The sequence below is a fragment of the Corapipo altera genome, unplaced genomic scaffold, assembly GCF_003945725.1.
Source record: "Corapipo altera isolate COAL_440 unplaced genomic scaffold, ASM394572v1 56, whole genome shotgun sequence".
NCBI lineage: Eukaryota > Metazoa > Chordata > Aves > Passeriformes > Pipridae > Corapipo > Corapipo altera.
This window is the reverse complement of record NW_020884896.1, coordinates 3,865,816-3,937,904: the sequence shown is the minus strand read 5'-3', so window position 1 is coordinate 3,937,904 and position 72,089 is coordinate 3,865,816. Positions and strand designations below refer to the sequence as shown.

General features: G+C 35.5%; 1 protein-coding gene across 1 annotated transcript; it reads right to left on the bottom strand.

Annotated features, from left to right (window-relative positions):
* Positions 1-23,422: 23,422 nt before the first annotated feature.
* On the bottom strand, positions 23,423-68,905 carry LOC113949537 (heparan sulfate glucosamine 3-O-sulfotransferase 1-like). Its single transcript, XM_027648277.1, has 2 exons — positions 68,335-68,905; positions 23,423-25,242 (listed from the first exon to the last, which is right to left on the bottom strand). Exon 2 carries the CDS (start codon positions 25,122-25,124, stop codon positions 24,195-24,197), a length of 930 nt encoding a protein of 309 aa, XP_027504078.1. The 5' UTR covers positions 25,125-25,242; positions 68,335-68,905; the 3' UTR covers positions 23,423-24,194.
* Positions 68,906-72,089: the final 3,184 nt, after the last annotated feature.

Below are 72,089 nucleotides of genomic sequence, written 5' to 3'. Positions count from 1 at the left end.
TGCATTCCTGCGTGTAAGCTGACTCTCCTGATGTGGAAACAACAACTGACATTTTGCAGGTTATTGTGCCATGAATGAGTGAAATTCTGGCAACAAAGAAATCAATACCAAAAATCCTGGAGGTCTTTTCTGTCGGGGTGCTGCCACTAGATGCCAGTTGCATTATGTTAGTGAGAAAAAACAAAATGATGTCAGGTGAATGCCTTTTAAAGTAGAGGTGGGGTCAAAGGCACAGCTTTGAGTTTTCTTAGCAGAGGAGCACAAACGAAATTAATGCTTGTGTATTAATGCAAAACCTCTGTGTCTCTGCATAGAAACTTTTGAGTTTAGGCACCCAAATTAAATGTTGAATACTAAAGCATATGATAACTCCTCTTAGCGTGGACACCGAAAATGAATTTTATGTCTGTTTAGCTTTTTCCTGACCTGATGATTACACATAGCAGCTATTCATTATCTATTCTGTTTCTTTATGCTGCCTTCTAGACTATGTAAAATGTTCTTTCCCTTTATAGAAAGACCTTCACTTTTTCTGAGGCTGAAATGTCTTTAAATCAATCCAGCTGAAGGTTAGCCTTTCAGCTCTGGTTCAGCATCCTACAGGCTCTTCCTTCCAGCTTTTAAGTTTGCTGTCAAGTCCTTTATCACCCTGTTACCTTGGAATCTGCCTGCTGGGGCTCATACTGTGCTTGCAGCAAATTTGCATGACAACTTTTTTCCCTAAGTACTTTATAATTTCTCTTGGTACTTTAAGGAAGGCTAAAAATATTGAGATGCCTTGGTCCAATTTAGTTTTCCCAGATGAAAGTTTTCTTATTTCCTCCAAATGCTTATGATTGGATGTTCCTGTAACTCAAATTTCTTTTTGCTGTTATCTTCTTTCATTGTTTGTGTAGCTCATTTCCCTGGTGCAGGTTGCAGAAAGAAACCACTACACACTTGATGCCAACCTCCTGCACTGTCCATCACCTCACTGAGGAAATTAGGATGGACAGGACATAAGTCATGGTGAAAATAAAGGAAGTTGAGACTTGCAGGTGGGAGAGGGTGTGAGTTTGGCCTGAGCTGAGACTGAGCAAACAAACACTTCCATAAGTGTTTGTTTAATTATTTATGCTTTCTTTTTCCACATACCTGAGTCAGTTGTTACAAGTTTGTGTTAACTGGCACTAAATTAAATTAAAATAAATTCCCTCGTTGTTAAGACTGGTTTGCCTCTGATAGTATTTAATTCCTTCAGACCTTGAGTCAAAGTCCACAAGGAAATGTGCTCATAAGTTCTTCTATACTTTGGCTTTTCTGCCTAGTTTGCCTAGGACATCTCAAAAGTACAGAGCTGGGGACAGCTGGGAACAGCTATTTCTGAACACTCATCTGTGAATAACTCCTATCTAGTTTACATCTTGGGGTTAACCCAAACCTCTGTCCTCTTGCTAGGTTACAGAACTAAGAGTTTCAAATATCTTTAGTTGTACTATAGAGTTGCCCCAGATCACCTTCCATTCTCTAAGTGTACTATGGAATTCTAGTCACCAGACAATAATCTTCTGTCTTGAATACTAATTCTCCACTGGTTTGCACCTCGTGTATTAATTCACACATATGCAGAGTGAAATTAGGTGTTAAATGAAACCAGTCCAGTTTGGTAACAAACTGCATACCCTCTGAGGAGATGTAAATTATTGTGATGAAATTGAAGGGAGTAGGGAATTGAACCCTTTGTGGTGAAATAAAATGATTTTGTCTGATTGCTTTCACATGATGTGGAAATTATAACACATCTTTTTGCCTGTCTTTATAACTAATAAAACATCTATGTGTATCATCAGATGAGATCAGCCAATAACATTTAGGACCTGAAATTGTTGTCTTGCTTAAGATATTAACAACCATGACAGTAATAGTTCTTCAAAGAAAATATTTTCATTTAAATAATGACAGTTCAGTATAAGCACCAAAGATTTTGTGAAAATAGGTTTTTTTCTGAGGTAATGACCATTGATTACTGAATGGGAGCAGTATCCTGTGGCTTCCAAAATGAATATTGATGGTATTCTGATGAGTAAATAGCACTAAATGCCCAATTTTATGTATTATAAATATATATATATAATATATTATTAATATAGCATTTAATATTGGTTTAGAAATCAACAGTTACTGAAAAAAAGTATTCCAAGAATCATAGAAATATTAGATGGAAAAGACCTTTGAGGGTCAACTAGTCCAACCTGCTGCTCAAAAGCAGACTATTGTCAACAATAGATAGTCAGCTGTGGCTTCTTAATGCACAAAGAGGGCATATAGGAAGAGGAAGCAAGAACAGGTGTCAAAGGAAGATGCTATAAAAGCATTGCTAAGGGACGAGATCTCTAAGGCCAAGCTTAGCTGGAGCTAACATTAGGTAAGGACATAATGAGTAGCCATAATTGATTCCACCAGCACAGCAATAAAAAAGGAAACTGTAGGTCTGTTGATGAAAGTATCTAATCCTGTATTTTGCTATTTCTGAAGCTTTTCATTTGCCTGCAGTTGACCAAGCATGGCTAGATTCACAACACAGGATTGCATTAATGAATCAAATAGAACTACATTATTTTATCTAGTTGTTTTACAATCTGCTTTTTATTTGCAATCTCAAGTTCTGTCTATGACAGTAGGACCGGAAATGGATTTTAGAAGCTTTCCTTTTCCCTAGTTCTCCTTTGGGATAATTACACCTCAAGTTATAATATCACTGTACATCAGAGAGACAAACATTGTTATCATGCCAGACATTACAGTTATAAATGTTGTATGTTTTCTGTAGGTTCTACGCTATAGCTCATGAAACTTCAGCTGGTTACAGCTAGCTCAGTGGAACTATGTGCATTTCCATCAGGACCCTCAAGAAAATAAACCTAAAAGAAGCCTCAACTTGCTAGGTGATAATGCAGTAACACATTTTTATTTAGACTTTCAGCTATTTTCTCATTAAAACAATTAAATAAAAACAAAGTAGTTCTGATATTTACAAAGTACGTAGCATTCAATATGAATCCTCTTGTCTACCGTTATAGTTTATTTCTCTTCCTTAAAAAGGAAGGTATCCAAACATCCTGTTTAGTACTCAGACCACATTCTCTTTCTCAGTGTTTTCTGTGCCAAAAAAAGCAAAGAAGCAAATTCTCTTGGAATTTGGAAAGAAAGCATCTCTCTCTGGCTTTATACAGAAGGCTGCATTACAATCCCCTTGTTCCTTTGCTCCTGTACCTGGAAAGATTTGAATTTTCAAGTGATGTCAATATTGGCAAACATGTTGAATTATTGTTAAACCAGAACCCTCATAGATATTCTTTCAAATAGCTGAAGGTTTTTATTGTGATATTGTTTTTATCATTATAGCTCAAGCCTGTGGGAAATGACTTTCAGCAGTTTTTGTGGGAACATGTGCTCGCTCTCTCTCTCTGTGTGCTTGCTCATGCTCTCTCTCTGACACTCACACACTATTAACCTTAATTTAGAGAAAAAAACCTGAAAACTTTGAAAAATTAATTAAGGAAACTGGAACATGTATCTGACAACATGATGATGATCAGGGGGCTGGAGCACCTCTTCTATGAAGACAGGCTGAGAGAATTGGGGCTGTTTATCCTGGAGAACAGCACCACGTTTAGCACCTCCCAGTGCCTAGTGTCTACAAGAAGGTTGGAGAGGGAATTTTTACGAGTGCATGTAGTGATAGGACAGGAGTGAATGGCTTTAAACTGGAAGAGGAGAGATTAGATTAGCTTTTGGGAAGAAATTCTTTAATATGAAGTTTGTGAGACACTGTAAGAGGTTTCCCAGAGAACTTGCGGATGTCCCATCTCTGGAAGTGTTCAAGACCAGGTTGGATGGGGCACTGAGCAACCTGGTCTAGTAAAGGTGTCCCTGCCTACGACAGGGGAGTTGGAACTAGGTGATCTTTAGGTTCCTTCCAACCCAAACCAGTCTGTGATTGTGATCATATCTGTCTTTTATTAAGAGATAAGACGTCCTGTTTATTTTTTAGATTTCATGGTGTTTATAGCTATTTATCAAATACCATTTGGAACAATGTGTGTAAAGTGCCTTAGATCTGAGTGCCTCATGTTTCCATTCTCTGGCAGTGATCTACAGTCAATGACTTACTGTTGTTAATTGATTAGTGCTTAATTCTGTATTCTTTATTTCAGTCTATAACTGAAATAGGAGCATAATTTCTTATCTGTGCATCATGACAATCAAATACAGTTTCAAAGCTTACAGTTCATTTCCAATTTGTCCTGAAAATGAAAGGCCACAAATATTCTCAACAAAGACAATCAAAGAAGTCATGAGTGAACATCCTTTTGATCATGCAGTGAGAAAATTAGTTGGTAGAGCTACTAGAGGTGGACATAAAAAGGTAACACCACTAGAAAAAGCCATGAGAACCACTCCAGCTGAGTACTTGCCCAGTTACTTGTAAGGCTAAGCTGCTAGCAATACTTTAAAGTCTTCAAATGGAAAATGGCCTGAACTTTACAGATGATTGAACTTGTTGGGTATTACTAAAAGGAAATATTTTAAACATTCAAAGCTAAAGTATTAAAAATGTTAGGACCACAAGTGTGTTCCTGTTAAAACTCATTGCTGTGACTTTCAGTGAAAACAGAATCAAGATTTTTTGTTGCTTCTCGTGATTACTAATTTGCTAGTACTGTAACACCAGTTATGTTAATCCTGATAAGGCAATCCTTGTGTTTATATTGTTCAAAAACTACTTTCAATCTGAACAAATGCTTGGAGCAAAAAAAGGTGCAGATATTTAGAGGTCAAATACTTTTGAAAAAGTGTATTATACCCAGTACCACAAAATCACAGATTGAATACAGCAGGTTTGCTGTCTATCATCTAAAAGAAGTTTATTAGTTCCAGAATCTCCCATGACTAAGAGCTGTCATTCCTCATCAAGTCCAGCTCTGAAACTCCAAAGCGCAGACAAGACAAGGTGGCTGTCTTGTTAGAAAAGTCCCTGAGGGCATTTGGGTGGATATCCTGCTCTGAAGGGCAGCCTAGTTTTTCTAGAGGAGTAGCTTCTCTAAGGCCTGCTTTTCCAGGGATTAGTACGGATCTGCTTACTGTGGCCTTCATGGTAGATAAAGACATCCTTCCAAGAGTCAATCAGAGATGTTAAATAAAGACATGACAACATAACTTAGAAGAGCTCTTGGCAGAACTCGGCAGCTTAGTGTCACTTGAGTATTCGAATGAAAACATCAGTTGACATGCAAGCAGAACAGAAACCGCTGCCAAGACAAGGTTTGGGCAAAACTCCTGAAGGTATATTTTGCAAGACACCTTCAGAGTGGGTAATCTTAAAGTGCATTTAGACTTGGTGAAAAGGAAAGAATAAAAGGAATGTGGAACACTTTTAGCCTACAATAAAATAAGATAGGACATTGGGAGAGCAGGAGAAATGAGTGGAAATGGATATCTTAAAAATTAGTATCTCTTCAGGGCAATAGTGGGCACTTTGAGATACTTCTGTTTTCTGGTGGTTAGGGGGTTCTTTTGGGGTGTGTGTGTTGTTTTTACTATCTCCTTGAGGAGACAGGGCTTACTTGTCATTGCTCTCTCTCTTTGCTGCTTTCCATCTGGTCGTTGAGCCCATAATAACTTTTGAAATTAGAGTTATTTTCAAGCAAATCTGAAACACACTTAAATTCCTATGAGATCTGTAATACTTAGATGCAGAAGATTTATTCAAAATAATGTCCCACTAAGTAAAAAGTAGGCAGAATACACCTGGTTCTTTGGAGTAAGGGTGAAATTCTTGAGGTCAGTAAAGCTTGATAGGGTAAGCATAGGATACAATTTCATAGGAGGGTTTAATTACTTTTGTTATTTATAAATTAATTCTTTTTTCTTTAAAGACTTTCTTAAATTCTCTGCAACATCTAGGAATAAAACGTGTAAACTTGTAAGATCACATCCCTTATGTTGGAAAGAGATTGTCTTAAAATATTTGTAAATATTTGTCTGCAGATTCAGTTTTGGATTACAATCCTTACTGCCATGTTTGAAGATGGGCATTTCTTTGATAAAATTTTGAGAAACACAAACTGTAGTGAATGATATTATTAATAAAGTCAAAAGGTCCTTGCAATGTTTATTCATTAATTAGCTCTAAACTGGTTATCATATTTTTATTGCCTTAATACAGGCTTATAGAAGCTGCAGGTGTTATTTGTCTAGAATATAGAATCATAGAATAGCTTGTGTAGGAAGGGATCTTGAAAGATCATCTGGTCCAGCCTTCCATGGGAAAGCGAGTCTGGGTGAGATTATTTGCAACCTGTCCCACTGCATTTTGAAAACCTCCAGTGATGAGGACCCTCTCATGTTGCTGGAGACATGGTTTGGTGAATGATCTCACTGGATTAAAATGTGAGATTTCTTTCAATTATTAATAATCTGTTTTACATACCAAGATCTTTCCAGGTATTAGAATAATTTTTTCCCTCTAGTTAAAGACTGATTATTTAAATCTAAGTATTACAAAGTTTAATAAACCTGTTAAATACAAAGAAATGTGTATCTATGATTCCCTGTATTCAAAGGTATTATATGAAAAAGTAATTTATTTAATGAGTTGGAAGGTTTCTAGGTTTATTGTTTCTTTCAAAAGCCTTGAGGACAGCATGGAAATTTGAAATTAAGACATGCAAAATTTAGATTTAAAATAGATGCAGTTGTTGGTGATACAATTATGTTTAGACAGTAGGAATAACTTATCAAGGAGATACCATAATGACTGTTTCCAGCAAGTGTGGAGTAATTGGCTTGAGTAGCCACTTGATATCATCCTGGTGCAACAGAATCTGTTGCCAGATTTTAAAACCATTTAAAAACCTTTGATTGTTTTGGAATGATTGTTTTGGTGAACTAATTCATTTATTTTTCCCACGGTCACGTAAAATCTGTTTAAGAAGCGTTATGACAAAATGCTTAAACCCTTCTTTTTTCCTTGCCTTTAGATGGCTGTAGATTTTTCAGGAAAATGTGACTTATCCCTTGTAGTCAGGTAGATATCACCAGTTAGGTTATTTTGGCCCAAATATTCTATCAATGCTATATGAAAAATGTAGGCAATCTTTCAAGACTTCGAGTGATGGTTTTAATTCCAAGATCATTCACCTGTGTTATGCCTCCTCTGTCTTTTTTCTGAACAACAAACTTTATAAAGACAGTTACATTTTTGTCCAGGAAAAGCTGCTCTTTAATGCTCTCCCCTTGGCATGCAACTTGCTATAAAGGAGTAGAAGGTCTCAGCTGATTGCTGTGCACTTCTTCATTGGGGAGGGGAGAGGGCAGAATAGATAAACTTCAGGTAAACTTTATAGGATTGAGAACAAAATTTCATATGAACTTTGTGGGAATTAATGTTCTCTGATACTTTTGCTGGAATAAAATATCCCTGATCTCTTAAATTGTCTTTCTCCTTCCACCTAGGCAGATTCCCTAGATCAACTAATTTTCTATTGTTTGTTTAATTTCCTATTACTTGTTCTTTCCTCTTAACTCATTCTGTTCTTTATGCCTGTGCTCAGTTCTGTGACTGTTAAACCCGCATTTTCTGTCATACAGTTCCCGGTATTTTCCCACAGTACTCCCCCGGAGTTGTGAAATATTTGCTTTGACAGACTGTCACTTTGTTTTCATGACGATGTTACGTTTACAAGAGATTACAAGTTTGTGTTGTCATTTAAAACTTTCACAAATTCTACATTTTATTGTGTAATCTAGAAGATTATTTACAATTTATAAACATACAAGAATATCTTGTTTTTCAAGTTGAAGGAATGAACAAGTGTGTGCACAGGCTCACTGGCAATCTGAGAAATCGTATGTAAGAGACTGTTTCTCTACATGTTTGAGATCCCTGTGCCTTCCTTTGGCAGCTGTCTAAGGAATATAAAGCTGGGACTGGAAGTGTCCAGATAGGTGTTAAGAAAGTGATTAAGGGTAGAGTAGTACTTTTATAGGAACAAAGAGTGATTGAAAAGTACAAGGATAATTCAGTCTGAATAAGGTGAATAATAGGGATTTGATTGAAGTGAAAAGATTAGTAAGAAATGACTACTGTCTTCCTTTTAGCTCTATCACGAAGTATGAATTAAGGAGATAAAGTGAAATTAAAGGACAAAGGCATTTTTTTCTCCCTGGAGGATAATCATTCACTGGCTTTTGCTGTCTCAGGAGGTCATTGAGACAAGTAAGGAGTTGATTGTAACTGCCTTTTAAGGGTTCGTTAACAGCAATTAGTAGAAATTTTTTCATTTGAGTACTTTAAAAGCACTACTTACTGAATAAAGCAGATACATGTTTAAAAGCAAGGATCTTGAGCACAATAGCAAACAAAAAATAGGCAGTATATGAATTAAAGAAAATACCTCTACTTGAACTCCCACAATTATTTATGGTCACAAAAACGTTTTTGGATGCCAGAGGGAAATATGATTGTTTTCATGCAGATTTATAGATAAACAATTTTCATTTGCTCAAACTTGAACAGTTTCAGTATAAATATTTGCAAACGTTAACTCTTATGTGGATTTCAGTGAATGGCAACAGATACCTTTAGGGCATAATTTGTATTCTCTTGCATAGCTGTCTAAAATAGGTCAGATGAACTGTGTTCTGGAAGTGAGTATTTCTTCCCCTGCTGCATACTACTTCTTACTGAAAAAATTTAGATGATACTTATATGCAGATAGCTACAATGTAAGCGTGTAAATTTAGGTTAGATGAATTTCATATTGGTCATTGCTCACAGTTGTTCACAACTGTCTGCCAGAGTTGCAGTATTGCAAAATGCTGAGAGATTATCTACAGCCTCTTGTGCTTCTACCTGGTGTCTCCATTCCATAAATTCTTCTGCATTCAGTCCTGCAAGGTTCTATTAATAAATCATATACCTTTTATTATCCTTGTTGATGGATTTTATCAGATATGTATGGAGTCAGTCCTCGGTTTATATTACCAAGTTTTAAAATGGGACTATTTTTTGCCTGCTAAAATCATGGTGCAGAAAAGTTGGCTTTTTTGTGGTTTTCAAAATTCAGACAGTAATTTGTTTAAATGGCATAAAGGCTCTCTGACTGTCCAGTTGCTGCTAATCCACATGGAGTTCTTATCTAATGATAGTCCACACAGTGTAACTGGATTTTATAAAATATACCTCTGCTCTCACAGACAATACCTGGTGTCTTAAGACTGAATCGCTATTACACAATAGCTCTTCTCTGCCACCATCAGGGAAAACTGAGAATAGGTGTAGATGTAATTTAATGTACTATGTGTTTCACCTGAATGAAAGTGGAGATGAGAACTCGGTTTCTAAGGAAGCAGGTGGCCAGCTACCAAAATCATTTTTAGTATCACTTGGATCATATTAGTTCAGATATGTGTGGTTACTTACCTATTTTAGGTTTTGTGTGTGCCTGATTGCCTCATAATCCCAAATGATTCATCTTCACTACGCTTCCATGAAATAGGGACACTGCATTTTCTAAGATGGGGCAACCTGTAGTTGTTCCACTGTGCCTTATGTGTGCTGGAAGGAGAGTGTTTACTTAGGGCACTGTTCTGTTCTTCTGACTGATGTCTTACAAAAAAGCCCTGGGATTCAGGGAGGCTTAAGGGACAAAACTGCACAGAAAACAGAAGTCTTGCTATATCAACACGACTAATACCGGTAGAGCTAAATAGTTCTTATCTGTATGTAGACAGTTATTAATCTGTCATTGCAAGATATTGCCAGCATTGATGAACCTTCAATTTAACCTTTTCCATACTTCAATAGTTTAGAATATCTTTCATCTATCAAGTACAAAAGTTTAAAAAGTTGGCATATGTAAACTGAGTTAATTTAAACATTTAGATGACTTTAAATAGTCAAAAAGTATATGTGCTGGATGAATAGAAATTTGAAATAAAATTTCTTAGTTACAAAAGAGAATGAAAGCAGAGGAATGACAAATTGATGTATGAGAAGCAATATATGAGATGTGGCTGATAAGTTATCTTCTGATATGCTAATGAATTGCAGATAGAGAAGCTTCCAATATGATGATTTATTGAGATTTTAATAAAGTAAATTAAAAATTGAAAGATTATCTAAGTGAAAGAATCTCCAGGAATCTTTTGAAAAAATAATTAGGAATTTTAGGTATTAAAAAGGCTTTTTATAGACATAGATCTTTATATGCACATATACACATATTTGCATTTTAAATAGATACATCTGAAAAATCTACTGAATTTACAGTCACTAGCAGTTTTCCTAAAATACTTATTTAGAAATACATTCTGAACACTTGCATACACTAAAAAAAAAAAAATCGATATTTAGTGCCAGACTCTTTTCAGCCTCCCAGAAAATCCCGCATTCCTGTTTGACACTGATGAGTAGAAAAAATACACAGACAGATGCAAAAAGTACTTGAACAAATTAGATATTTGTGATTAAAACTTAGTTTTAGTCAAAACAGTTAGGTAGGACTTCTTCAAGGAAGATTTTCTTCAAGGAAAATTCTGTCATGCTATTTTTTTTTGCTTGTTTTGCTTTCCCTCAAGAAATACAAGCAACTCTCTGCAGAAAAAAAAAAAAAAGAAACTATTGCTGTGGCAGGAAAAAGTAATTGTAATTGTCAGCTCAGCCTGGTAGTCATTCCAATTAATGGGTGGAACTTACATAGCTAAAATGTATCCTTAAAATCTGAAATCAGCCACCATGGCTTTATTTTTTTCTGAAAAATGTTCTTAATGTCTCAGCATCTGATTCCACATATTTGATTGTAAATGTTTATACTGTAATTTTCTATCATTAAAAGAACATTTTATAAGATGAATTTATTTGAGAGATAATTCTTATAATACATAATAATAATAATATATAATAATATTTCTAAAGCCATCGATATTCTATTTATATTAACGTGAGTATTCAAACAACACGGATTAATTTTGAGAGGAAAAAAATCATCTGATATATCTAAAAAAATACAGAGGATGAGATTGAACATACTCAAATAATATATTTACATAAAATAAATGAGAAAAAATACCCCATTTAATTTTATCTATCTAATGTTCTCATTAAATGATACGTTAGTTTTTCTTTGTTATTAAACTCATTATTTCTTTTCTCTTTTAAAATGAATATCTATCTAGCATTTGTTGATCACCCCACAGCATTTAGGTAAATCTGCATAATTCCGACATTTTCAACATGAAATATAGGCATCTTTTTATATTCCCCATGCATGACAGGAATGTTTTTAATGTTGACTTCTACTGTGGGTTTGAAATTTCTTTCAGTACAGAAGTTTTGTTGAATGTCTGCTTTTGGAGTAAATAAATGCATGACTTTTTCTCTCTCCTTTCTCAGACATTCCCAGTAGTCTGATATTGCATTTTCCACCTCCCAGCCTCCCATTATTGAAAGATATGGATCCCTTGCATTTAAGAAATTTGGAGGAGACTTTATTTTTTGTTCCATTTTTCTTTGTCACGTTATATCAGTAGATAAGACTGATAAAGAACGACTGATACAAAACTGCAGAGAACAGGCTGCCTGTCTCCAGGGATGTTTTGCCCACAGCAAAGGTATAGGAACAGAATGGCTGCAATGTCTGCACAGTTCAGGGAGCTGCTTAAGGAATAACACAGTCCTTGTGATTGTATTTATTGGTGCAGAATTATGTACATAAAGGATGCTAATGGTGGTTCATACCAGTAGAGGCGTTGTCTGCAAAAGGAATGTGGCTTTTTTGTTTAAAATCTATAACCATGCAAAGAAATTGTTCCAACAGTACTTGCCTTTTCTTTTTGCAAAATTTTTCCCTGGTTAAACATGCATCCAATTTAACTACTGCTGAAGGGAGTCACAGTAAATTAACAGCTGACCAGTAAGCCTGAAGCCTTGAAGAGAAAACTGCTCCTTCCCCTTTACAAAAAGCTTTCAAACAATTTAGTTTCTCTTCAGTTACTTGATCACAGTGACTGAGGAAAGAATAAACTGAAATAGATGTGAATTGAATGGAGGAAAGATTAGGATCTACCAGCAAACACTGCTGGCTTCCGAAGACTAGAAGGAAATTTTACATTTTAATGTTTTACAAAGTGTCAAAGCACAGGTATTTGGTTGAGGATAAACTAAAAGTTTGTAATGAAATGGTTGCTTCCCAGCTCTTAAAAATAATTGATCTTTCATTTGTTGATGGGCTTATAGATGCAAGGTCAATGTCATTCCCATCCATGACAGAACTTCTAGGTATTATTCATCAAGAAAACATGCTGGCTATCAAATCAGACATTTATTAAATTATGCAATTTATACTTCATTCCTGTAGGCAGAATGCCTGACATTATTGTAGCATTAATACAGCCCTAATCTGATTTAACTCCTTTACTGCATAAACATATAGCAGAGCTTCATGACTGAGAAATAGCAAAATCCACAAGAAATGTGCATAATTTAAAGAACTCTATAGGGCAGGGATACAAAAAGTGGAGTTTCTGTTTAAAACATGTTGCACAAATATTTTTAAAGAATAATGTCTCATTACAAGAAAAAAAAAGAATATATATCACTGATTATTATCAATAAAAGAATATATTCCCCAGATAAAAAAGAAAATAAATTTGTGTGTTCACAGAGTTTAATCTAAATGTTGTAAATTCTTACCATAACCCAAATTCAGATTAAATTATCAGAGGAATTTGGCTTTGAGTAATGCCATAAACAAAAAATTAAATGAGGATCTGATGAGAAGATGCTGGTTCCTGTGATTTATAACTGTTCCTTTCCACCTTTTTGCATCAGCTCTTCTCTGACGCTGCAGATCCAGGTAGTTCTCCAGCTGATAAGCTAGAAAGAGGAAGTGATGAATCTGTCTCCAACTTTACCAGCTCCCATGTTTTGAAGTTCAAGTGTCAAGGTAATTGCTCTTTTTTCCTCAAGTGTTTCAGCTATTGAAAGTCTGGGAATATATTAGTGTAAGAATCTTACCTTACTCTTTTTCACTTTTTTAAATTAAATAGTATGCCTATGTTTTCTTGTTGTAGGGAGAGAAAAGCATGGATATATGACACTAGAACACCCTGAAGGCTTTAAAATGGGGGGTTATATCAAACTGAAGAGTATAAAGAAACCTTTTTCTTTCAGTCTTGTGTGTCTTTGGGATTGGTTTATTTTTCTAAGCTGCCTGGGATGGTGCCAGCATAGTTCTGAAGCGAGTTATTTTCTTCCCTGTTTTTGCCGGGCAATGTGTCTCACAAGGGTCTAGTTTGGTGCCTGTAGTTATGTGGAAGCACAGTCTGACTTATTGAGAGTTTGAGAGCAAGATGGTCTGAGTTACCAGTAGCATAACCTATATCCAGTTGCAACTAAACAAGACTTGCAATTGCTTTCCATTTATATGACTGAAGTACGTGATAAAAAGGCGAGATTAGCTAAGACAGAATCCCTGAACATATAACTTATCATGGTTGGTTTGGGCAGAAGGTCTGAAGAAAGTATTGTTTCCCACCACGTTTTGAATCCTGATGAGGTACCATTCCTGAGGGCCAGCAGGTTGTGCAGTCTTGGTGTTGTTATTGACCAGAGGCTGCAACTCAAGGACCTGAAGCCACTGGTAACTTCATTGCGATGAAAATGAGATCAAGCTCTGTTTAAATGCCCTGGTGATAATCACAATGCATATCTCTGTGGAATGGCAGACACATTAATGAAATACATGCAGTACATTGGGCAACTTGCATAAATGATCTGTTGCCTGCAGCTGGTTCACTGTGTAATTGTGTGTTACTGTTGCAAGAAGAGATTAGCAGAAGGGAGTGTGACTCCTTGCTATGTTTTGCTATCTATCTCAGCTGCCTGGGAACCCAGGGTTTAAGATTTTTCACATTAATATTTAAAGTCCCAAGAGGATTGCATCCCAAGTGCATTTTCGAGCTTCTGATGCCTTGTATTCCATTTCAATCTTGATGGTTAGGAGGGGGAGATTTCAGGCCTGAGGGCTTTCTGAAACGGAATAAGCTGAGAGTATACAGTATCTTTTCCTCTGGAGTACTGGGTGTATGGAATTTTTTCCCTCCAGAGCTCAAATGTGTCATAAATTTAGTATATTTAAAAATATGATTTCCACCTAAGCTTTGCACAGCAATACTTTTAGTTGTAATTATTTACCAGTTAATAGTCACAATTTAAAGTAGCAGACTAAGGAAGAAAGACTGCAAAAATTTCCTGATCTTATTAAAGTCATCACTCTTTGCCTTGGACATTGGATATGAGAAGTTATTAATTTGACTCTTTCAACTTACTTCCCAGTATGTTTAATAATCTTTGAGAGGCTATTATGATTACTTATTTTAAATCATATTGCATAAGATTTTTAAGCTCTTCACTTGTAAAATGCACAAAAGTCAAACTACTAAATATGATAAGACTCCTTTGCTAAAGGTATCTTTATCACTTTATCTGTATTTCATCTGCCTGTCACAAGTAAAAGATGAATAAATCCAAATTCATCCTCACATTCAGTGAAACTCTGACTAGTTTACTTAACTTGGGAAGATTATAACTGCACCTGAGGTTCTACTGAAGACACAGGTAGTGTGAATAAAATATCAGAATACAAGCACATTCAAATCAGTGGTTCATATCTGCAACTTCAGCTCAAGTGTTATGTCTGTAACAGGTGGGATTTTTTCTGGTCAAAGGCACAGAATCAGCCTCACATTTGTTTTGTTTATTTTGAACTTCCTATCAATAAGGTATTGCAAATGTTAAAATGTTTCTTCAGACTTTTCTATTGTTTTCACTTATGGCATGGTATTATACTATGTATAAATTGGTTAGATACAGTCTTACAAAATGTTTCAACCAGTACTACGCTAAGATAATCATATAAAGTCTGGCAGTTCTTGCCTGGCCTATTACCACTTAAAAAATACTGCTGCACAGTCATTCCTTGATATTCGAAGATATCTCAATGATCATCAGTGAACAGCAAAAAAACAGTCACTGAGCACACCTTCAAATCTACAGCAATAAAAAATTCTTTTGGTTAATTAAGATAAAACATTTTCTGAAGTAAAACAAAACTGTTTTAAATAATTTCTTTATGTTATTGTTAGCATTGAAAATACTGTATTTATTTCATGAACTGGTGGCTTAATCAGCACTGAAGGCATGTTGGAAAGTGTTAGAATATGTTCTGTCATTTGGCTCACCTTTAGGCAATTATACATGTAAATATAATTACTATGGTATTCTTTTTTTAAACATATTAGTCTAAAGTTTGTGATTAATGATTCTGCAATGTGTTTTCTTGACACCTTTTTGAAGTGAATTAATCCAATATTAATTTATTTTAGATGTGCCAGAAGCATCATCCTATTACTAATAATTTGGAATAGACAGTAAGAAATGCAGGTCCCTTCCTAGCATTGCCAGAATGCATCTCTGTGTGTATCCAGCAATCTGGGTGATATGTTGACAGAATGAGGCCAGCGATGCAAATAAAGGAATTTTCCTCCCTGCGTTTCTTGCAGTTTTAGTGCTTGTCATTGACTAACTCACTGACTAGAATTTCTGCAGAAAAATCAAATTAAGAGAGAAACATATTAGCATTACTATCGAATGTTTAGTTTGTGTCTTAAGAGATAAGAGTATTTATGTTTCCAAAAGTACAGCTATTTAATCTGCTTTATCAGCCACCTAAGATTGAAGTAGGATTCTCTAGGTATATAAATTTCATGCTAAATGCTTAACACAAATTAGAGTAGTTTTACTGCAGTTGCTGTAGCGGACTGTCATCACTGTCACTTTACATTAGTGGAATACATGAATCCAAATACTTCTGTTAAATACCAAGTAAGTACTTCTTTTTTAAAATGGAAGGTGATTTTTTTTCCTGTCCCTCCCAAAATATCTTCAGTCATGTTTGTGGCAGGATTAGCTATTTTTTCTTAATTGCTTACAAGTTTGTAATCTGATTCCCTGACATACTAACACATCACAGAGACAAAATATAGTTATTTTTGTAAGCCATAGTCTATGTTTCCGCTCTTACTGTTCTCAGATCATGAAAGCTCAGTTTAAGATCAAAACTATTTATTCCATGAAAGAGAAAAGCCAGAATTCATAAACAAACAAATAAATAAACCAAACCTAAAAAACAAACACAGAGAGAAGAATTTTTAGAGAAAATCAAACATAGTGGGTGACTGGCACCAAAATTGCATTTATGTGAAATAAACATCCTTGGTTTTAGTATCAAAGTGAGGTAACATAATCGTGTTCCCTTTGATCATAATAAATAGATGATCAGGAGAGGGAGTCATACAAGCATATATAACTGTACTCAATAGTTATTTGATAAAAAAGAGTCATGGACAAAGGATTCTAACAAGAAAGAAAACAAGCTCCTGGCTTGTTTTCTGGCTCATTGAATCTAATAGGTACAGAAAGCTGGATTAGTACATTTTATTCATAGTCATTTGAGTAGCTTTATTTATCTAAAATTGTTACCATCTGTGACAACTAGTGCTTTGGACAAAAGTAAGGGAGGACCAAAAACTAGTAAAAGAAATTAAATGGGGCTTATAAAGTTAGTTTGCTGTTACCAAGGGAATACTTACTGCAGTCTGGCAAAAATCTGTCCCATGGGTAATCCAAGGGGTAAAAAGGCACAAAATCATTCATTTTCACACAAGTACCCTACCAAGTAGAAAGAAGATTTTTCTCAGATTGAAGTCTGGATGTCTATTTGATGGAAGGGGGAAACCACGCTTTCCAAGCTCTCATAAAATGTTGCAAGAAGACATTTGGGTGGCTGAAGCGGCCCTGATCTCTCTCTATCCTCTAGCACACAGCTCAGTATGATTCAGCAGGCACCAATATTAAGTGACCATAGTTTTATTTCATATGCCATTTTTCTCACTTATGTGGCAGTGTAAGACTTGGCTATGCCCATAGCTAATCTTTGTGTTTTTAATGCAAGGGATGAATATTGTGAACTCTACCCATTTAACATTGAAATCAGCTGGCATAAAAGGTATTTGCTATGAAAATATATTTTCTAGGGAAAGGTGGGAGGGTGCAATGTAAGGCATGAAAGAACTAAATAGAAAGTGAACAGCTTTCTAATATTGCTAAAAATCTAGTAACCTTTAAATGGTAATTTTTTTTAGGACACTGAAACCAACATATGTTTAACTTCTCAGATAAATTTGAATTTTAAAATTCCAAGTTTAATATTAAACAATGTGGAGGAAGATTACACACACACACACACTCCAATTAAAGGAAACTAAAACATGAGAAAGTATTTTTTGAAAGTATGAAAGACAGTTAACTTAAACACTGTTCTGGTGTGCTCACTGTGCATAGGCAGGCCCTAAGTATATGATCCACTAGCCGTTTTTCCCAGAGAATCTGTATATCTGTTTTATTAATTTTGTCTTATGTACACCTGACAAAGGACTTCAATCACATAAACACTGTTGTCTGGCAAACACATAATGGATGAAGCTTATTTTGAATCTGAGGATACAAACCCCATTGTCTGTAAGGTGAAAATATTAAGAGCAGTATATGGTGCTAGCTCACAGAAGATACCTAGAGCATGGTGTAAACAAACTTCAGTTTATTAATATGACAAATACTAAATTATAGATAGCTCATATTGTAACTGTTGCCTCTGGTTTAGCACACCTTCAACACAGTCACATTTGTGAGGAGTTGTAGGTTCTGCTTGGTTTTGTTTTAGACTCAGTGTAGTTTGCAAGCTCTGTATGATGTGTGTGTGTAACTATAGCATATGTTGTTTATGAGCCTTTAATCTTTCTTCACTTAAGGCAGCAATTCCCCCCTCTGCAGTTTACAGTGTTCCATCTGTGTCACTTGTCTTGAGTTGTAGATTTGTATCATGGCAGAGTATAGAAAAGGTATCTTCAATCTTCTCATGACAGCTGCACAGCATTTTTCTAGGCTGACAGTCCCTGTCAAATCAACAAACGTGCTGCTTCCAGTGCTGCTGATTTTCTAAAAACCATTTTAACATCCCCAACATTTTGTGTGGGCAATTGTTACTCCCCATCCAGCTTGCTTTTATATCACTGCAGAGTTTCAACCAAGGATAGGCATAATATACTCAACCTGTGCTACAGCATTGTAGTACTCCCTAATAAGGTGAAATACAGTGTTTTGAAAATGTATATTCGAGTGTGTCCCTAATAGCCTAACGATCGTAAAATTCGTTCAGGCATGTAGAATACCTAGATAAATCCCTGGAATAGCATGTTTAGTCCTGTGCATTGTCTTACCAGGACAATCATAATTTTCATTTGTAACTGTGCCATATTATATCAACAAATATTTAGCAGAAGAGGGCCTTCAGCTCAGGTTTTATTGCATTCTAGTCACCCTTCCCCTATTTTTTCATATTGCAAGTTTGGCTGATACATTCCTAGTAGAAAATTTATGTTCACATCAAAAGAGTTTAAAAATAAGAAAACCTTATCAAGTCCAAGAGGCAAAGGGAATGGATTCTTAATTACTTGTGCTTCCTTTTTATTACTGCCATCTGATTTAAATCTCTAAGTCAGAGCTCTAGAGGGACAATGTAAGCATTTTGAGTAACATTCTTCAGAATGTTATTTTCAGAATAAGAAAAATTGTAAGAGCTGTATTAAGTAATAAAGTCAGAGAAAATACAGAGATTGTTAAACTTTTATCTGTCCCTATATGAAAATGAGAACTGTAATAAACAGAAGTAAAATTCTTAGTTCTGACATGATAACTCTCTACTTTTATTGCAGGGTGACTCAAACCACTTTTTTATCTCAGAGGAAAGCATACAAAACTAGAGAAATGGCCTTTGAGAGAAAAATTGTATTACCAGCAAAGAGTTTACATGAAGATGTTTTTCTTTACACACTTACCAAGAGGTTTTTGTGGTGGAACTGAAAAAACATACAATGTAAAAGTGTAAAGCTGTTTTGCATCAGAAAATAGACTTCACAGTGCTTGTGTAGATGGGTTAATACAGGAGAGGCTGTAAATTTTGCATCACATAGATTTTAAGAGAAAACTATGATTTATGGCAGTCTGTTTTCATCTGTTGTATTTTCTCAAAGTTGCAGTTCAAGGACTAATTTATACATTGCATTCTGTTAGAATCTTGGCTTCCAAAATATTTTCAGGAATTGTAGTAAGCACATGTCACTGTTAATTAACCTTAAAGACAAGACAATACAATTCCTCTGTAATCACAGAATGATACTACAGAGTCTTTTTAGCCACTGTTGGCTTTAACTTTTAAATTAGTTTTAGAAAATAGCAGCATGATTTAGTAAGTCACATTGAAACTTGAAATAATTGAAGTGGAAACTATTTGGCCAGTAGCTAAATATTGTTCATTAACTGCTGGTAATGATTAATGTGCTAGGCAAATTATTACTGATTTTATTTCCAATGTGTCTGTGTATTTCTATGACAAAATTCAAGCTTGTGATGGAAATGAAGAAGCAAATCCACAAATATAGAAAATAATAATTTACAATTTTTTATTACTTATTTTAATAATTTAAATATTCCTTTCTCTGCAAGGAAAGGTTATTGTGCAATTCTTACTATGAATCAAGGTATTGGAGAGTAAGTACTTTTCTTTTTTTTTTTTCAATTAAACTGTGTAAGCAAACTGATAAGTAATATTTTTGTGTTTGACCACATAGATTAAACAAGAAATTATAGGGATTATGTAAATATAAAAAAATTTATCTAATTTATGAAAGCATCCAAACAGGTGAAGGCAATGAGCAGTCAAATTTGATAGAAACAACTTTTTTTTTTAAATTTCATTTTGATGTGTATGAAGACTGAAAACTCATCATGTGGATGTGCTTCCATACAGTAGTCAATCTGATTGGTCATCAATGGATAATCTTTATTGGATTATTGTCTTTGTATCAAGTGGATACTGAAGGATCTGATGTGTAGCAGCTTGCAATGATGTGCATGCCCTCTATAAAATTTTTCACAATACTGAAAAAAATGTCTCTGCTTTAACAGTTATTCTTTAAGAGGAACTGTAAATGCTCTATCAAGCCTAAGCTATGAAAGAAAAGATCAAAAGCCAGGCTAGATACAGAGGATACAATGAAAAAATCCAACCCTATTCCTGTTAAAATAATGGGTGTGAGTGCAATAGAGGAAGTTCTTTGTTTATTTCCCATTAGTTACATACTAGGAGCTTTTTGGGGCAAAATCCTAGCTTTTAAGTTTCCCAGTAATTTTTCTTCAGGTACTATTGGTAATATATATATAGTCTATATAAAAAAATAATAATATTAGACTCAGGTAGATAGTAAGTGTGTGTGCTGCTTATTGTGGTAAAGGCTAAACCGATCCAGTTACAGCTGCAGTTGCTTGATACTGTTAATTCTCAGTGATATTAGATCAAAGCAACTATAACTATGGCATTTTCACTAAAAAAAAAAGAACGGAACAAAATTTAAAGTGAAAGCTTAGTATTTGTGGAATGTAAAACAAAATCAAATCATCACAAGTTCTTCAGTAGTATTACACATGTGACTATATCATCTGTTTCAGATGCTCCCAAAAACCATTGAAACAACTGCATGACCTCTTAAAGCGATCCACACACATGAAATTTACTTTTGCAAACACCTCTTGAGTATCAGATAATAAGATGAAAGTCCTTTGATGATCCATGTGGAGAAGAATAGTTTATGGTTTACTATCAATTGTGGAAATTCATGAGATATTTGTAATTTCTTAAATTGAGAACTGACTTGTTAATAACAGCTTTAAACTGATTGTAAACCTACAGGTCTTTCCAAAATTTGACTAGTTCTGAATTCCATGTGCCAAAACCTGAGTACTTTTATTTCAGTATTATTTAAGTATGGCTCAGTGGATTGTCTATTAAGTTGATCTAATCCCTGTCCTGAGCATGAGGCAAGGAGGGTTTGCTTGAAGACAGTAAGAATGGAGAAGGCCAGGACTGCATGAGAGCATATTTTTCAGACCACAAAATGAGAAATTGGTTGAAACAGTCTGCAACATAAAATTACAGTCTATTATATTTATTGAATTCTGTTATGCAGAGATTATTGTAGACCATTTACTGAGGCTAAACTTATGATGAGAATCTTGATTTATGCAAAACCAAACCAAACCAACTAACCCTTCACCCAGATTACACTACACATAATATACTTCTCAAGATATTAGCAAACTTAAAATGATCATTGAATTCATTCCATCAACTTAGTAAACTCCAAAATGATCATTGAATTCATTCCATCAACTCTGTCCTTCCCAAAAGTGCTGAGCAGGAATGAAGGGTGATAACAAATCAAGTAGATGTATGCATCACTAATCCATACAGCTCAGCTCTCTTTTAAAAGTAAATTCCAGAAAGGGACCTGCATTTTCAAAGATGCATAAAGCTCCTGCCAACCGGTGTTCCTGCATTCAGCTCATTTAAAGATTAGCTGTAAACTCAGAGAAGAAAGAGAAAGACTTGATGCCTGCAGGCATAAATATAGAAAGACATTAGAATTTTTTCCCTTCCTTTTTCTTGGAAGCCTATGAAATTGAATGTGGCATATAGATACGTGAATTCTTCAATTACTAGCATCTACCTGAAACCTTTGCTAAAGTATACATTGCTTTCAAATTTGCTTCTTGCAAGAAAAAAAAAAAAGAGAGAGAGAAGGAAAAGAGTTTTGGAATGTATGAGAAACAAAGTAATATATTTATATCTGATACAAATTGCACTTATGTTGCTACCTTCAATAATGTAAGTCTGAAATTAGTGGACTGGAAGGGGTTTTGTTTATCACTGAGATTACATTGGTCAGAAAGATCAGGCTATGTTAAAAAATACTGCGAATCTGAATTTGGGACTTCCGTTATCAGGCAAAAGTGCTGTGCCCACAAAATACAGCGTTGTTCTGATATAGAATCACACTGTTAATTCAGAGTTCCGAATTTTTATGGTGTAACTTTTTACTTGACAAATGACAAAGGAGATATTGTTAACCTGTACAACTGTAATTATTACAGTTTACCTACTCAATGTCCTTGTAGAGATGGTAGAAGACCAGCATAAACAACCCCTTCTTTGGCTAATTTGAAACAAATATATTCATATTTTCACAGAGTCCCATTGACATTGTACTTCTTAGTGCCCACATCTGATCAATATTAATGATTAAGAAGCCACAATCTCAGAAAAAGTGGCAGAAATAAAAAACAATTTGGGCCTCTGTAGAAATCAAAGATGTAGTAAACAATTATACTCCGGACAGGTAATTTCAGATATTAATTATATGCTAATGAAAATAATTTTCTCTCATATATACATATACAAGTAGTGGAACAGATAAATAATAATATTTATTATATTTTTTTAACACTTTACATTTATTGAGGAAATATTGATGAAGGTTGTTTCCACATACTCTGAGTTGATTCTGATTCTGTCCAGCTTCAGTGGAATACTACTACCTGCCTACTATCTAAGTAGCCCAGTCATAAAGTATTAGAAGCCCAAAAATTAGCGCTGCAATACATACCTTTCAGCCTGTGAAGTGGAAGACTGAACCCCATGCTAGGAAGAGACACTCCTGCAGGCTGAGCAGTGACAGAGGGGACACAGAGGCAGGACCCTCCCCAGGGCTGGGTGGAGTTTGGTGCTGCAGTGCTGGGTGGGCCCACACCACTGCAGCTCACCAGTGCTCCGGGCTTGAGAGGCTGGCACCTGATGAGTGCTGCTTATACCAGGGGGTGCACCAGGGTGTCTGGATTGCAAGGTACAATGGCAAACAAGCATATCTGCATCTGTAGGTCTATCTGGCAGCAAATTTAACATTTCAAGTCGATTTTTTTTCTTTGGTATTGATAATAAAATGTTTACAAGAAAAAGTAGAAAAGACCAGCACAATACCGTAACAAAAAAATAGAATCCTAATGCAGGGCTATAGACAGATGTGGTTCTTATATATAATCTGAGTACGTCATACTGAGGGTATTGAACATTGTCTGAGATATATAACTTAACAAGGTGTTATTTTGAGAGTATTCCATGATCTGCATTAGAAATGGCAAAATAAAAACTACCCCATGCTCCAGGGGGCAAACAAATAATTAATATTTTTAACAAGAATCAATGTGCCAATGGACATATATAAACTAATGCCAGGAGAGCAATAGAATAACTAGTCACAGAATGCAAACATAATTAATATGGTAGTACTAACTAAGAACCTTTCCATTCAAGAGCAAAGTGACAAAACTGATATAATCAAATATTTGTACAGCTGTTGATACTAATAATTTTTATGCCTTTTTTTTTTTTTAGTGTATAAAGTATCACTGTAAATTGAGGCTGCCTGGGATATTTTAATTTCTTTACATTCAGAACTCTCACTTTAATCTTCTTTGAACCGTTCATGCTCTTACTGTGGAGAATTTTTTGCAAACCCAGGATAGTAAGAGTGTGGTTTAATAGTTTAGTATTAATGATATACAGACAGGTAGCTTCTAGTTCACCTATTCAAAATTACAGGTGAAGGAGATTCCTTTTATTATTTGTTGATTAAGTACTTCAGCATTTTAAAGAGGATGAATGATTTATTGGAGCCACTATATATGCCCCTGTTTTAACATACAATTTTAGCTTATTTTATGAAAATTCTAGAAATCAACACCACTATCGTTGTGTGGGATATAAAAAAATTATAACAACGAAAAATACAGAACAGTTAGAATAATACCATTTCAAATATTTACATCTTTTACAGTTAGAAGCATTTTTCCAAAACAGCACAAATCTTGTAGATACACATCTGTCCTAAGTTTGCTGAAGTTAATGTATTTGCATGATGAAAGAAAGATCAGAATATGACTCACAGTAATCATACAAATACATAAAACTTATTTTTCCCAACATAAAGAGTTCCATTTCAATGAATTAACAGATGTGTTATTCCAATGAAGCATATAACCAGTATGTTAATTTTCATAATACGGGTCTTTACAGTTTATAAAGATATGTTTGAAAGAGTTTGTTTCAGTCCCTTTTTAAGGAACATCGACTCCAAATGTATTAATGCCAGTCAAAGGAATGATTAACCATTCTGTAAAATTTTGCATTGTGCTCTCTGAAGTAAGAATACAGTTGCTCTAAAACAGTGCTGTTAACAAGAGGATGGGGACGTCCTTTGGATTCATGTAAACATCTCTCCCTCCCATCACTTCTAATGCAGTAGAATCCCTTGGTTTGGTTAAAATAAAAATTAGAAGACAGAATTCGGGAAGGAAGATTTAGAAATCTTTCAACTTTTTGTAATTCGGGAAGAGGGTCCTTGATTAAAGTGTTGCCATCCACTATATGAATCTGATTCAAACTGAAATGCTTAAGCCACTTTTCCATATGAACATCATATAGACTTCTCTGAATAGCTTTGTATTTGGTATTAAGCACTCCATTCTTAATAACAATATCTTCAAAAAGCTGAACAGGCTTGTGGCTTTCTACTCTGTTGTAATATACTTGGGTATAGTCAGATATAACTCTCTCAGTGGGATCTCTTAGAATGAGCAGCAGTTTAATGGAGCTATTCATGTCATGAATTCTTCCTGGAGCCTGTGGTGATGTAAAATAGCCTGGTGTTTTCTCAATTGTTATTTGATTTCCATAAGAAAATGGCATCAGATTTCTATACCAGTCTATTCCTTTCACATAATTTTCATCCCAGTCAAAGAAGTGGACTTCTGTAGCTGCTACCACAATATTAGGATGAATATCCAACATTTCCAGCAAAGCCCTTGTCCCTCCTTTACGAACTCCTATGATGATTGTCTGAGGTATTTGTCGGCTTGTGCCAGGAGGTCTCACCTGTGCTGAATAGTGTTCACTTTTATTGCTGAATAATCCTACTTGTGACTTCAGTGTTTCCAACAGTGCCCCATTCTCAACAGGAGCACCCCGAGCATGAGTCAGCAGAAGATAAGCTGACACTAGTAGGAAGGCCATGTGGAGAGGAATAATTATTTCAAGATAATGTTATGCTTACTAATGAAAGAACAGGTAAGTCCCCTCTTGAGATGGTTGGCAGAACCCGTGGTAAGCACACAGCAAGTTTCTGAAGCATCTACAAAATAAAATAAGACAAGTCAGTATTTCCAAACCCATCATCAGCTGAAAATTCAACTCACAATTCAATTAATGAATCTGATTTGTGATCCCAACCAAAAATTTATAGTGAAGTTATTTGCTTTCCCTGATTTCATTTCAGGAGGACAAGAAGAACCCCACGTGTTCTTTTTTCCCCTTACCCGTGGGTGACCAATGATGGATACTAACCATTCAACAGCTTTGATTTCCTTTAAGCAGAAGATTAGAATTGTTTATCTGATTTTAAATTCCTGACCAGTAGTTGCTTGCTTTGATTTTCCTGATTACCTTCCATTTATACACATAGTTCTCTTTTTATAAATACCATACCCACTATGATATTAAAAATAATTCCAAAGTATGCTGGAATGTCAATGCCTTTCCTCAAATTACCTGCTAGATTAGTATATCCTAATCTAACTAACAGATCTGGATGGTTGTGCAACCATTTGGGTTCTAGTGAGATAAGAATAATATGAAAAAAGTTCTGTTTACTTAGACACAGAAAACAAAACCCAGGTATAGGCAAAATTTTGAAATCTGAGATCTTTAGAGCAGAAAAGCAAGAATAAAGTGACTGAGTTGGATCAACCTTGGAAAAAAATAAATGAGATGGTGCATTCTTTTCAACTATCCAAGTGTTGTGATGCACAGTCACGTTAAGTGTTGGGGAAATCTTGGCAAATATCAGGTAATATTCTGCAGTTACTCCAAAACTCCTTCCATATAAGAGTCAATTGGATGCTTTCTGGGCACTTAAAAATGTCTGAAGGGAATCAAGTCTGTTCGAAGTTGAGTAACTTCTTTTACTTAATCCACATAGCATATGATCATTTTAAGAAGTGGTGAACGTTAAATATCTTCAAATTTGTAAAAGCTTTAGGCTTGCAGGTATGTGCCCATGCAAATATAAGTGAAAGAAAATGTCTCTGTAACTTGATTTGCTGACATTTGAAATCTTTTGTATATCCTGTATATATTATTTGAAAGAGGTTGCTTACAGATCTGCCATCACAACGAGAATAAAAAATTCAGATCAATGCAACACTTCACGGGAACCACTGTTCTTGGATTGCCAGTTTCTATGTCTGAAAATCTTACAGGACAAATGCTCATTGAAAGGATTCTTTGGCTTCATTCCATTTCTGAGCAATTACAGGATTTTAAGACTTGTAGGTTAGATTACATCTTAACTTGTTTTGTTTATCAGTGTAGAGTGTGGAAACAAGCTTTTTCATACAGTGAAGCAGCAGTCATTTAAAAAACAATAACCATTTTTGAAATCTATTTGAATTATTGTTCATATTTTAAAGTAGTCTCAGAACTGCTACAACTTCAGCTCCTTCTTCAGTTTCACTGTCAGTTAAGTCTTTCTTTTTCTGAATATATTGGTCACAGTAGTCTGTCTCTTAGAAACAAGCTTAGAAAACACAGTCAATTCCCATTTGTCATGGCCCTGAGAAACATTCAATATTTCTATTTAAAAATTGTTTACTTTGAGGCTTACTTTACAGACTTAAAGATTTTAAATTTTTGATAATAACAGTCTAGGCAATGCAGCAGATTCATTAAATCTATTTTCTAAATCTTATTAAAACCTACTCCAGCTTCTTGGGTATCTAGGGAATGACTCTTGTTAGCCTCAATGAGTGCTAAACTCACAGATAGATAGCAAACATTAACCCAAAAATTGTCATTTAAAAAATAAACTATTACCTTTAGTGAGGAAATCTGTGGAGAGGATTCCCTGTTGTGCCCAAGCAAGACCTAAAGGGCAACTGCTTCTTCAAAAAGAGCGCAGTTTCAACTAGCAAAAGTGTGTAAACACACAACTACTAAATATTGGAAAAGTCCAAGTACAAATTGGCTTTGTAATGCCAGACTGTAGAAAATACTGTTCTCCTTTACCAACTGGAATGGAAGTTTCATTTTAAAGACCACAAGTTTTTTACTAAGAACTGCACATGGAAGTTCTATTTGAAGTTCTCAAGAGCAGAGAATGTAAGCATTTCTAGCAATTAGAGGAAGGAAGAACAGGTATGTTTATACCAAGACCATTTGTACTCACTATTCTTTTAGATGACAGATTTGGGCAATAGCAAGCATGCTCTTTGGTGCTGTGAGGAATTAAAATACATTCTGCTATAATGGGAGCTAGGGTTGGTTTTGAAAAGCTGAAATTTCATGTACAGCATGAAATATGACGCATCACACCCCGGATGACTCCAGAAATGCTGGCCTTCAAACAAGTGACTCTGCTTTAATAATTTCAAGCCAAATTTTTGAGCAGTTCAGTCTGAGTAATAGTAGAGCTATACATAAGATGGTCTCTGAAGTAGCAACATATGGCAGCACAGCTGCTTTCCAGAATTGTGATGCCACTAGAGTGGGATTTTGGAGTGAGGGGCAAGGGAGCAGTTAATCTTTCTTTTAACCTGTTCTGAAATCCCAGTGTCAATTTACATTCCAATCATTGTCAGGTTTAAATTAAGATTATTTCAGGAGGATTGAGAAAATGTTTTTGTAATCACCTTACCATTTTTTCAATGTACCTCATTTATGCTAATACAGCACATTATACATTACAAATGCATGTACACCTGTATATAACGTTTTGAACTAAGGCAATACTAGCCTGAAAGTCTGCCAAGGAAGGAATGACTTGCAAATACCAAGGTGGAGACATACAGTTCATTATCTGATTTAAATTCCAGAACTATTCTATCTTGAAACAATTTCATGAACTGATTCTTGCAGGTATTTTAGGCAACTTTATTTAAACAGAAAGAAAACTTTTTTAGAGTATTTGATAATAAGTATTCTTGAGACTACCTATTAAGTAAAGGTTAAGAGTTTAAATAAAAAAAGCAGAATGGAAGAGAAAAAAGCAGGATTTTCTCTAAAATAAACTAAAACCAGATTAATAAAGAAACAAAAGTCTTTGAAGCTGGGGACTCTGCAGTGGTATAGGCAGAGATGTGTTCTTCCTAGATCTGATGATAGATGAAAAAATGCTCAAATTCATTTTTTTATTTTATTTAAAAAACCTCAACACACTAATATTGTTTTATCCCTAATTACCTGAGTGTTTTCTGTTTTCATGCACCTGGGAATCAGGTGCAAATACTGAAACCCAAAGAGACTGAATGAGAAATTCATACGTATTACTGAGGAAAGACTGGTCTTCCAAAACATTATCAGATTCACATGTGATGTGAGTGAGAGTCTGTTTTAATTTAGCATCTGAAATCAATGTTTCTCTATAAAACACACTCAGAAAGCAAGTAACAGAAGAGATTGTGCATTTTCTATGGATCAAAGTATTAGTAGCATTTTTTAAAACAGTTATGGTAGTTCAACCAGTTTGTAATTAATTAATTGTTTTACAAATTTCTTAGAGTCATTGTTAGAACAAAACCTTACCCAGGAAATTCTACCAGAAATAATCAAATTCAAAATATGCTGTAAAATTGGTGCCTAAACAGATAAAAATTGCCTTTGGGAGCAATTCTATCAGAACAGCATTCTAGCTTCAGTCTAAGATATTTGATTGATTTCAACAAAGCTCTAAGATGTTAGATCTTGTGGTTAAGTTATAATTGCTACATAACGGTAAAGGTTTTAAAGATGATTTATCATATATAATTGGAATGTTATTTGAATAATTTTTGTGTTGTTTTTATGCCTTTATGCAATTAAATGCACATTTTTAGGAGATATGAACTGCTTTTTATAATGAAACCAATATATTTTACAGTGCTGCACTGCACACTCTTTGAATCTGAGAAGACATTTCTTAGGAAATTAACCCCATGACACATGATCAAAATTATAGTGCCTTATTACGTGTTTTTTCCCTATTATTTGGTGATGTTGGTGTTGCTTAGTAACATGAGGATCATCAACAGATATGATACTTATTAAGCAGAAATGAAGTTCAGAAATAAATTCATGCTGCAGAAAGGACTAATTAAGTAAATAATACCTTGGGCTTCTGTTTGTTTTACTTTTTTAAAACCTTAGACTAGACTGAAGAAGCTACTATCCAGGCTGAAAAATCATTTTAATATTGCAGAAATGTTCTGAAGACCCTTAAATGCTGCACTCTACTCTATAAAAAAACTTCTAAGCAGCTTATGACTTATCTTTCTTCAGGGTAAAGTACAGCATAATAGGGTAAACCTAACTAAATTATAATGACTAATTTATAATATTATTAGTTCCTAATAATACTTCCCACTGCCTGTGATGCTTTTCAGTGGAGAATTTTGCAGCACTCTGTGTTAATGATCTGTCTGCACCCTATTAAGGCACCATTCTCACCTCACAGGAAATTGCAACTGACCAACATATAGATCCAGTTCAGGAGTGCAAATGCTTTGGAAAGTCGGGGTTAATGTGCTCTGCTCAAGGTCATATAACAGGTTTATAGTCCAGTCAAGAATAAAAACCCCAGGGCTTCCAATTCTCCTTCCAATTCCAACTTTGTGCCATTACACAGCATCCTCTCACACCTCTTCTGATACCTGGATTACATGCTGAACTGAAAAGCAAAGAGATTCTTCAATATTTCAGCATAACATTCAAGTATTTTGTGGAATACAGCAATTTCTTACCATTTGCTCCCCCCAAAAAATTGCAACCAAATGCAAACTCAGAATTTTGTTGTTTCAGGGGATTTGTGCAGAAATACTACTGTTGATGACTGAAAACTACAACAGGGGGAGCTGGTCAGAGGAAGCATAACAAAGGACCAATTTTTGTCTGGATTTTTAAAAATATATTTGGATTGAAAAAATGTACTGCTTATCCTATTGATTTCTGTTGGATATCAACTCATCCCAACACAGAGATCAGTCACTGAGAATACAATTCAAACATGTTAAAGTTTACTTGCACACAAATTTGTAACAGCTCAATTATATCTCTATAATTAAGAACATCTCTAATGCTGACAATATAGAAAAGCTATAGCAGTCTAACTATTCACAACCAAAGATTATGTCAGGTGAACTGTTTCAGAAATCTTTTTGAAAGACAATCATACTGTGATGACAGTTAGACCAGTGTAAAGTATCCATATACAGACTGGATTTATGTAATAAGTAATTCTAAAGAACAACAACATTAATAAAATTCTAAAAGGTTTCTAATACCTGAAATTGGGCTGATGATTTTCCTGTGGTAAAACTAGAGCTAGTTACATGGCATAATAAATGCAAATCTGCACTCAGTACAGCTTACCCATTTTTTAAAAACAGGCAAATGAAATATCCAGGGTGTGTAGGACATATTGCTTAATACAATCCAGTATCAATTTATTCAAATCCAATAAAGAAATGACTAATTCTATTAATTCTAAGCATTAAATATTAGAAGTAATACTATCATTGAACAGCCTCTTCATAATACCTTAATTCTGATTTACAGTATCATTTGTGAAATAATGGACATTTAAAAATATTTGGCGCATGTCCAATGGTTGAACAAAAAAGTATCCTCTTCAATATTAAGTGAAAGGAAGCAGTTCAGCTACTTCTATCCACACAGCTCAGATATGTTTAAAATCAAGGAGACAATAAGAGAACACTTCTGAGTGTAAAAAATACTTAAAATTTTGGAAAGGCTTCCTATGAAGAAACAATAGTGGGTAAGCCTTAATTTTATTACAAGTAGTGCAATTACTTTAGGTTTGTGTTAGGGTGAGATAAATCAGAAATAGATGCAATTGAATAGGTTTAGAGCTGTGTCCTAAAAGTGCAGTCTGATTCAGGAGAATCCCAAATTAACTATTCCATGAAACTAAAGACTGTGTGTGAAAGGACAGTTATTCCAGCAAATGATAACCCTTTAGATAGGGCATGAAACTTTTCTGCTATATTTACTCTATATTCTGTTGCCATTGAGAGTAATAACTAAATAAAATTCTCAATATGTCATTAGTGGGCTTTATCAAAATCAGTTAGGAGAAGTAAGTCAGTTCCCAATATGGGATGGGTTGGACATGAAGAACTTCCCACCTGTAATCATGGAAAATGTCTGTTGCAAATTGGAGAAAGCAAGAAGGGTTTAGAGGCAGCAAAATACAACATTGGTGTTTCGTAACAGAGCTACAAGCTGAGCTCCACTGGACTTTGGTTATGCAAGGAGTAGAGGGTGAAGTACAAAAAGGACCACAGATCCAGAGACAGACCAATATTGCAACAGTTCTTATTGCTGATAAAGAACCATAAGAGTCTTGTGTGCACTTAAGAATTTTGTTCACTTTCATTTTACTCAAATTATGGACATATTTTTAATAGGGACACGAACTAAGAATTCCTCAATGAAACCCATGATCCCACAGACAGTCCTGAAATGCTGTCTTGCTGTCATAACTCCTCTTTGGGTAATGAAAGAGTTTAAAGACGTTTCTTTAAGCATCAATACAAAACTATATGTTATCCCATAGAAAGACAAAGACATTAACATTTTAAAGTCCTAATATCAGCAGTGAATTTATTTGTGTGAACCTTTTCTAATGACATTGCAGTTTTATAACAGTCTACAGTTACTACCTTACAGGAATAAAAAAAGGAATAAAAAAGAAAATAGCTATTTGGTGAACAAAGATAGGAGCTGCAAAGTAACAGCAATTTGCTGCAGGCTTCTACCAGCAACACAGACTATAATGGATAAAAAGGAAAGCTAAAAAAGGTTAGCATAAACTATAAACACATTGAATCATTGGCAGGTGATAGTAGCAGATAGGAGTTTTGAAAAAAGTTTGTTTCCCTAAGGCTAACATTACATTTCCTAATTCCCTTTTCTGATAACTCAAGACAGAAAATTGCCTGATGATAGTATGACTGCAAATATATAACAGTCATATTACCTTGTATATGATAATATATATTGTATAAACACACAAATAAATATCTGAGGTAAACAAACCTTGTCCAGTGTAGACTACACACTTATATTTTATGGTATATTTGAAAAGCATCATATTCAAACCATCCACATAAAAGATACTGAATTACAATTTCATAAAGTCCATAAAGTCAGGTACATTCTAAGTATACCTCTAAATAGACACAAAAAAATTCAGTTCCTATTAAGACATAAAGCATAGATAGTGGTCATATTAGCACAGATGAGAAGGCCAGTTTTATTTGTCTAATCACTCTATCACACTGGCATATTTCAAATGGAACAGCACTACCATTTTGTTGAATTAAACTTACACCTCTAATTGTTAATTACACATCTGGATTAATATAAATTGAAGTAACAAAGATGCCATGTCAGATCTTCAGCCAAATAAGCAGTAGCTGTAAAGGTACAAGATGTAACGATGTGTGGCTGGTAACCAGCTTTTTTTAGTATTTCTACAGTACAGTAATAAGGTTAAACTTCAGCCTCTCTACCTCTGGTATAATTCATTGAACACTATTAATTTTTCCACACTCATTGTCACAAAGAACACCTTAATACTCACTGATGTTTGGGAATTAAAATTAGAATTTGATGCAGAAGATTTATGACATGTCTTTCAAAGGAAAAGATTCCTCAGAGGGTCAGAGATGGCAAAAGAAGCATTTGATAGGGATGAAGACAGGTTAACTCTCTGTGGTACAGAACAGCAAATTCCTACAGGAAATCCATGTCAAGTAAGTGACCCTAGAACCTGCTATGCTCTTGTAAAGAGCACAGGTTCCTGACATGAAAAAAAACAACACAACTAACCAAAACCACAAAGAATCCTACCAACCCTCCCAAAAACAACTAACCAACCAAAAAAACCCACAAACCCCATAAAGCCCTGCTAATCTGAACTGGTGGGGATTCTAAAGCATTACAACTTTGAGGACTCCAGAAAGGGATAACATTATCTCAGAGGAGAATTTTTCCGGGCAGAACTTGTCAATATTATACCTTAGGTTTTCAACACTGCAGGGTGAGAGCACTCTAGGCAGAGCTCATCAGACAGTGGCAGCTGCACAGGGAGCTGCCTAAAACAGCCAGGAGTGACATGTGAGGAAATGGCCAGGGAGAGATGCAGCCAAAGTCTTGCGGGCAAGGAGGCTTCTTTGTCCCCACTCGGAATGCTGTCCAACAGCCAGGCATTTCAGACAAGTCTCATGAGCCAAGGTCAGTATCTTACCCTCTGTTTATATCTTTTTGAATAACTTTTCTGGGGCTCTGGCATTAGTCTCTGGGAAGTAGTTATATGATGCTGACTGATAAGAATTGCTGCATTGGGTCCTATATAACTGCTGTATATCCCCATCGTACAAGGCATGGAATAAACTGATCCTACCCTTGATTATAAGTCCTGCTATCCAACAATCAGCAGATTGGAGACCTTCTAATGTCAAATTCAAACACTAAGAGAAGGAGTCAGCTCCCTGGCTCAGGAATATGCTGTAAAGCACAGGTGTAAAGTGAGCTGAGAATTCACCTGCAGTAAAACAATGCAGCTGAAAGACCCATCAGAGTTGAAAGGTTTTGGCCTTGTAAAGGATGACAGAACAAAATTTAAGAAAAAAATAACAGCTCAGAAGCAATTTTTTTTCAATGAGTGTATAGAGAACAGAGAATGTGAGTGAATACAAAGAAAGTGAAATCATGTGTCATCTAGACAATTGACTTAATGCTGAAAATTCAATTTTGACATTTTCGGTACTGGCATAGGCCCTGATAAGAGGAAGATCAAGATACAGATCAGAGAAAAAAGGTGTGAGTGAGTATGAATGTTTGATAAAATAATAGGATTTGCAAAACTAAGAAATGTACTCAATCCACTCAATCCACTCAGAGTTTAGATATGTTGAGAGATTTTGGGCATCAAAGAATCAAAAATTATACAAAAAGGGCCTCATCTTTCTCTGTCTTTCCTCAAAGTAAACAAATACACGACTTCAAGTCAGAGCCCACAGAAAGCAACTGCCTAGCAATTCTTAACACTGATTAATAAAGATAGTAGTAAAAAAAGCAAAACTCTGTCTTACACTGGTAAACAAATCCTTGTAACAAAGAAGGTAAATATGCTGTAATATAGAACAGACAAACATACTAGAAAAGAAACAAATAGATAATGTTCTTCTTGAATAGAAACTCAATTAATACCTTCAACACATATCCATTGTCAAACTACAGGCATGTCCAACCCAGCAGATCGCTGTAGAGACACAGGAATGAAAGCAAATGAGGAAACATTTGAAAATGCCTAATAACTGGAGTATAAAACGCAAAACAGCCTGGTGTGCAAAACTGATGTGTCTTTTGTCCTCCTCCTCAGGCCAAAACAGATAGTCAAAGATGGCAGTCTGAAAATCATGGCTAGGCTTCGCGAACGAAAATATGGAGTAAGTAAAAGGCAGATTATTTTCTGGCTATTATGGAAAAGCAAAAATCAGATCTTTGCTCCTTACCAAAACTGTTCCCACTGCCAAAGTAGCATGTTAAAATGCAGTAAAAGAGTCTGAGAACAGTTAGCTAATACCAAACACACCTTATATTTTTCTCCAGGACTTCTGAGTTTTAGTAGGGTCCTAACTGACTGTTCCTTGCCCTACTTAGTTAGAAAACTTCTGTGCAGTCCCAGTTTTTCAAACTTTGATATACAATCTGAACCTGTAGGGATGTCAGTAGTCCAACCAAGGATGTACATACGTATGTCAAAACCTTACACTTCAGGGGAAAACAAAGAAACTTCCTCTCCTCTTTCCCCCAGTCCAGGTAGTTATCATGACAACTTCCCTATGCAAAAAACAACCTCTGCATTTACAAGCTTAAGGTCTCCCCACAAAAACCCTTTCTGTTGTTAAACCACTGCATCAAACAGCATGGTTAATTCAAGCAGAACATGGTACCTGCCATAGAGCATCACTTCTACCCCATAGCTCAGTGCTATGTTGCACCCTAACAAGCCTTCCACACTTTTCCTTTAATGCTGCTTCACTTCAAATCAGTTACAACTTCTCAGAAAGATTCTTTGATGGCTGAGAGTGCCTACAGCAATTCTTTGGCACCTTTAAGCTCTGTCAATATTCACTTAAGTCTTTAAGGTAAAATCAGATTTAGGAGCCATCACATACATTCAGGATCAGGACTTTAAGACTTCAAATATGTGGAATTTGTGACAAATGGTGAGGATTTGTCACATTAGAAACTAACTAGAAAAAGCCACAATAGATGTGGTCAGAGACTAAATAAGAGCATGGTAAGATTACCTTCCAGATTCAAAGATTGTGTTTGCTGTCTATAAATAAAAGTAAATAATATTTATACCTAGTATTTTTTTATTTTAAATTGTAGTATCAATTTGGAAAACATGTATTGCACTTAGATATCTTATAGTGACCTTTTCATATTTTTCTCCTTAGATCTGAATGGTCTTACCAGTATTCAGGTATTTGATAAGGTACTAGAAACTCCTATAGCAGAGGAGAAAGAGGCAGAGGTAAAGAAGGACTCTGATATATTCTCATAATTAACTGCATATTATTAGAGCAATAAAGTGTTAGAATGTTCAAAGTCGTTCTCCTAAGAGCGAGTAGGCTGCACAGCACAAGTATTTTAATTGATTCTAAATCCCATGATTTCAGCTACTCAAACAGACATAGTATGACAGCAAACCAGTCTTACAGTGTCACAACAATGGGACATTTTCCCAAGGACCAATACTTTAAACATAGCATAGAGGAGAAAGGTACCTCCACTACCTTGCATTCTCCCTCTGTCTCCTTCTTTCCCAAATAAAAGAGAAAAAATCCCCCAAAGCTCAAAAGGTTCAGACTGGCAAAAGAAGTTTGCTTTTTCTATAGGAGGAGGTAATCAATTTTGTGATCTCTCATTGCCATTTTCTAGCTAAAGATAATTTTTTTTCTTACACTATAACTTATGACTCACAACATTCCATGCTGTTCTAGTCCATTCTATTTTTTCTCAGGGAATTTAAAAAAGAAAAGTTTATGATCAGTCCTCATTTCTTTTTTACCTGTTCTCCATTACCAGAAAAGCACTGTTATATAAAGCAAAGATTGTAGGTGTTTGTATGTGATTTAAACATAAAATACACATTTCGTGCATCCTTTCTCTTGCCTCATAAACACACTTAGCAGTCCCTATGGATGGTGCAATTTTAAAGAAAGTAATTATCTCACTGTAGATTTTACTTCTGATTACATTTTTTCTCCTGCTTTCAATGCATTCTGAGTTTTTCCAGAGTGTTAACAGAAGTATTTTCAGCAGGTTTTCTGCAGCATCCTTCATCAGTGTCTTAGCATTTACTTTAAACCTTTAGAAGAACAAATGTCAGCATCTGAATACCAGTTAATTTGCAAGTCCAGTGTGATTCATAGAAAAAACCAGAAAGCAAAGCACCAAACCAACCCTTTCAAATCAGACTGCCTAAAAGCACATGAAATCAGAAAGATATTCTGCTGCTATTATTCACAGTGAACAGGAGTTACTCCTTTAGTAAAAGGGAGATGGAGTTGGATGTCACTGAATGTAAGACTAGAGAATCTTAATTCCCTACAGAAATGGTGAAGTAATCTTTAAAGATGTTGAGCATCTGAGGCTTTTTTTGTATTTTAGGATGGCTGAGATCTCCACTGAAGGTTGCCTTTTTTCAGGCACTGATATAACAATTTTCCAACTCAGCAAGATGGAAGAAACATATGCTGGTATGTGTAACAATTCTCCAGCAAACATTTGCATCCTCCCTCTTTGCAGCTGATAATGTGTCCAAACCTGGTACCATTTGATGAGGACTTCAATATTTCAAAAAACCTCACAAATACAAAGTAATTTGGAAAGATTAACGTGAAATTTAGTTAGGGAAAGAGGATCTCTGCTGGAATCTCCAAATTACTTATACAACCTATCCATCCTCCTGCTCTCAGCTTTTAATACCTTACTGTTTGGCCATTGATAGCTATAGTGCTTTGCAAAGCATCATCATAATCCTATTTTCCCCGAGTTCAGCTTGTGAAAAATGTATACTTCTATTTAAAGCAACATCATGTTTTATTTTGTGGCAATAAAAGATTTTTTTTCGCATTCTGATTATGAGTGTTCAGTCCTCCTACTCCTCTTCACTTAAATATGTTCTCTTGGGGGAAAATAAATCTGGATTTCAAATTTAATTTTTAACTATAAAATATGGAATAGTTATTTCTGTTTATAGCATACTAAAAAAGGTAGTGCAAGTAAGCAGTGTAAGCTACTGGTTATTGATGCCAGCTCTGTTTTAAAGCATGATAATAGCTTTTCCTCTCAAAGGAAGAAAGTATTTCTTCTAGAAACTATAAGTTGTATATATTATTTTACATTTTTAATGCTGAATTTTCATCTTAGATTTGTAGTTTGACATTTCTTAGCTAAAATGTTTTCATACTCGTGTCTCACTTTTTCTTTATGGCATCTGTCAATTTAAATATGCAAAAAGAACATTAATATTAAGAGTAGGTTAAATTTCTTCTAGAGCTCTTTTTGTCTGGGGAGAAAAGTCTGACATGGGGGTACTTGAAAAGTTATCACACCTACTAATACCTTAAAAAGAATTATAGTAAAAAGAAAATGTCGCTTTGAGTTTATAGATAATACACAGTTAAGGACAAATTTTTGAGATCAGAATAAAGATGTTACCATCAAACAATACTGAAGAACCAGTGTGTGAGAAATAAGGAGTTCAATTATTGAATGTGAAAGAGTCTCGGTTCCTATACCATGGAGCTTGCAAAAATTAGAGAAATTAGAGCATAGCATGTCAAAAAAAAAATAAAATGAAGCTATTTCCCCTGACATTAAAAAAAAAATAAGCGATACAACTGTCATTTACAGTCTGGAAATGTTTCAGACACAAAATTTCAGTCAAATATAAAAGTAGTAGGAGAAATAAATCAAGTCCAACCTGTTTCATAAAACATCTTGGATCTGCTGTGAATGAGTATCCAAGTATGCAAGAGAAATTGAATGTAAAGTACTTAAAATTATAACATGTAACCGACTTCCACTACAAGCACCACAAAGCTAGTAGTTAAAGAGGGAAGGAGTGGAAAAAGCAATGGAACTTATGAAAAGCAAAAAATTAGCATCTGTAGGCAAAACCATGTTATTAATAATTTTAGTGACCAGAGTTAGGTACAATACTTGTGCAAATACACACACACACATATAGCACACAGAGAAATAAAGAACAGATAGTAATAGAGATAATGCAGTCCAATTTAAGAATTTAAATTAGTTGGGTTCATGAGCAATGCAGCTGATGCTGATAAATGTAGATTATAAAAGTTTATTGCAAACAGATAAATGTATACACTGGAAACATGTTCAGGATCAAATGTGCAAGTGCAGAAGAACTTGGAGTTGTTTGAACATATCAAACCTTAAGAAAATTTAGATTCTACCATAGTACAGGTACAAAGAAAGACAAAAGTGATAAGGATGGCACTGTAGTGGATTGAAGTGGAAATTGATAGAATTGGAGTTCAAGTTCCACATTTTTTTGTGGGGGCTGGATCAAACATATCTTGGAGAGTGACGTCATAACAAACTGAGATGGAGTTTGAATTTACAGCTGATTTCATGGTCTCCAAATAGAGCAACCTCCTCATATGTGGAGTTAATGCTCAGCAGTTAATGTGTTCTAAAATTTACACCTCAGCTTTCTCACAGTAATTTCCCCTTGAAGACAAGGCTTGAGGGTGAAATTTTTCAGAAGCATTTATGCTGATCTAATTTTAGTCCCACAGAAATCATTCATAGAATTATTGACTTAGTAGCAAAGTTATGAAAGCCCTGAAACATTCCCCTCTCTTCCTCACCTTGTGATCTCTGGAGTTGTGTTTCTCACCTTGGAGTGATATTACAAACACTTCGAATGTCCAGGTGATAGAAAAGTGAAGGAAACCATGAAATGGATTGAAATGCTGAGTTGCATTGCTATATCTCAACAATGAAGGAAATGTTGAATTACTATGCACATTTAGAAATATATCCAGGTGTTCTGGAGGGATTTTAAATCACAAACTATCATGCAAAATCAGTCCTCATGTTGAAAGATAACAATTTTAAAGCTATGAACAATAATAAAAAAAAAGTCACAGTCACTGATACAAATTTAGAGAAATTACATTGAAAAAAATAAAAAAATGAAAGTTAGCCATGATATGCTTAAAGTAAATAAATTAAATAAAATAAAATTTATTTAGATTATACCCCCTCTCCCATAAAAACAAACATATATCCTATTTTGCTGAGCAAAATTTTTACATGGCTTTTAAAATCCATAGACCATGCAAGCTAAATAGCATGGGATGAAAAACAGGTTTACATTGTTTACTTGACTGTCTGACAAAGTGCTGCACTATCAGTGTCTGGGTAAAAAGCAAAGATTTAACGGGGATTAAAAAAACAGCTCAGAAAACAAAGTGTAGAAATGCACAGGAAATCCTCAGCATCCAGTTAATTCAGGACCATGATGCACCATGCATCTCTTCAGAAGAAGATACAGGGTGAGAGTTTCAAAGAAGTCTAAGGACCTTCAGTTACTGATTCATTTGAAATTTGAATTTCAAATTAGAGATGGACACCTAGATCCCTCAGACTTTCTGGAAAACCTTACCCTTAGGATTCTTTTTGAAGCACTCAAAAATCTCACTAAAAACCTCAGTCTGATGCGCAGCAGCAGACAGAGGCAAGCACACTATTAGTATGCAAAAGCAGCAAGAGAAAATGACAGTACAGTTTTAATGTATTTTGGTAGACTAATGGTTCAGAGTGACTAGGAACAGTGTGTTTCATTCTGGTCAATCTCTCTCAAAAGAAAGAGGGAGTTCAGAGGTGGCTGTCAACAGAAGAATGCAAGCATAAATAATTTGTTAATATAAGGCGATAGTCAAAAGATGCAGAGTCTGTACTTTGGCTGCTACATTAGATAAATGAACTAGGATAACCCTTGCTCATCTCCCCACAAGTTCACAAAGTATGCTTCAGTGAAACAAAAAGGCAACAAAATTAAAACTGACAAAGTTATATGCCCTGAACAATGCACAATTAATCTAGGAGTGTCATTGCCACTAAATGTGACTGCAGATCTATGTAACACAAACAAAAAGAAAGCAAGAATAGCCAGCAAAGAAAAAGGAAGTTTTCAGTTGTATTTCAAAATAGAGTGTTTACTTTCTTATATAAACAATCTATTATACAAACAATCTATTACAAGAATAGATTTTGCAAGAGCTCAAGAGGAAACAGAATTCCTTTTTAAAAATCTGCATTTCTAGGATCATAATAACTAGGGGCTGGATCATATTAAAAAAAATGTAGCAACTTACAAGAGAATTTTACCAAAGTCATTTCATATAAAGTCTAAATAATTTTTAGTAAGTTTGGATGGGTTTGTTTATTGAGTTCTGTGGAAAGAGAGGCAGAGGAAAATCGCCATTTCTGACTAAATGACCATAGTTTCCACTGTCATTGCTGCAAACATAACTTCTGTCTTTCATTGATTTACTAAAGACCAGGAATTATACAATTAGACCACACAGTTTGACATTGATACTGAAAGTATAAGTAAGGTTGAATGATATACAGAAGACAAGTAAAAGAACAGCAGCATGCCAGACCAGTCACATGTCAAAGGAGAAAAGGCTGCAAATATAAAAACTTGAGCAAGCTAACAAAGTTAGGAACTCAGATGCTTCTACATTTTCTAGATGCAGGGCAAAAAATGAACATGATTGAGTGATTAAAATTAAGGGGGTATGTAATAACAGTCACATTTCTTTTAATTTCAGCTTGCAAGTCATCTAGATTCTGACCATCCTCACTGATCTGTAGACTCTTTCTGTTGCTTTATATCCACATCACAAGACTGAATTCCAGGCCTCTTCCCTCAGATCAGACCTCACTAACGCAGAGAACAACAAGCACCTGACTTGGCTTCCAAACTACGCTCCATGTAAATAATCCTTATATTCTTCCTGCTTCTTTGCTTGGATGGCATTAATTATGGGGCAGTTTCTAGTCCAGTAAACCACATTCTTCTGTGCAGCTCTCTTAGCTGGTCAACAACTACATACCTGGAATTTATACAGTCAAACATTTCTTTTTTTCTACTTATACTTTCTCAAATATAGCAACAACATCTTGACACCCAGTGCTGTTCTCCAGCATGCTTGCAGTCTCCTCACTTAGAGTCACCCTTGTCTCCTCCAGAATCCAGGTAATTAATAAAAGATACCACCTATTGTTTTTCTCATGCTTAAAAATTGTGTAGCCCAATGTAGCTTTTTGCCAAAAAACACTGAACTCTTCAGCCTACTCTCATTCCAGATGTATTAAAAAGAAAGTACAGGAAGCAAATACATGACAATAGTTGATATATGATTAAATGCAGAAAAAGAGATATGGATATATATGCAGCGAGTAAATTGAAATATAATTAGCCATGAAAGGAACATACTTTCATGTAACAATAACAACAAGCATCTAGAAATCCTATGCTATTCATCTCAATGGAATGTTAATTTCAGATTAAGTAAAATAAAAATGAACAAAAAAGAAACAAAGACAGCCCTCCATCTCTGAAGCTACATGTGAATTAAATCATTTTTGTGTTTTGGCAGAATTTTTAACTGAAGCATTTGCTAAGCTTCATCTAAAAAAGGTTGGTTGAACCAAGCATTTACTTGTCCTGTACCCCCTCTCTAGCAGTGGCCCATCATGGACACATAAGCGAGTGTAAAAAACCAAGATAAACACACAGCGATTTTTCTAAGCATACTTTCCTAGCATCCAGTGAATCTGAGCTTCAGTGACTCTCTGAATTAGTAGCTTTATAGTCCTTACTGGATCAGTAACCAGTCTTACTTTTTGAATAAATGTAAATTCAGTTTATAGTAAGGAGTTCCATGGCATAATTACATGAAATATGAAAAAATATTTCATTTTTTTAAACATGCCACCTACTAGTTTCGTCTAATGCCCAAAGTCCTTGCAGTAGAAGAGCCAGTGAAAAATCACTTGTAATATATTTACTCACCACTCATGAGTTAATAAACTTGTCATAGCCTCCTTCAACTTTATTCTTCCCAGACTGAAACCTTCTAGTCCTACTTGTCCCATGTTTGAAAGATTTATTTAATTATTCTTTACTCATCCTGCTCATTCTTCTCTTTACCTGTTCAAGACGCAGGTGCAGCGCTGTGACTGTTTGTAAGCATGACGTTCCATAATTGATTCTATTTCTTTCTAAAAATCTCTAATATTAAATTTGCTCCTTTTTTTTACTGCTACTATTTTCATAGCTCACTGAGTACTCTGTGAATACATAATCTCACAGTGAAGTTCTTGAACAGATAGTCAGTTTGAAGTCCATTCTTGTGCATGAAAGGACTTTTTTTTTTTACCCTTTGAGAACTGTTTTACATTTATTAACAGTGAATTTTACTTGTCACTTTATCACTCAGTATCACTGAGGTGCTTCCTTGCAGTTGGCTTTCACTTCTCTTAGTCTGAATAATTTACTATCAGCTGCAAAATTTGCTGTGTAAAGACAGGCTTTGTGTTCCTAATGCATTTGAAACAATGCTAGTCTTATGTCCTTAACAAATTGCTTTGTAAGATAGATTCAAATGAATGAGAATAACTTAATGGAACCTTTTTGCATTCTAGAGGATCTTAATTTAGTACTGAAGTCCAAAACCAAAAACAACCAGACAGTTCAAGATGCCAATACACTGCTTTGGAAGTGGTCTAGATGAAAGCATAATTCACTTGCTAAGATTTGCTGAGGTTTCTGCAGTAAACATCCTCTACAATAAGTATACAACACAAACTCCACCTGCCACTGGAAATTATTTGCACTGAATTTGATAGCTTTGGAACAATTCATAAGGCTGGGTTAAATAATGCTAATAAACCAATAATGTCTTTACACTTGACATTTCATCATTTGATTAAGACTATGCAACCTCTCTGAAACTGAGCAATTATTTCTTGAAGATCAGTTGTCAATATCTCAGCTAACTTTTAGTACTATTTTTTCACTTTTTCTCTCTGTTCAAGACATGACTGAAAAGAGATATCCAACAAAGCTCTTAGTCATGTTCTTGAATTTAGGCACACGTTAGAATTGCTGGAGGTAAAAAAGCCATACTTCAGTCTAGAAGTGTTTGCTTATATTATTTTGTTATCAAAGGGTTTAGTACCTAAGAAAGACAACCAGGCAATACGTATCTATTTATTTCCATATCATGCTGTGATTTCAGCAACAACTCCTTCAGTTGATGTATCTTCATATCAAGTCCTGGGGTATTTTAACTAGATCATTGTACCCGAACTTCACTTCAGCAAGTGTAAAACTTAAGGCTCATGTTAATAGCTCCCTTTCAAAATTAATTGGAATTGCTCACACATTCTTAAATACTTGATTAACCGTAACAAATGAGCAACAAGAACAAAAAGAACAAACCATAACAAAAAGGCTCAAACTAGTAATTTTCTGTAAAAATTAGATTCAGACACACAAAAATGTTTCAACAACTCCATATCTATGGAGTTTTAAAGTTCCCTGATGGAACCTTAGGACAATATTTTCAGAAACTTCCAGTATATTTTAATTCATCTCTTCTAAATAGAAAACCTTTAATATACAAGATTTCAGAAATGCAAGACTTCTACAAATACAGCCAATATTAAAAAGAGCACACATCACCTGATAATAACTACACCAAATAGCTAAGAACAGAGGCATATAAAATTAATAAGTATTTTAAAAAATACCTGTTAAATATTTTTCAAGACAACAGAAAATATTTTCTCATATTAGCTTCTTTGAACATAGATATTTGCTTATGTACTTACATTGTCAGCACTTATTATTTTGGTATGTCTGCTCAGAATAAGAAAGTTTACCATGCGTGCAGATTTGAGGTAACTAACAGCTTATACTGCCTACATATTACCAGGTTCTAGTCCTACTGAAAGGAAATTGTATATAGTAAGACAATTAAAGACAATGCTTTAGTCCCAGGCTACAGGGACTTTCATTGACCTCTTAACTATTCTATACTACATTGCTACTTCATTTTTAATGAGTGTTCTATAAACAGGGTAGCTGTTTGTATTCTGAATCTGCAAATGCTGCAAAAATTTCTAAAAATGGGTCAGTTGCAAAAACCTAATTACTTTCAGCCTATTATTGCACAGTATTTAAAGAACATTCTCAAGAGCTAATGTTTAATGGCAGACAGGTATTTTAATAACATATATATTAAATAATAATATAAAATAATATTGACTTAAAAAAATCAGAACTCAGTAATTAAACCCAAGATAACATATGTCTTCAATTCAGCAACAAACACTGAAATGTGTATGCACAGATGAAAATTGTTACTACGCTCGAAAGATGACTTAACCATAAGGCATAGTTCAAGACTTAAGATACTTCAATTCTGTTCTAGCAGTGAAACTACTACTTCACTTTCATGAGAGGTTTAATTTCAGTTAATTCTAGCAAGCTTAGAATAGCTTGCAATAAAGAAGCCGTGCTGTGTTTCTCATACCAGCTAAGTTATATTAATTGTTCCTACATATGTACTGGAGGTCACTATTGCAAAGCCATATTCATTCCAAAATTTTCTAATTGATGTTCCTTGTGCAGAAATCCAAAACTGAAACATTTAAATGTGTAATGAAAGTGGTATGTCATTAAGAGGTATTTGAAGGGCCCCTGTTAGGACACTTATCTGGGCTCTGGGAGAACAGTCAAGTACTTGTTTTGTCTGATGGAGATCTGATTTTCCATTATTAGACTAGACGACCTCAGGAGTAACGCTTTGTGTTTTCTCCTCCTTATCTGCCAGCTTTCCCATGTTACGTAACAATATACTTTTTAAACTTCAATTTAATTAACACCTCCCTTGGGTTTTCAGTTTTTGAGCTTGGGAAGTTGATAATAAACTGCAGGCAAAGCTACATAGGCATAAACATTGTTGCTGCCATCTGTTGCCATCTGTAGTTTTGAAGAGTCCTGAAGGTGACTGTATCACTCACTCCAAGAACAGGGCAAGGCTACAACACAACAGTGAGAGGCTACAAATGTACATTTTGAACTTCATGGAAGAACAGTCTGAATAAGCATATTATTCTAGCTTTTTCATCCACAGTCATAAATGCACAAATGGAAAAGCTGTGGCATAAGACAGTCCACTATGTAAAGCAGTAATTGTCATTGCAACTCTTTTACATTCCCTAGGACCATGCTGAATTTGATAAGAATCATGAATCCACAGCCCTCTGCGTGACTGGGACTTCACACTCCAACTGTCCACTCAACTCCCCTCTGTCACTTCTAACATTCAAGTCTCCTTTCAGGCAATGCCAGTCTTTAGTCCTCATAAACTTGTCATAAGAATACTTAGTCCTGTCATTAGAAAGGCATTTAATTTAAAACACATTTAAATAAGAAAGGTTGATTAAACAAACTTGCAAGTCTTGCTGCTTTACTTTTATGTCTTCCTTTCACTCAGTCTCAAGGTAGATCTTAAAAGGTATAATCCAATTAAATGGTAAAAATTTCCATAATTAATGAGGAACCATTCTCCTTTCTTTTCTACTTATGAACATCAATCCTCCAACCTTAAGAAAAGGGAGTGGGATAAAATAGTACAAATAAGCTTTTATACTAGTAACTTTTACATACATATCTACAATATTTGGCATCATGATGCCACAGAATCACAGAACACTGAGGTCAAGAGACCTCAAGAGGTCACTAAGTCTGCCTCTCTGCCCCAAGGCACAATCAGCTATACTGAAAACATTCTCGACAGATGTTTGTATAACCTGATCTTATAAAATTTCCAGTGATGGAAATTCCATAGCTTCCTTACATAACCTACAAAAATATTGTTACAAATTGCAGTTACTATTCAATATAGCAAAAAGTCCTTACTGATACTGGTCTGCAAGATTAATTTTTTCCTAGTTTTAATCCACAATATGGTCCTCTTGAATTCATGAAGATGATAACAATGCACACATATCTCTGTGACTAGGCATACAATATGTATGTTGGTTTTCAATTTTATAAAAAGAATAATTCTGCATAACTGATCACCAGTGCTCTTAAATTAGTAAGTTGCAGAGGACTTCACAATTAATCACAGTACAAATGCACTGAATTTTCCATTACAGTGCAGTGTATGCTAAATGAATTTATCTTATTTTCACTTACTTTTGATACAGGACATATGTTTTCATACACATGTATATAAATATACACACACATCCCCCATGGGTGGACTGTGGTTTAATACAAGTTTATAATGTAAAGTATTCCCAGTGGGTCTAGGTTTGTTGAAGACCAAGGATCTAATGATAAAGAAATTAACACCTTCACAAATGAGGATTCTATGGTCAAGCCAAACCAGATGGCTCTTGACACTTGTCTGCATCCTGACTTGCACTGAAGGGTCAATATAACAGTTTATTCACAAGCATGATTTGGGAATCCCAGTTGGTTGCTATTAGGATAAAGAATCAATTCTCTCCTAACAGCATAAAAACCAGCAGGATTTTACTTGCAAAGGCAACAACACTTTCCAGAATTTAATACAGATTAACTAAGGCTTCTAATTTTTTTTCCCCCAACTTTGGTTTTGTTGGGTTTTTTTTGGTTTTGTTTGGTTTTTTTTTTTTTTATCCTTTATGAGAATAATTTTACTACACAAATTAAAATTTTCATGATGGTAGAGAGTGAAAGATCTTGCATTTATATAAAAAGGACTGCTTTAGGGCTTTAGTCCTTATACCTGGAAGCAAAAAAGTACCAAAAATAGATCAAAAGCCATTTTGAAAAGTGAAAAATTGAACAATCTCTTTTTTTGATTTTATATCCCCCAGAAGAAAAGTTTTGAACTTACTGAGTTAAATATTGACAACATTCTACCAACAAGTGTGTGGGAACTTTTTCAAACAGTTGGAACATTATCTATAGATTTTTGCAGGTTCACAAGCCCTGTGCTCAGATTTCCAGTAAAAGCTGCTGTCTAATACAAAGCTAAATGCCCCAGGGACATCGAAATGAACATATTTTTCTGCTGTTTTAAGCACACCAGCAGTCATTTGTAGAGTTTACATGGCTGTAAATACCTGCTGGTCACAGTCGGTGAAGAAGCAGTTTCACTTACGATCTGCTTGCTAATTAAGCATGGCAATAGCCATTCAGAGTGAAATTTTCAACAGCCTGACACACAAAAGGAAAGAATCAGATGTATTCTCAGAAGACTTCGATCTTTAAATCATTTGGATTCTGTAGTTACTGCAACTGAAAGATAACAGAAATTACTAAGTCAGATTAACACGCAACTTTTCTGATAAAGTATCATATTCTGTATGTAGGATGGATGTTTTAAGCCTGATGTTCCACAATAAAATTCTTTAACAGAAGAAAAGTTAAAAGGATTTGAAGCTATCCCAGTATAGGCCAAAATTCTGTATGGTCTTCTGCTTCTCATTTTCTTCAGTGTTTCTCCTTTTCTATTGGCATCTTTCATCATTCAATTGTACTGTATTCCTTTACTTGCAGAAGGATTGCAAAGTTTTCTCCTATGGTGCTCTTCTGCACACAAAACATCCTGAAAAGTATCAACAAAGCTACTTCATTGCTCTGTTTTAAATTTTTTGCTCCCTTGGCCTTCAAAAGCCAGTTACTCTTTTGATAAATGATTATCATCCAACATCCCTTTGTTGCCTCATATTACTACTCCTTCTTGGTTTGTATCCATGTGTTGTCTTAGTTCACGCTTATATTGCAAACTCATAGGCAGAAGTCTTTGGCATTTGTACAGCCCCACCCAGTGGTTTCAGGCTTGAATTCCAAGACACATTTCAGTACAGTAAATAAAATACCCCCAAAAGATCAGTTTTCTTGAAAGAGTTGACATTTCTCTATTTTTTTATGCCCCTTGTGTGCAAGGAGGACAAACCTGCAGTGGCTGGTAACCAAATCTTACTAATAATTAAGAACAAGTTGTATAGGTAATGAAATAGAATATTTAATTTGAAAGTGAATATTTTTTCTGAGAGAAATGTTAAGATGGCAAAGGCATTCGTATAACCACCAGAGGTGACTGAAATTCACTCTTCCTGCAGAGTGAAAACTCACTCTATAAGGAACACTATCACATCCAAGCATATTTTTGATCTTCTGCAAGCCACACCTAAATTCTTTAAATAAAATATAACATAATAAATGTTTATTTATAGCCAGTTTGTCATTGCAACTTTTCAGTTCTTGCTTTACATTCACCCTCCGTAAAAATGGACATTTGACATAATTGTAAAAAAATGCGTCTTTTGCAATTTTGGACAAGAAATATAGCAACAAAATTTTGCTTTTAATATATCCTAAGGACAAAATTTTAATAGAAGGTGCTGCTATACTGTTTGTAAAGGCAACTGGCATGGAAAAGTTTAGAAAGTCTAGTACTTTAAAAATCTGAAAGGTGGAGGCCTTTCTCTTACTTCCTGTAATAGAGAGTAGGCCTGATAAAGTAAGCTGCTACTAGCTATGGAATTGCCTTATCTACCTCAGTAAGGTAATGTAGTATTCACAGCTGCCATTGGCAACGATAGGTCATGTCCCAAAAGGAGAGTGGTGCTGGGTGACAAGTCAATGCCTGCACAGAAGCTCTCAATCTGCCACAGCAGACAGTTTTCAGGCAGTAACTGTGGTGCATCCCTTCCCCCTGTAAGGAGTCCTGATGTTGGTTTGGATATTGCCAGTGGTAAGGTAGCCCCTGCCCAGACACTGTACAGTGCTATTAATGTCTACTCTGCTCAGTGTAAGTTCTATAATAAACTTCTGCTAGGAAAAAGACCTGATAGTGTTATTGTAAACCTGCTTTTGAAGAAAATAATACTTTGAAAACTACACAGACTTTATTTTGAAGCCTTTTTTTTTTTTCATTATTAGCGACAAACTAAAGATCCCCCGGATAGATAATAGAATAAAAAGACTTCAGGAAAAGTATATATAGGATTTAATTTTAAAACTGGTATTCTTTCCCTGACCTTTGGGCACTTTTTTTTTTTTAGTTTCTTAATAACAAATGAGGTTAAGCCACTAACCTCTCTGGAGAGCATACACAATAGAGTTAAATAAAGAATCAGAATCAAGGCAGGGTGAAAAATGCATTAGAAAAAAACCTACCAAAATTTTTCAATTAAAGTAGTCCAAAGACTTAGAAAGCCTTTAAATTTCAATTTCATGATGTTGTACTGAAAAGGCTCCTTCTGCTTCTGATAATTTTACTTCACCTGTTCCAGTGTTGGGTTGCCTTTTTTTTAATACCTTATCACTTCATTGTTAGCTATTGTTTGAAATGCATTTCTTGACAGAGTTTTTGGCTGCACCTATAATGAAATAAAAATTGCAACATGCTTCCAATAATCACTAATAATCAGAAAATGTTACAGGAAGCAGTGCTATCAATTCATAAATGGCTTCACACATGAAATCCTGCATCAGAGAACAAACAATAAAAAAATCTTTGAGCTTCTTTCAACCTCAACTGCTACTTATTAAATATTAGGATATTAATATATGTTTTTAAATAATACTATGCTTTTAAATAATAACTGTGCTTTTAAAAAATACTTCAGTAAAAAAAAAGGTTACAAGAAAGTCACCAATAATTTTTCTTTTTCTGTTGAAGACTATTGTGTAAAGGAATGTTATCCCTATGCAAAAATCCAATACCTTTTTATGATGATGCAAGGAGCACACAGTGTTGTCTGTGAAGCTAGTTTTGTCCTGAGCAAGAAGTTTCTGGCATAAAACTAAACTAAAAAGAACAGATGGTTGCAGGAAATAATTAAAAAAAAAAAAGAAGGAAAAAAGGAAGAAGAAACAGATATCAAAGCACCACCTTCTCTATCTCTGAATTTTCCTTGAAAGAAGTAGAACAGGAAGTTTCAAGAAGCTTACATCATCCATTTCCCAAAAGATTCAATCCTACAATTAATATGCCAAACACTTGAATTATAAAGAAGAGCCAGATACTCAATGTGGACTTACTTGGGCACTGCTAAAGGGTCACTGTAGGCATTCTTAGGAACTCAATATAATTAAACAGAAAAAGTCTTTATTGGAAGTTATTATCATATTATTATTCATTATCATAGAATTCATGAAATACAGGTTGGTTGTAAGTCTTCTCATGTTCTCTATCTGCCCTAAAGACATGGCATTTCTTGTATTTGATGACATATGGAACTTTCCCAGAGCAACAAAAAACCCCCAAACCCAAAACCAAAAAACCCAAACCAAAAAGCCCCTAACCAAAAACCAAAACCAACTTCTAGGTAAAAGACAAGAAGTATCGTTAAGCCTATAATGAGCACAAAATCAAATGGATTTAAAAAAAAAAATAAAATGCCTCAATTTTAGTCATTCAAGAGTGGTTTTTGTATAGCTCTCGGACAGCATTACAGACATGATACAAAATATAGCCCTCTAAGAGTTAATGTAAGAGCTCAATTAAAGCAACTTAAGCAAATATACATGAAGTTACCATGTATTCCCACATCAAGCTGCAAAATGCACCAGCATTATCCTCAGTGTACCCTACATGTGAATCTCTGAGTGTGCAGATTCTTTCCTGCAGTTTAATAATGAGTTGTTTCGTATGCACACTCTGATCATGAAAGTTATGCTTAGTGTTCTGCAGAAAACAACATTTTAATTAAGTTATAAGAATATCAATTTCATTCTAGTCTTTGATGCTTTTATGGACAATTACAAAGCAACAAAAATTTCAAAAAAACACTGTTAGTATTATTTTAATTTAATCAGAGATCAAAGTTATGAGAAGTGGTAAAACCATCAGAAGTTTCTCTTAGTAGCTGAAAAACCTTTATATCTGACTAATTAAAAATACAATACTCTACAACTCTAGCAATGTGCAGAGTAATGGATAATTCCAGTAATAATAATAACTATAGTATATCATCTATTCTGTGCCACATCTTCAGGGGTTCAAAATAACAAACAAGATTTACATATAACAAATATAACAAACAAGGTGTGAGTTAGGATGCTAATAATTAAAGATATTGACTCCTTTATAGAGTCTATAATAGCTACTTTAAGAGTACTCTTGTGCTACAGTAGTATTTGTAAAGGTCACTACAGATGGGAGGAAGCTAAGAAAAAGAAAACTTGGAAATTGCAGTCAAAGAATGTGCCACTAAAGCATATGTAACCTTCTAGCTAGCCCTGAATTGAGCCATTTCAAAATACTTCAGTCTGTAGTGAAAGTGATATATTTTTCAAGCTTCATCAACTATATTTTAATTTGAAAGTTGGTAAGTGGAGTATAAATAAATATAAATAAAAGATTACTGTGTAGTAAGGGTTACCTTGTTTATTGAAACAGTAAGCACTGTTCTTTGCCACCGCTGATATACTGAATCAGGTTAGCAGCAAAGTTTCTATTCAAAATTAGTTACTTGCCTGAAGTTATAAATTGTTACCTTTCTGTATGTGTTATATTTCAAAAGAGACCACTTAGTGAAGCACCTGAGGATATCAGATGTGCTTGCAAAACCTTTAATGTAGCTCATTTTTCTGAATAGGTTAAAGAACAAAAAGCAAAATTTCATAAACATCACATATTTTTTAAATTATATTCATCAGATAAGGAAAAAGAGCCTAAATACATTACATTTAGGGTGTTAAAAGGGTCCATCACAGGAAGTTTATATATTTATTTGCTTGTAGAACTGGCAGGGATCCCTGTCTGTCACAATTACAGCCACAACACTTCATTCCAGACAAGATTTCTCCCTGTCTCTGTTAGCCCACAGCATGGTCTGTGGGACTCATGGTTATCAATCCGATAAATCTCAGCACCCTGTGTCAGTTTTAAGCACCACCAGCTGCTCAAGCACATAAACATCAACAAGTAGCAGGTGCTCTGTAGTACTGTAGTACTTAACATCTGTGCCCTACACTGTTCTTCCCGATCTTCATTTTCAGAAATGCATTTTCAATTTCATTGCTCTGGTACCAATATGCAAAGGGCAAAAGGGTGTTGTCTGAAGCTATATCCAGTGTCCCAAAAAGATAATCTGAGGAAAAGGAGGAGCAAACTAAGCCCAAGTCAATATAAAACATTAAAAAACATTTTCTTTTATAATCTATTTGAAACAGAAGGCAATCTATTAAAAAGAAAAAAAAAATGACTTCTAGATAGAGTTTAAATACACTATTTTTAAAGTGACAGATGAGATAGAATTAAAGCATTCTTTAGAACCAGTTGTAGATGTAGTAATAATTAATCCAGATGGTAAGAGACAGGGAAAACTAATTTAATGATTTTTTAGTTCTCATGATTCTTTTTTTTCTTTCTTTGGCAGTTTCTAAAAATATTTTTACAAAACAAAATTGAAAGAAAGATGTGAATGGTGCTTCTACGACAGTGACTCTGGGGTGAAGACTATCTTTTTCTTCTCTTCTTGAAGAAAAAATTATAATAATCACATATCAAAAAAATATTTTAGAAATGCAGAAATCCAAGTTTGGGTTAAAGACATTTCCTCTACAACATCTATCTCTGTGTATACCTATCTCTATGTAAACCTGTCCCCAAAACCTTATTTGCATTTGCAGTTAATTTTCTGGTAAATGCATCAAAACCAGGAAGCCTGAATAAAACTTCATTTAGATTTAATTAGATTTACATTTAATGCCCAGGATAGCAAAGCTTTAAAACTTAATAAATGAAATGATCAGCAAAGGAATTTCCTAGCAAATCTTATCAATACAGGAAAAAAACTTACCTAGCACAGAGTTACCATAGATCAATAATAGAACAAAAATGAAAATTCACTTTCAATTAAAAATGTTTCCAAAATCTGAAAGCAACCTTCTATGTCAGAGCATGGTTATCACTTTCATGGCTGAAAGAGGAAACTTGATAGTACCAGAAATGCCTCTGAGCAGGATTTGTTCTTATTCAAGGATTTTTTATACTTTTGGTTTTTTGAAAAATCACTTTTATCAAATCACTCCACTACAGATACAGATTCTGATACCTCTTTAAGTGTCTAAATCCCTGAAGTTAGACCCTTCTAACCATGAGTTTCATACCTGAAATATAATCTAGGCTATTGAAACATGTTATACCTCATTTTCAGAAGTTCCAATAAAACTAAAGAATATTTTTATAGTGAAAATTTATCTAAGCAATTGGCTTAACTCAGCACACAATCGCAAGAAAAATTCATTTAGAAACATGTCACTCTCAGTCAAGACCATGTGAAGTCCCTCCACATATCGCTGAGTGCTAAACAAAACATGTACCCCACACCAAAAAACCATAACATATGCTATGACTACTGGGGGGGTCTTGAATCTATGTAAAAGATAGATTGGCAAAAGTCTACTCCCATTGTGCTGTCTTAACATAAACAAGAAGCTCAACCTGATAACGCGCACCCACAGCCCAGGAAGCCAACCGTATTCTGGGCTGCATCAAAAGAATCGTGACTAAAAAGGTTGAGGAAGGGGTTCCTCCCCCTCTACTCTGCTCCTGTGGGACCCCACCTGGAGTGCTGCAACCAGCTCCGGGGCCCCCAGCGTAAGAAGCATGTGGACCTGCTGGAGCGAGTCCAGAGAGCCTCAATGACACTCAGAGGCCTGGAGCACCTCTCCTGTGAAAAGAGGCTGAGAGAGAAGACTGTGGGGAGACCTTGTAGTGGCCTTGCAGTACCCAAACGTGAGAGAGGTGAAGAGGGACTTTTTACAAGGGTGTGTAGTGATAGCACAATGGAGAACATCCTTTAACTGACAGAGGGTAGATTTACATTAGATATTTGGAAGAAATTCTTCACTATGAGGGTGGTGAGGCACTGGAACAGGTTGCCCAGAGAAGCTGTGAATGCCCCATTCCTAGCAGTGTTCAAGACCAGGCTGGACAATCTGGTCTAGCGGAAGGTGTCTGCCTGCAGCAGGGATAAGGTCCCATCCAACCCAACCCATTCTATTATCACTATCTTGGCAGGGGAAGCATACATGTCAAGTGTACTAAATCCATAGGGTTTTATTACCCAAGGAGAAAACCAGAAGAGAGATATAATTCTAAATGGTACTGGTGGATTAACTGTCACTTTGGTAGTCAAGTAATCAAGGACTAGAAGTTTAGCTTTTGAAAGAAAATTTTTGCCTCTCGTTTTCACTATTCCCAAAATAAAGTCCTCATAAAACCCTGCCATCCAATCTCCTGGAGATATATTTCCTAATCTAAAAATAGAAGCCTGACAATCTTTGTGCGAAGACTTACATGGCAGACATGCTGTGATAGGATACCACAGTGGATGGTTTTCTCTCTACTGTCTATGTACTTTTTCTGAGTTACTTGGTTTCCCCAGGATTGCTTCACAGGTGAGGAAGTGATCTCCAGGCAGAGGAAAGCTGGTCTCAAGGAATATTTCTTAAACAGAGTTTTGCCTTAGGATGAAATCACTAGTGACATGCAACATATTTCCTCTATATTTCAATTAACCAGACAATACCATGGAACAGAGGCAGGCTAAAAAAAAAAAAAAAAGAAAAAAAAAAGTAATCACAGAGATTCTCTCCTTTTAGATTTCTTAGATTACAATAGGTAAGATCACCTCTTTGGGTGGAACAGGGATCAATTTTCAATGAAATAGTTTTCACTCTTATACTCTAAAGTTCTATCCACTAGGACAAGAGGAAAGAACAGCTGACCTGTGAGGAAAAAATGTTTTAAAAAAATGTTTAAAAAACCCCAACCAAACTCCAAAACCTGAATCACAATTTACTGAAAACTATTTTCCTTCTCAAGTTATGTGAGGGAGGAGACAGGTAAAGATGGGGCTAGAATGAATGTTCCCTTTTCCATAAATACTTAATTTAATTGAAGAGTTTTTCTTTAGATATTTAAGTTTACATGAAATGAGGATCCTTTATGCAATCAGTGCAGACTGTGTTCCTATCTTAGATAGCTGAATCAGTCTCTGAATCCACCACTTTGGAGAGTCTAGAATCCTAATTTTAACTTTATTAGGTGCCAAAATTATAGGGCATGAAGAGAGATGTTTGTGTAATCACATGATGTCTGACTAGTTAGCTTCAACATTCTGAATTCCAAAGGATCAGCATTACCTAAATATGGCCCCTGGCACCATCAGCTCCAAATCATCCTAGCCTGAGATACAACTCCCCAGGTTTACTTTCCCAAATAAACAGAGAATGTTGATACTTCAAGATACACACTTACCTGCAAATGAAGGACTTAAATACCAACTTAGAAAGGTTTAGCAAGCACTCAATATACACTATTTTTCAATTTAGTTAATAATCTGTAATTCTTCAGTTACAAGCCATAAATGGTTCTATAAGTTTTGAGTTTATCCTGTGGAAAATTTAATTCAGTGAAATTGAAAATATCTTACATAAAAAAAAAAAAATCTGTTTTGGTTTGTGCACCTAGCAGAAAAAATTTCTACTAACCTTACTGCTTTATAAAATCTGAGATAATAAAAAAAGAATAATTTTGTATTCTACAATGACTAAGAATCCTTTGCCTTTTTTTCCTGTCGGAACAATAGGAACTGATTGGAGACATAACTCACAACTTTCACTGAAATGCTTAACGTTACAGAAATAATTAGACCCAATGCCTTTACGGATGGAAACAAGAACTTCAAGATATTTTATTCTCATCTCAACAGATATATGCTTCTGAATAAAAGGCAGTTAATTAAGAACATACCATTAAAACAATTTATTTCTTCCAACAGTATTTTGGCTATTGTTCATTTGGCTTCCTTTAACTTGCATCTCATCTCATCTCTTGATCATCATGTAAAACTTACTTATCTATGTGAGATTATTTTTATTATTCCGAAATAATAATAAAAAACCCAAACCCAAATCTAAACACTTTCACTCCAGATCTCTCTTACAGTAAAATACTTTTCCTTATGTTCAGATGGAATTCATGTATTTCAGTTTATGCTCATTATCTCTTATTCTGCCACTGGGCACCACTGAGAAGGGTAGGGGTTCATCTTCTTTGCACTCTCCAATTAGATATTTATAACCATTGATAAGGTCTTCCTGGGCCTTCTGTTTAAGCACTCACAACTATGACAGAGAAGATCAGACACATAGGATGAATTTCCTCCAATACCTTTTTGGTATCAGAGCCACGAAAAAGGAAGCCAGTCTTCTAAGTGAGACAGAGTACTTTAACATCTATAATACTGCTATTAACAACAAAGGAGGGCACCACAACAGCAGAGTCAGGATCTTCAGAGCATTGTGTGGTGGGAGGACACAACACAAAAGATGTAAGACAAATCATTTTATAGCCTGATTGCCTATAAATAAAAGCCTTTTTACTATGAGGACAGTCAGGAACTGGAATAGGTTGCCCCAATCTGCCTCTATCTCTGTCCTCAGACGTTTTCAAGACAGTCCAGGAAAACTGTGAGTAACCTGGCCTGACTTCAACACTGACCCTCATTTGAGCAGAGGGCTGAACCAAGACACCTCCTGAGATACCTTCCAACCTGAATTATTGTATGAGCCTATAATCTATGACAGAAGTATTCACAATTCATCTTAAAGGAACAGATTAAGGTCTGAGCTAGCTCTACCACTGTTAAACCAAGAAAAATCCAACTAAAACATCCAATATCTTGTGTTCGGAAATATACACAATATGACCACAAATAACACACTCCTGTATGGGTATAGGAAAAAAGGTCTTAAAGTAAAGGTAGGTAAGAGAAATAGATGTTAAATGCTAATTCTGTAATAAATTTTAGGTACTTAAGAATCAAAATGGTGCTGGAAACAACACTTCTAGTAGATGCATATTATCTTGTACATTACATATGCTGGAGGTTACAGATCTTCATACTTTTAAACAAGACCAGATAAAAAACTGTATTATCCACAACATAAAAAATCAACACTCCATTCTGGAAGAATTAGTCTCTTTCCAGTTTCAACATGACTAAGTTTGTTTTTGACAGTTATAGTTCTTGTTACTCAACAGTTGTGTAACAAGTCAGATGCAGGAAGCGTGCTCAGCCCTCTCCTCATCCAATGCCTCAACTGGCTTCTCAGACATTTCAGTGGAAGCAGGTGCAAGTCTTTCAAAAGTGAGTTAGAGTGCACCATGCTTCCCTAATAACTGCTTCCCTAAGAGACTAGAGTGCTCCTGATGCTCTAAAAAAACAAGTCAGAAAACTGAAGTTCTGTAGAGATCCCTTGAGACAATTACTCAGATCAGAGATGGAATGATTAAAAGCATGATGAACTTGTTTTTTCCATTCTTGTCTTAATTATTTTAGCATGAGAAGAGTTGGTACTTGCTAAAGGTGGAAGCAGCTCAACTATGGCTGACCTAGACAGCTACAAAAAATTATAGTGTTCTCAAGGCTTCTAATTGAGAAAAGAAACAGATGATGGAACTTGGTGTCTGATGCAATCTTGCTTATTTACAGAGTTAAAGTTCCACTCTTCTTAGCACAACAAATCACAAGCAAGCAACTGTTTTCTGTTCCTTACTACTCACCTTCATCTACCATTCCATCTAAAAGCTCTCACAAAGCAGTGTTTAAATTCACACTTCAAGTAGTCATTTACACAAGGCCATGAGCATTTGGTTCATTTTTCAATTTCGTGTCATTTTCTCATTTCTCCTAAGAACTATTCAGCAAAATCCCTCAGCTACATGTTCTGTCATTTTACTGAGTGACATACCTTTGTTCTGGTGCTTCTTAAATGAAAGGCAGTGGCTCATCAGCTTCAGTTATCATTGTTACAAATAAGAGTTTAAATTATTCTGTCATCCTACTAAAGTGTGAAAAGTAGTGACCCCATGCTTCTTCAGTGAATAATTCAAGCACTATATACCTTTAAATACTAAAGTGCTTTGACTATTTTTCTGTCTTTCCACTTATGCAACTACTCTCAACCACTGTGATTGCAGTATCCAAGAATTGCACTAAATGACTAGATCCATTTCAACGTTTTACTCTGAAGGTGTAAGCAATGAAAACTATGACCACTCTTCTGTGACACTTCTGTTGCATGAAATTGTTCCTTTGTTAGCCTTCCAAAGAGATAAATTTATCCTTCAGTGGGATCCTACTCTCACTGTCAACAAATTCAAACACAACATACAATAAAGGAATAGAGGTCCTTTCTAGAGAGACAAGAACTAGCTAATAGAATCCTGTGCTGTGCTATGCTAATACTCTACTCTCACATTAATCTTTTTGACAAATAGAGGGGAAAGATGGCATATACACCAAGATTACACATAAAAACATAAAACCAAAGGTTTTGATTTAAGAATCAGAATGGCAGGGTGATATTTAGGGCAGGCAGACAGTTTTCCACGAAAAAAACATTCACAATGTTTAGGAGGGAAAAGAATCAAAAAGAGAGAGAGAGATAAAAGTGAACTGGCGACTTTAAAAGTGAATAGTCAGAATTTCAGACTGAACAAATGCTAATTCTTTGCAGTAGCCTTAGAAATGACTGAACACAGAATTCATTTAAGATGACCACAAATGAAGAGCAGGGAAAAAGATTTGCCACAGTGAAGACCTCCTAGTTTCTAATGCTAAATAATTTAGTATGGGGAGCAGGCAAGATTAACTTCACAAGGTTAATTTTGTGTGTCTTGTGTTTTATAACACCAGAGATAGAGATAGAACTTCTCCTTTGCACCATGGACATTTTATAGTTTCTTCTCTTCATCTTACATAATTCTCAAAATAAGACAGTCAGGGTAGGTAGGCAACATCTATTCAAACCAGAATGTGGCCAAGATGCTGGGATGAAAACCTTGCCTTAAAGCTCTGTCCTTCTCTCAGACTTCTAATGCTCATTCAACATCAGCACTATAGCATTATCACATTCTTACAGCATCCAGTTTTCTCCAGGAATTGGCTATCACTGCTAGAGACTGTTAATTTCTAACCAGAGCTATCTGTTGACACACAGTTGCAGATGGATTTCAGACACCAATTATATGGATGATAAAACACTAGCTTTTCCCAACAAGGCTTTACAGTTGAGCCCTTCCACACGCATCTGCTGGCCAACTGCTGATTATTCACAGCAGAAAGCTCAGTTTTTTCACTGACATCAAATCTGAGCCCCATTTATTGATCCACCAATAAAGTCAAGCCCAGTAGATCAAAACAGACTCTCAGTTCTTCAGTTTTCAGTGCCAAATGCAGAATCCAATGAAGGGCAAAGAAGGCCACACTTAGAAATGCCATGTACAATCACTTTCTGGTCTGTAAAGGAGGTATGAAGGAAAAAGGATGGCAAATGCGCTCTGCAGGCAAAGACAGTCTTCTTTTACACTGGTGTCATACGGAGAAATTGGATTACCACACAATAACAAGTCCAATGAGCACAGAGTATGAGAGTAGGATAGAACCTAATTTACCACTAGATTAATCTCAGACATTCCTCTTACCTGGACTGCATTAAAACAGGAACATCTATGTTTCCACCCTGTTGTTTGATGTGTTTCATATCTTTGTTCTGCCCAGAAAGAACAGTACAAGAATTTTTTTATTATATTCTATTTACTCTCTACTATCCTCTCCAAAATAACAGTTTCACATGCAGCAGATTTAATCTGCTATTTGGCAAGAATGTACACCATTTTTTTTAACTTGACTGCATTTTCACTAGGAGATAACATGAATCTATGACTTGAGGTCACAAAGTAACTACTCTGAGACAAACATGCATAGTACACTTTACTTTGCCAGAAAGGATCTGAGGTCTCATCAATATAAGAGAACTCTAGAATATTAAGCCAAATTAAATCTAACGTATTGATCCATGTGTACACATATTTCTTAAGAAATAAAATGGCCATTCAGTGAAACACACTGAATGGAGACAAGAGAGAAATATTATATATGTATTGAATTAATATGATTTAAATAAAAATTTTAAGTTCAGTTTAACTTTGAATGCTCCCATGTACATACGAGTTTACAAACTTCTACGACTTCAGCATATTTGTATATACAACTCTCCCTTTTCTTTTTCCCCAGCTGCAGTACTGCTGTACTGAAACTGCTTTATACATAAGGTATTCTTCTAACAGGTCCTTCTATCCCTCTGCAATTAACACACTTTCATACATAAAGTAGATCCCCTTGCCTCAGAGTAATATTACATACCTGCATTTAACTACATCTGACAGTTATTAGCCTGAATACCTAACTAGTCTAGGTTCTTCTGTACAAAATGTGACCCTACTGTTTCTCCAAATTTAGCATAATTTGCGAACTTGGAAGCTTATATTTCAATATCAGAAACCAAATACCACCTATTGGTAATATTCACTTTTCAGAGCCATCCCACATTAAATCCGAATTTTTTTATTCAAAATAAGTAGGTATTTACTCAGCAATACAATTTGAGTAAATTAGACATTAAAAGGTCAAGATGAAATTATTTCATACTTGGATACTAAGAACACTGAGGAGATCTGAAGCTCCAGTATTACAATACGTTAGTCCATTTAGGAAGTAAAATTTCTTAGATAATTTGTAGAAGGGGAAAGAAGTTTTCCCCAAGCTCTTTGTTAAAAAAAAAAACAACAACAGATTTTCCATTAAGTTAGCTGAAACAAACTCACCTAGTTACACAGATTTCCTGCTATCAGCATGGTAAGTTCTGCTTAAGAACAAACTCACCTCAATTACACACTGCAACAAATTTAAACCACTGTACATGAGGCACATTATTCATATCGAACATCAGTAGCTACAAACCCAAAACCTAATTCTGAGTCTTACCCAAAGCTTCCTGTATAACAACTCACAATGTACACTTTGGTTACTTCATCTTTTTAAAAAATAAGATTATAATAAGACTGTAAAAATAAATGTAATTATAATCTTATTATCCTCATTAAAATCTACAAATGAAAAATTATAAAGTATCTGTTGCTATTAATAGCTATGCACAACTAACACATTTTGTGGGACCAGGATCAACAGCACATGACTGCACAGGTAGAGACTGTGTCGAAATACTAATGCACATATAATAAACCATATGCAGAGAAAACTGATATTGTTGGTTTCATAATTTTTAAAAATTATTCTGTAATCTTAGCATTCTTCCTGTTCTGAACCCTTTTAGGAAGGAATCATTTATAGCTAAAAGCAATATCATCTTCATCAAAACAAATACTTACAACTTAAAACCTAGACTATTATTTCCTTCCTCACATATATGTATATATATGATTGTTTTTATTTAATAAATGAGAGTAATCTGGGATCACAAAAAAATAAATTAGAAACAGCAGAGTTGCCTGTGTTTCATTTATGGTGTAAAGTACAGGAATAAACATGTTAAAATGAATATAGTACTATTTCACAATTGGCTGAGCAGTTAATTTCCTTAATGGGTGCATACAATATTATTTGACTTTTTTTTTTGATGGAAATTTTATACACTGAATATTAGAGTTTTTACAGAAACAAAACAAAACAAATGCTTTAACAGCATTTCCTTCTAGTGCAAGCTAGCACAAATTTAAATATTTCCCAGTGGGCAATATAGAGCTGTGTTCGATGCTTGTGTATTTCTATTGGCTTCCATTTGATTAAAAGAAACTGCTTCACTATAGATGCAAAGTAGAACAGCTCCTTGAAGTATTACAGCACAATGTTCTGTGCCTGTGACCACACAAAGATTCAAAAGAAGAGAGAGATACAATGCCATTTTCGGAATGCCAGACTATCTAACTTTGAGTAATGAGTACTTAGTGAACATTTATAGTATTTTTATTTTTTAAAACTCTATGCATAATTATCATAACAGTTCTCTTTTCAAAATAAATTTAGTTTTGAAACTTTGCTTTTCTATCACCAGCCCTATTTATGTTCTCAGGATACAGGAGATAAAGTACAAGCATAAGAACTCAATCATCAAACATTTAAATAACTGTCTTAAACTTCCCAAATTTTGCAGAAGGGAGACTAAAAAAAGAATGAAAACAACAAAAACATTCAACTCTCTAACTTGCTAGAGGCCTAACCTCTCAGGACTGTGTGCAGTGTAAAGGCATGGATCTCACTTTAGGATCCAGAAACTTGGAGCTAACATAAGAATGCAGTAGAGTATGAAAATAACAAGCCCTTTGTTCTTCTTCATTCTCCAGTGCACATGTCAGATTTTGAATTTAGAAAACCCCAAAAGCACGAAGAAGTCTATGGATAATTTCATTACTCTGCTATGGGAAGGGAGGGAAGAATATCACAGTCAGAAAATCAGTGTTGCACAGTTACCAAAACTACTAGATAACTCCAGATTTGATAGTATAGAACAAAATCAAACCCATGAAATTAAATTATGTAAATCAAATATATGGATTTAAAAAAAAAAAACAACAACAAAACACCATCTAACTAAACTGAACTATTTATTTACAGAATAAACAATAGTTAGCATGTGGTACAAAAGAGCCAAAGTCATATCTTTCTGAGGTGGAAAAGACCTAATGTTTAGGGATTAGGTCTAAAAGATGTCAGGCTGGTTCCCACTGGGAAAAAAAATCTTAAATGTTTATTCGCATGTTGCATCTCAGGAATCTATCATTAGAAAGCACAAAGCTGGAAGTTGCAAATTATTTTCCATCTTATACCTGACAGTGTTTTCCTTTCTAAATGGTACAATGGAAAACGTGGTGATGTGGGAATTAATGTGAGGCAAGTCTGGAAGATGGTCAAGAATCTGGCTAAGATATGAACTTCTTTTATCCTGAGAATTACCTACATGTCCTTCATATATGACAAGGTCATAAAATAAAGTATTTAAATACAATATCTTTGTAAATCTTCCTGTAAAAATTTAGTTTATCTAGAAACAATAAATAGCAAATAATGAAGTTCCAGTCAAAATTTAATTTTTGCAAATTTTGTTTTACAAGATATTGTTTGCAAGGCTTTAGCCCCTTTCTTTTAATATGGTCTACTTACCGTACAAAATGCACAGAAGAGCTTAGCTGAATAATATGGCATTTTTGTGGCTATGATTTTAACTAGTTAAGCCAAGGAAATAGATGACAGCTGCTTTATTTTTAATCTTACTCTTGAAGTAAAGCTGTAAACTTTTTCCTTCCAGAAATAATCCTCAAACTGATTGCTGTCAACTGATTGCTGGAGGGAAAGTCTGTCAACCAGGGAGGGTGGAGACAGAAAAGACAAGCTCACTCTTTCCATGTGTAACTACCTTTCCACAAAAAGTGGAAGCTAAATCTGACAAAATCTTTGTAAACTAAAGATCTCTTCTGTGTAAACCTTTAAAAAACTGTCCTTTATAGTATCCAACACTTTTATCCAGGAAAAACTACATCTGACTAAACTCCATTATCAAAGAGACATGATGTTATTCAAGTGTTCAGAATGAAACTCTGTATCTTTGTTCCTTAAAAAATGAAAGCATACCTTATAAGAGCAGATTCTGAATACTGGGGGATACAATCTACCCTTCATGTGTTTCAGAAAACAAATTCATACCAATATTTAAACTTTTTGCAGATTTATACATCTAAAATATATTGGCCCTATACCATTAATTGGCAGAAGAACACCTATCTACTTCAGAGGGTCTAATGAAGATTATTGATACTTATGAAGAGATTTTTACGTAGTAAATACTATATAAATGCTAAATTATGACAAGGACAGAAATAGCCCAGTTTATCTCCATCCAGAAACTAAAATTTTATGCTTGAATTTGGATTATCTTATTCATCCACGTCTAAAACCCAGTATCTCTACTAACTGATCTTTTGTTGTTTTTCAACACAAACTCCCTATTATCTTGCTTCAATTTTTTTTCAGATATCCACTAAGATCCTCTTGCAAACAAAGACAATCTTAGAACACATTTTTCCATTGTCAATTCCTGAAACAAAAAAAGGTCTACCATTTGCAGGTTATAAAAATTTTAATTTGACCCTTTTTTCCCTCTTTAAACAGTTTTTAGGATGACAAAATGCAAGACTTCACTTGCAGACTTGAGTGACACAAAATGGTTGGCTAGCACTCTGAAGAATCATGGTAGGAAAAAGATATTAAATCATCTTCTCTGTTGTTCTGCAGGTAATGTGTAACATTTTACTTAATAACTATATCTGCACCTTTTGTAGCATAAGTTGAAAAGGATTTGCTCTGCCTTTCCAAGTTAAACAGATGTACAGCATTAACAGGAAATTTTAGACAACAGCAAAAAGAAGGAACTTTGAAAAGCCACAGTCTGGAAAAAATAAATTAACTTTGAAAAACAAATATTATGGGAAAGGAAATCCAGAATCCAACCTCTCCATATTCCAGTAAAGAATTTGATATGGTGTCACCCAGCAATGATTTACTGAGTTGGAAAAGATAGGCAGGCGTAATACAAAGATAAAGTCAATGTAAAAGTGACTAATGGTAACATATTAAATGGATTTATTTAAAATCATTCTTCAGACTCATCTTATTTCGTCTGTGAATGTGGCAAAAAGCAGAGGTGTTTTGATTAAAACTGGTTACAGGAAGCCCCCTTGGTGCAGAGGAGGTTCTCTCCAACTTGCAGAAGAAATTGGATGACCATTTGTAGTATTAGAAATGGTAAAACCTTTAGCAACTCTTCAAAGCACATGATTGCAAATAGCAGAATATCTGTGATTATTTCTGTGATGGTCTCTGATCATTTCAGAGCAACACAAAAAGATTAATCTAGTTTATTTAATTAAAAGATTGTCTAGTTTATGACAATAGGGTTAAGTCAACCTGGCATACCTGTAAAACAAACTTGATCTTCACCAATATCTGACACAATATTTTGAGAAGACCAAGTGGAGCATTAGCACTCTTATTCAAGACTTTAAGAAAACACTTCAGGTACGAAGTTCAGAATTCAGGAGAATTAAATTACTAGGCTTTGTATCTTCCTATTTATTCTGTTTCGCTAGAGAGACTGTAAGGTGCTTGCTCTGCTTGTTTGATCCTAGCACATAAAAGCTGAGGAAGACACACGATCGATGGCTATAATTTATTGAGGGCTACACCCCAAGGAAGGAGTTGGTTTTAAATAACAATATTGAGAGATTAAAAATTAGGAATCAAAAAATATATTTAGGCTGAAAGTTCAAAGAAAGCTCTAAGCATTAGGAAAGAGGTTTTTAATCATCTTTCCAGAAAGAACAACAGGGTAATGTGCTTAACTAGCTTAAAGGTAGACTGTGATGACTTTATGACTCGGATTAGATAAGATTGTTGCCTAACTCAGAGAGGTCTCTTCTTCAGTCCTGAGTTACTGTGGTGATTAACTGTTCCCTATTTTGCTCCCTTCTTTACCAGTCTTTTTGTTGCCACTATTCCCACTGAAGTTCAACTAGGGCTATGAGAGAACTACATGCAATTTTTTATCTCTAGGAGAAAACAGTCTTAAGACTTAAACCCCTACCCCTCTAGCTTAAATAGTTTCATAGAATATTGCATCAAAACAGATGACTAGAAGCTCTCCTTGCGATCAAAAGATTTAATCACCAGCTAAACAGAGCAGTGCATTGCAAACATACTGAAATGATATTGCCTCTTCAGTTCTTCATTAAATATTTGTCCTCCTTGGAAGTTTAATGGATTCCTGCTTACTATGTAAACAGTCAATGAAGGCATTTGATTGTACTCCATGCATATACACCTCAAATGCTGTCACTATGCGAAATCTCGTAACTTAACCTGTCTGTTAGGACATACAGCTGTCTGCATCTACCATAACATAGTACTCTATGTTAACCACTGAACAACCCATTTACAAGTTTCATATGACAGTGTGTAAATCAAAAATAACTGCACAAAATAGAGAGGGCATATTCACATGCCTACAAATACTGGCCAGTTGTCATGTAGTTATTTGTATAGCAATAAGTGAACATCATGCAGACATCTGACTCTTCTTCATTCAACTCCTTTCAAAGATTTGTTCATCAATAAACAAGCAACACTATGGTTACACAAAAAGCATGCTCAATATGTTGCAAATGTTGAAAATGTGGGTGGGTTTGTCATTCACTGAAGTCACCAAGCCCACAATCCCTTGTATCAAACAGAAGTCGTTATTGTGCACACAATAAAGTCTAGTAAGTGTAAACACATTTCCCTGCCTCCTTCTGGCTGACAAATCATTTTTTCATTTTAGATTACAAAAGAAGCAAATGCTTTTCCAATATAACTTGATGCAACACTTTGGTGACCAAACATAAAAATGTCTACTGGACTGAAACTTATGCAGTGACATATATTGTTCAAATCCCAAATCAGAACCTCCATGTTATTCACTTATGACCTACATGGCCAAAGCACTGGCCAGAACAATGTCAGTTACACCAAAAAAGTAGTTTTTATTAGAGCACCTCCTCAGAACAATAAATGTTCATCACTTAGTAAATTTTGGCCACTTTGTGGGCTGGTGTTCATGACAGCATTTCCAGTTAGAGACAGAAGAATCAGAGAAGAAAACAAATTGTTCTCCTGTTCCAAGTTCAAAAATGAACTCTACTTTTATTGACTGTCATTTGACCTCTACCATCTTTTATTCTGTGACAAACCAAATCCTAAACAACAGAATCTCTTTTAATTGCTTGATTATAGACTAGACGAAGGCTCCCACCTTAAATGTCATAAACTGCTGTATGTATGAGCATGACTTAGTTTAACAACATGCAGTCTTGGATTTGACAGAAAGACTCCATTCAAAAATGGGGGTTTTTTCCTTGTGACTAGTCTTCTTGTAATTTTTTGTCCTTTTATTTCTGGCCTATGCTTATTTTTGGCACTGTTATTTTGTTGCTGTAGAACAGTGATATGAAAACTACTGCATACAGGCTTGTTTTCAAAGTAAGCATATTGAGTGGTTAGCCTAGCTCTAGTTCTTGCTTACCTCACAGATTCCTGTGTTATTATTAGTTTCTTATACAAGCACAGTCTTTTGCCACACACACTTTTACAATAAGCTCACAACTTATGAAACTTGCAAATGACATGTGTTGTCCAAGAACACAAACTCCTTAATTCCCTCATGCTGATGCAATGTACAGGATCCATCTATAATACACAACACCTTTTTAATCAAAAAGCCAGGTTTTTACATAATTGGAACAAAAGAACTTCATAATACTTGCCATTTACAATATTACTAAAAATATTTTAGGCTACTAAAGAATTAACCCCAATCTAAATCAGTTCCATCTGAAATAAAAAATCTTAGTCTAGTTTAGTCAGCAACAAAACTAGTCAAATATATGAAAATCCACTGATGTCACAAAATTAAAGTATGAATAATTTCTACAATATAAAATCATAATCTTATCAGGCTAAAACCCTCATTTTGTATTTTATGAAGAAATACCTGGCACAGGAATAACATAAACATCTGACTGAACAGTAGGTCTCCCCAATTCAGCTCATTTAGCAGGCAAGTGTCAAGAACTATTACAGTATTGCCTTAGAGGCAGTAACTGAAATTCTTGGAAGTAGCTTATCACAGTTTTAAAGCTTTTTTTCAAAGGATGAAATCATCAAAGCAGACACGACACAGATTTTAGTTGCTGTAGTTGAGAAAGTCAGCCTTTTCAATGGAAGTTGTGGTCTCCCTCATCCAAGTTTTCTCCATTCTGTATCTCAAAATATGGTCTTGTACACATTAAAAACTGAAGGTAAAATTTAACAGCCTGGTTATTCTCAGTCTTTCCATGTGAAGCAAAAATAAGAGGACATATGTGATTCTAAAGCACCATCCTTACACTCAACCGCTTCCAACTCTGCAAGAGATTTCAGACTATAATGTGTAAATCATTACTACATGCTCTAATAGTACTTTTTATTTAATCAAGAGAGAAGAAAAATGCCCTCTAGAATTACATCAAATAACTACAGATTTGTTTCAAATGAAATGATGTAGTTTATATCTGACCTGAGTTTCAGTCTTTTCCTAGTGGGAAATATAAATTCAGCATTTGGATACATAATCCTACAGCTCTCAGAAGAAGCCGACTCCACCGCGAACACTTTACATGATTTATAGCTCTCCTCCAGATTCAGATGACAAGTCTCGGCGGAGCAGGTGCAACGGGGTATTTTTTCCTTCCTTCAGACATCATTCCCTCGTATGTAAATTAATTAGCAAGTCTTCCGCACTCTCGCGTAAGCCGGGAAGATGAAGCCAAAGGAATATCAGCGTTTGGTTTCTCACGAGGAGTGGGTGACCCGGCGGAGGGAGAGAGAGAGGGAGGGGGCTCGCTGTTGTTACTGTTGGAGCCACAGCGATTTTGACAGCGTCAGCGGCGATAAAGTGAGCCTGGCTCCCGCGCGCTTATGCCAAGAGAGCGATTTTTAAACCGCGGGCAGGATCTGGGGGGAACCGCGGGGACGCGAAGCGAACACACCCCCCACACCCCTCCCCGGCAACACGAGCATTTCTCTCCCCCCTGCCGGCAAGTTGGAGCTGCCCTGCCAGTACCGTCGTGCCCCCTCCGCACCCCGCCAGCCCTGCCCCTTTCCTGACGGCCGGGAAAACGGGGAGCGAGTCCCGGCTCCCATTACCTCCTCCGGAGCCATGGAGAGCGGTGCGGGCGCGGCCTCGGCTCCGCGCCGGGCGGAGCGGAGGGGCCGGCGCTCCCCGCGCTCCCTCAGCCCGCCGCGCCTCGAGCCGCTGGCACAGCCCGCTCCACATAAATGCATTAACAGCAGCCACCTCATGATTAATTCATCAGCCCCAGTGACCGGGGGAGGAGGCGGGCGGAGGGGCGCTGGGGCTCGGGAGAGTCAGGGCGCACGGGACGGTCCCCTCTCCGGAGTTCAGCCCCCGGCGCAGGGCTCCGCCAGCGCGGAGGGACGGAGAGGAAGGGAGGCATCCTACTCCGAGCGCCCGGCTCGCCGCGGGTGCCCGAGCGCTGTCCGGTCTGAGGGAGGGCGAGGGGACTCCCCTGGGCAGGTGATCGGGCGGCACCGCCGCTCCCAGCCGGCGGGACCTGCCGGGAGCCGGGCGGGGAAGAGCGGAGTGACCGCGGGAAGTTGCGAAGGCTCCGCGCCACGAAGCGGGTTGCAGTCCCTGCTCAGCTCGATGCGGGAGCATTCTCCAGCTCCGCGGGAAACGGGAGGTGCAGCCCTCGCTTGTCTTCTGGCTGGTAGCGGCCCGCCAGGTGCCTTGGCCGCGGAGTGGGGCCCCGGAGCCCCGAGCTGCCGGGCACGGAGGGGTGAGCCGGGCAGCGCAAGCATCCCGGGCGGCAGAAAGGCCCCGAGAATCCGTGGGGCAGTGATTACATTAGCAGGACTAGGCTCATTTGCACAAGGGTGTCCAACACCCCTCCCTCAGCCTTGGTGAAAGCAACGGTCGGCCACTCGCCAGTTGCTGGAACCAGGTTTTTCCATGCAACACACCACTGGTGTCCGTGTGAGCTTCCTTTGGTCTCCTAAAGCAGCAACAGCAGCTCCTTCCCCAGTCCTCCGGTGCAGAGCTTTGCTGCCCTCTCTTCTGAGGGCAGTGGCGATTTCTTCATTTATTTAAACTGGCGGTTTAAATAAACTCCAGACTTGGAGTTTCTTCACAGAAGGGATAAAAAACCCACTTCGATTTCAAGGGCTTCAGAGCAGCCGTTAAAGGCAGGAACCACTTTGCATTTCTCTTCCTTCCTTTTCCACTCCAAATATAGGTAGAAGTCCCATAAGTCCACCATCCCCCTTCCAATACTTAGTACAAGACATACTTTAACAACACCAATCAAGAAGCCACCTTACCTTCGTTAGTCAGGTAGCTCCCTTGACAGGTGATTAAATTTGTGTAGAACAGATGATTTATCACCCACTTATTCCTGCCTCACCTCATCTATAAAACCAGGTTTGCCTACCTGGTAGCATTGTCATGCTCCAAGGGACTGTACTTGAGTAGGATGTTATCAAGGTTTAACAATTCTTTATTGATCATGTGCCAGGAGCAAAAATCACCTCTTGTGGATTTTAGATTAGCAAAGAATTTTCAACCTGATACAGCTATATAGAGAGATTTCCAAGTATCAAACAGAATTCCTAAGCTTTACATAGAGATATCCCACAAATTATCACAAGCCCTAAGATAGGTAATCATAGGCAATGAGGTAGAAGATAATAAGTGAAAAAGTAGAGCAGTTTTGTGGGAAAATTTAATTTACATGACACATGTTAATTTTCTTTTTGTATTATGCTGTAGATTTTGTGTTATTCTTATACAGAAGAGTAATTAACTCCACAGCTAAGGCTGCATTGTGGTTTGCACGTATAGCGAGACTAAAAATCTCTCTGTTCAATACTTGAATGCTTGCATTTAGACTACACATTAAGCACAATAGCATTTAAGAATTACAGTTGAATTCTCCTTTTAAAAATAATATTTACTTGCCTTCTACAGGGAAAAATCTTAATTGTCTTCTTCTTCTTCTAAATTTTCACATTTTGTCACATCTATGAATTCTGAAGGCTCCTATGTATATTGCAGGCCAGTCTTACTGCAGGAAAAGAACACAACTAAAGCAAATATGGAACTTTTACAATTAACTTAGGAAGGCATCCCATTATTTGACACAGCCCCATTAAATTTGACAGAGATTTGTCAGAGAAAACCATTTCTGATTTTGTTTTTAAAAGTGTGTGCACTGAATTAATATTCTGATGAAAAACAGTTTTATTCTGGTGTCTGTTTTCTGACTGCTTCTGGCTATATCCACCATATTATTTCATTGCACTTAGTACTAGTGTTTCCAACATAACTTGTTAGCTTGTTAGAATCAAAAGTTTCAGATGAGTACATCAGTTTTGGCAGGAAGAAATAAAAAAAGGTGGGACTTGATTAAAACCTCTGAATCACTAGTCCAAAACTCTGCTTTTCAGCAGACATTATCTAACTTTTTTTGTAATCCAGTGCTTCATCTTAAAATCAGTTCATTTCACTCTTCCTAGTGAGGGCAGTGCCTGAACTTCACTCCTCTGATTAGAAATAGTCTCATTTGTTTCTCTCCCAATAACATTCTAAACTGTTATTCACTTCCGTTTGCCTATTGATGTATTTATATACAACACTCTTTTTTTTTTTTTTAATTGAACAACATCCTCTTTGAATCTCTTTTCATAAAACAAGTTCTGGATTTCCTTTACGATGTCTGTGACCTATTACAGTTTGAATTAGTTAGTCTTAAACATTGATGGAAAGATTTTTATATATGGTATTCTGGTAAATTCTTACTAGCAAGGTGCACAATAGAATTGTCTCTCCATCTCCATTTAAACACTGATAAAAAAGGGATTTGCTTTTCTTTCATGACTTTTCTATGTTGATAGCTTTTAGTTTGTCTCATGTTCAATACCAACAACAGGTCTTTCTTGTGCCATACAACTTTTGACTCTCAAAATACCAGATTATACCAAAAGTTTTTCTTGTACTTTAGTGTATAATATTGAATTTTGGTATCCTATAATATAACACAATTTCTTGGCTCTAGTATTTTGTGTGTGTTGTTGACAAGTTGGGAGTCAACAGCAAATGACACAGTTTCTTTTTTTTAAGGTTATTAGTGAATTTATTAAAGAATATGGAAATAATAAGACTGATACTTAACAAATCTAACAAATTCCATGTTATGCACTGATCTCTTTTCAGAATAAGCTCTCTTCTTTTTGCAGGTCTTTATGTGCTTTACA

Bases quoted from the DNA above. Each gene is read 5' to 3' on its own strand.
- LOC113949537 (XM_027648277.1), bottom strand. From the start codon at position 25,124: ATGGCCTTCCTACTAGTGTCAGCTTATCTTCTGCTGACTCATGCTCGG.